The 51,799-nt window shown below is 40.3% G+C and overlaps 2 protein-coding genes, 1 non-coding gene and 1 pseudogene across 3 annotated transcripts; 3 read left to right on the top strand and 1 right to left on the bottom strand.

Moving 5' to 3' along the window:
- Positions 1–3,612: 3,612 nt before the first annotated feature.
- Positions 3,613–3,777, bottom strand: LOC142438040 (U1 spliceosomal RNA). Its single transcript, XR_012782507.1, has one exon. It is a non-coding gene; the product is annotated as a U1 spliceosomal RNA (small nuclear RNA).
- Positions 3,778–13,868: 10,091 nt separating this feature from the next.
- Positions 13,869–36,880, top strand: C1H1orf141 (chromosome 1 C1orf141 homolog). The gene is made up of 5 exons (XM_075535847.1): positions 13,869–13,943; positions 23,723–23,877; positions 32,146–32,258; positions 34,635–34,711; positions 36,734–36,880. The coding sequence occupies exons 1-5, from the start codon at positions 13,869–13,871 to the stop codon at positions 36,878–36,880; spliced, it is 567 nt and encodes a 188-aa protein (XP_075391962.1).
- Positions 20,583–21,491, top strand: LOC142429033 (gamma-aminobutyric acid receptor-associated protein pseudogene; annotated as a pseudogene).
- Positions 36,881–40,566: 3,686 nt separating the features above from the next.
- On the top strand, positions 40,567–45,388 carry LOC142430717 (uncharacterized protein C1orf141-like). Its single transcript, XM_075535752.1, has 3 exons — positions 40,567–40,613; positions 41,979–42,168; positions 44,798–45,388. The coding sequence occupies exons 1-3, from the start codon at positions 40,567–40,569 to the stop codon at positions 45,386–45,388; spliced, it is 828 nt and encodes a 275-aa protein (XP_075391867.1).
- The last annotated feature ends 6,411 nt before the right edge of the window (positions 45,389–51,799 follow it).

Genomic DNA, 51,799 nt, shown 5'->3' with positions numbered 1-51,799 from the left:
ACATGGTCGCCCCTTCCCCTTGTCACCACCACTGTACTCCCCTCCCCTGGAATCCCTTCGTTTACTTGCTGTCTCTATAGGTTCATCAATCCTGGGTTTCATATAGCAATAAATGAAAAAACATATAACACACCTTCAAGAGGGTGACCCCAATGATCTAACTCCTCTAATATGCACCCCCCTAGTATGTACAAACCAACCCCCTAATGTTGGGGAACAGTTCTACTGAGTCCTCTATGTCTCTGTGAATTGGTATTGACTCCCTAATATGTACAAACACCAAACAAAGCCATATAAACCCAAAATACAGAAACTTTTGGAGACCAGATTAGGTCAGCATGCATCATAGGGGAGATTGACTGAAAACATTTTAACTGTTCAAGTGAACTGTATGCCTTTGATCTTCTATACTCCACTCACTCATGTACTCTGTTTAGTAAGCCCTTTCCTCCGGCCTCTCAACTATGGGGAGAAGGAGTTCACTGGAGGCTTATTTCCTATGTGGTTCCACAAATGGACTTGGGCGTCCCCTGTCAGCCATAGCCTTCTGTCACCCAAATGCTCACGCTTTAGGCTCTGGTACTAACCCTGCCTTTGACTTCAAATTATCTACTTCACCTTGGTGACTGGTGATGGTGTGCTTCTTCCATGAGGATGTAGTGGACATCTCATTTAGATGGCTGCATGTTTGGAGACAAGTTTTAAGATCCAGGAGCTATTTTATCTAATAGGCAAGCATTTTCTTCACCACTTTTGCTATAGCACCTGTCTCCTCTACGCTACTTTCCTGAGGATGGGTTTCAAGCAGGGTCATGATGTAAGAACTAATTGTTCTGAAGTTGGAGCTAGGATTTAGTGTAAGCCCCAAACCATGCCTGGATCTATGATTTTGTTATTGTTGTTGTTTTTATTTACTATTACTTGAGAATTAACAAACATGTCATGTCATTGCATTGTTCAATCACGTCAGGCAGAATTGTACCATCGCTTCCAAAATCACTTTCCAAACATACTGTTTCTTCCTGGATTCCTTGACATCATCTCTTTTACCTCCCAAGCCCCTTCCTAAGCAGCCCTCCCCCTTGAAATCTTTGTTCTACTTGCTGTCCCCATAGGTGCATAAATCCTGGGATTCATGTACTGAAAAACAGAAAAACATATATCACAACCTCAAGAGGGTTATCTCCAATGGCATAGCACCTCTTAGATACACCCTAATATCAACAAACAAAACCCAAATAAAACAGAATGACCGTCACAGGTCTTCATACACCATTTAGGGCATTGATGTAGCAAAACCCATTTGACGGCCTACTAACAACTCACCAATCATGGTGCAGCTTTCTTCTGCTTCCTCAGACACCATCTATTTTCTGACTTAAGCCCTCACATTCTAGGCGCATCTAAGGTAGAGTCCACTTCACCCAGTGGAGTTCCCGAGTGGGCTCCCGAGTGCAGCCTCTGGAGAATGCTGTGCACCTTGAAGATCCAGGATTCAGTGTCCTAGCACACCCTGATGTCAGACCAGGGTCCTGGGACACATTCAGATGCCCGGGTCAATGTGGTCCATCAAAGTCCCCCCACCCCCTGAATCTCCCAAAGCATTTCCAGGTCTTCTTCCCCACACGTGGAAGTCAGTCCTCCCTCTTTTCCAACTAGCAGATAGGCCTTTGTGTCCCCCCCCCCCGCCCCCACATGTTTGCTCCTTTCCCTCTCCTGCACTGTTCATCCCATCTGTATCCATCCTGCCTCTGTCTGCTTGTCTGGCGGACCTCATCACAGATTTACATGTCAACATCTTCCCTCCCACACCCTTGGACCATTTGATCGCAGATGATGTGAGATGCCCTCTGACCTAGTGACCTCAAAATACTTACCCAGAGCAGATGGTGTATGGCCCATTGGCATCGGTCAGTCTCTCTACCAGACAGTGTGGCCCCCTGACCAGCAGACTGGAGGCCGTACAACTCTGAACGTGTGCCCCTTTTGTTGCTTGTCCCCGCAGCAGTGGACACATATGGTATGTGTCCCTTGCGCTTGACTAACTTCACCGAGCACAATGCCTTCCAGATCCTTCCACACGTTGAAGAGTTTCCTGGTTTCGTGGCTGTTTTTAGGGATGTGTAGTATTCCATTGTGTGACTGCACCAGCGTTTCTTTATACAGTCATACACGGATGGGAATTTAGGCTGTTTCCTGCTTCTTGTTATTGTGAACGGTGCTGCAATGAACATGGGGGAGAAGTGTCTGCTGATTAATCTGCTTTTTAATTCCTTTGGGTATCATATGATATTTCAATGTCATCTGTTTTAGGTATCACCATATCGTCTTCCCCAGTGGCTGTACATACCTTGAAGCCCACCTGCAGTGGACACAAGTTCCCATCTCACCACACCCTCTTCAGCATTTGTTGTTCTCAGTTGCAGTATAACTTTTGACTAAGAATTTAATCAGTGCTACAGAATGTCCCTAACATTCTGGATACTAAAAAGTTTATTATCTGGGGATTGTGATTCTATAGTGTGTATCAGTAGGCTGTACACGGTGCATGTGCGTGTCTGTGGTGAAGTGAAGCTACCACGGCTCTTCTATCCCTGTCTTTCTAGTTCCCATCAAATGGTTGGTGAGGTCATCTAAACGGTGTGTGTTAAACACTAAGGGAGGACATTGGTTGGTTTTCCCATTCCAATGGGCACGGAAGTGAGCCATCTCGAAAGCAAGAAGAGAGGGAGTCCCATGACCATCAAGAAAGAAGAGCTACCAGTGGAGCGTAGGCAAGAGCCCTGGCTGAAGTGGCAGAAGCGGCAGGGCACCAGAAACAGCAGCACTGAGACCGTATGCAGCAGCAGAGGGGCTTGTCTGGAGACCATGAGCCAGAGCAGGGGAACCACACCAAGCCGTGAGATAGAGTAGTGGACTTCCCAGCCCACAGAACAGGGCAGAACCCAAGGGACTACATGGCTGAGAGACCCAGGCCTGGAGAGAACCACGCTTGCCGACATGGTTGAGAAGAGGCATTGCTGATGGAAGAATGGTACCGTTATCATCTTGTAACGTCCTAGCTTCCCTAATAAATTCCACAGTTATGAATATCGTCTGTGATTTCTGCACGGCCGTTATGACAAATGATTGAGCCCAACAGAAGAGCAAAGCACTATGGGAGGGATGATTGGTGTCAGACTCGGGTAAAGAAAGGTGGAGGGTGGAACATGCCTGCCCTCCGAGGCCTTGTGGAACTGGCCTTGAGCTGCTGTGGAATTGGATTCTCCTTCTCCTTCGTGTAGCCAGAGGAAGGAAGACAGACGTGGGTCCTTGACTTTCTTTCATTCAGGGCCCAGCCTGCAATCCCATTTGTGGCACAAGAGGGATCGCACTCATCGTGGGGCTAGCTTCTGCGCCTGGGGAATAAACTAAGTACTTGTTACCTCATCCCAACCCAAAACTGCACCGCGGCCAAGTGGATTCCAACTCACAGTGGCCCTGTGGGACAAGCTGGAATTGCTGCTGGGAGTTCCCAAGACTGTCCAATCTGAGGGGACGAGGAAGCATTCTCTTTCTCCTGGGAGTAGCTGGGAATTTCAAACTGCAGCCTTTTCAGTGAGCACCCCAATGTATAAGACATAACCTCTTTTCTTTTAAAAAAAACAACTATGCAGTCGAGTTTCCCACATTTGGGGAAACTGCAGGCAGTGGTCAGCCCACCAGGAGTGCGATGGACGAGCCTTGCTCTGGGAAAACCACCTTCAGGATGATGGTATCTCCCTGCCAAGTAAGTATAACAACACAGCATCTTCCAGCAAATGCTTTACTTCTTTCTCAAGTGTTAGCTGCAGAGAGGAGTTTTAAGATTTTTTTTTTAAATTCTACATTTCCAGGAAAATAGAAAAGGCAAAAAGAATGACAATAGAGGGAAATGAGAGTAACTGATTCTAGTTCCTCTCACTGGATCCTCTCCCTTCCCTAACCTTTCTGCCCTGCCACGGCTTCGGCATAAATCAGTTTTATACACATACATATTTGGTGATTCATTCGGGCTTTTCCTAACAATAGTATGTGGGAAATCATTAGGAGAGGAAACACCTGGTTGGACCAAACCCCAATGGCCACTTCCCTGAAGGCATTTTCAAGTAAGGAGAAGCTCAGGAGCCTGTTTCTATGGATGCGTAGCACCATTATGGGGCTAGAGGTCAGAGGGGAAAGTCAACTTTCCGAATCAGAAGAGAAAAAAAGAAGTCGACATGATTTGTTTGGGGAGGAGGTATTGACCTTGGGAAAGCTGGAAATGAACATTTTTGTCTAGAGATTGACATAGGAAATGCATATTTGTGAACGTGGACTTTACATCTTCCCACTTGGTGGATGGGAGGAGAGCACCAGTGGGAGTCCAGAGACAGAAAGTCAAGTTGGGTGGGTGGGTTGCCTGTCAATTCCTCAGGTGTGAAGCAAGTAAGAGGTGAGATGGGGGGATTTTCCCAGGCTCATTGAAAAAACAGGAGCAGAGGATGTACACTGGTACAGATAGGAACTGGAAACACAGGGAATCCAGGGCGGATCATCCCTTCAGGCCCAGTGGTGAGAGTGGTCATACCGGGAGGGTGGAGGGAGGGTAGGTCGGAAAGGGGAAACGAATTATAAAGATCTACATATAACCTCCTCCCTGGGGGACGGAGAACAGAAAAGTGGGTGAAGGGAGAAGTCAGACAGTGCAAGATATGACAAAATAATAATTTATAAATTATCAACGGTTTATAATTTATAAATTATTCATGAGGGAGGCAGGAGGTAAAAAAATGAGGAGCTGATGCCAGGGGCTTAGGTGGAAAGCAAATGTTTTGAGAATGATGAGGGCAATGAATGTACAGATGTGCTTTACACAATTGATGTATGGATTGTGATGAGTTGTATGAGCCCCTAATAAAATTATTTTTTAAAGTAAACTAGATGTTAGAAATAATAAAAAGAAAAAATAGGAGCAAAGGGGTACTTTGGAGACCTCTTGGCACCACCATCAAACTATGGGCCTGCTAAGGAGGTGAGAGTTGATAGCCACCAAAGGGCCTTTCTGGAGAAAAACCTGGCCATTTGTTTCCATAAAGTCCTCTGGGGCAGGTCTACTCTGTCACATGGAGTTTCAATGAGTGGATGTCCTTTCCTGTTGGGAACCGGACATTATCAGCCTGACAAAACCGACTCCATATTGCCTGCCCGGCAGCCTCAACCTTATCTTATCCTGACACACACCAGATGGCCCACCCTTGTCTGCTCCAGCACCAGACATTCCAACCGTAGATTTGTGTCTGTCTGCCCTGTGTGCTCTATACCCCCTCCCTTCCTTTTTTACCTTCCCTTGGAATTCCTTTGTTTGCCTCACCCTTTTAAAAGAGGCTTGTGTAGCAATAAACTGAGACCTTGACAAGAATCTGCTTGGTCTCGCTCCTCTCTCTCGCCCGTTTCTCTTTCAGGCTGGGTCCCCCTCGGAAACCCCTCGAATAACTGAGTCCTGCTTGTCCGGGGCACTTTCCGAGATAACCTACATGCTCGTCAAGAGCTTTCTTAATCTGAGTGCATCTTTGGGCTCCTTGTTTCTCCAGCTCCTCCGTCTTAGCCATATGTCCACAATCTTGGGTGGAGGCACCAAAGTAAAGATCAAGCGTTGGGTGGGTAAAAGGTGGGTTCATATGTGTATAACAGGTACATTTCAACAACAACAAAATAGGTACATTTCAAACTGAAATGATTGAACCTGGAATGGGGAGGAATGGATGGAGTTATTCAATTTGGCTGTAACAATGGGATAATTTGGAGTTTGTCGATCAATTTTTGAAATTTTTAAGATTCTTGACATTTTTCCTTAGAAGCTACCTACTCACCTTCATGTGATGGCAGGTAAATTGTCATCACGTTTCAAAATAAAGAGTCGTCTTTCCCTCCCCTTCTTGTGGCACAAAGTGGCCAAGTGTATATGTTGGCAGGCTTAATGGTTTTATCTTTTAGTGATGAGTTTCAAAATCGATTTTCACAGATTTGAAATTCATTTGTTAGCAATTTTTATTTTTAAAATGTAAAAGCAAGTATTCCTTTGTATTGGTACCTGGAATATAAGATGAATAAACCAATTATTTCATTTTTGGATAAGAATTCATCATTTACTGACTACAAATGGGTGCATAAGCAAATGTGAAGAAAGCTGATGGTGCCCGGCTATTCAAAGATCTAGCATCTGGGGTCTTAAAGGCTTGAAGATAAACAAGTGGCCATTTAGCTCAGAAGCAACAAAGCCCACATGGAAGAAGCACACAAGCCTGTGTGATCACAAGGTATTAGGCATCAAAGAACAAAAAAATTATATCATTGTGAAGGAGGAGGAGTGCAGATTGGGCACCCAAGACCCATCTGTAGGCAACTGGACATCGTCTTAAAGAAGGGTCACAGGGAGAAGATGAGCCAATCAGGGTGCAGTTTAGCACTGATGAAGCATACAACTTTACTCTAGCTCTTAAATGCTCCCCCCCACCTCCACTATCATGATCCCAATTCTACCTTACAAATACAGCTAGACCAAAGGATGTACACTGGTACAGAAGGAAGTGGAAACACAGGGCGGATGATCTCTTCAGGACCAGTGGTAAGAGCGGCAATACCAGGAGGGTGGAGGGAGGTGGGATAGAAAGGGGGAACCAATTACAAGAATCTATATATAACGTCCTCCCTGGGGGATGGGCAACAGAAGAGTGGGTGAAAGGAGATGTTATGCAATGTGAGACATGACAAAATAATGATAATATATAAATTATCAAGGGTTTATGAGGGAGGGGAGAGTAGGGAGGGAGGGGGAAAATGAGGAACTGATAGCAAGGGCTCAAGTAGAAAGAAAATGGTTTGAGAATGATGATGGCAACAAATGTACAAATGTGCTTGACACATTGGATGTATGTATGGATTGTGATAAGAGTTGTACAAGCCCCCCATAAAATGATTTAAGAAAAAGGATTAATCATTTAGCAGATGCAGGGAGTGTTTGCTATGTGTTCAATACGGTGCTTACTGAGTAGATAGAGGTATAAGGTGTAGGCTTTGACTTCAAGGGCTTTATAATGTCAATATTTGAACTGATAATGAACATTCGAATAAATAATAGAAGCAAACTACCTACTTTTAAATATTTGCTCAGATCTGCTCATTGAGAGTTTTCAAGACTGATTTCCTTTCCCTGAACTGTTCCTTTTGTAAACATTTCGATGAAGAAGTCTTCTGCACCAAGACTAGCATGTTTGCAACAGTTAAAATTTTAGTCTCAAAGGCACTAACTGCTTAAAAAAATTAAAAAAGGAAATAGTGCTCCCAAGAGTAACTTTTGAGTTAGCTGTTACTATTTTAGGAATGACTTAGACTCAGGTGGGTTTTTGAAGCTGGCTCTGTTACCCTGGGCTTCTTCTTTGAAGTCACCACTTCTCTGCAGTGAAGCCCGTGGATGATTTATGGCAGGAGGGACAGGGAATTTCTGTCAGCTCCAACTGGAAAGTTCTTTTTGCTCTTTTTCATTTTGCTCTTTTTTTTTTTTTACAAGGAAACTGTCACTTCAGAATTTATGAGCTGGTAATTAAGAACATACACCCAAATGTCTCTTGAAAATAATCTTACTAAGTCTAGATTTAGCAAGAGCCATGTTTCATAATAATTCATTCAACCTTATATTTCTTCCCTTGAGTAAAATCATCATTACAGATTGCGGTAGTTACATAAACTCGTGCCAACTTGAGGATGTTAAGAGGTGGAGTCTAGCCTGTCACTCAGGCTAGGCCTGGCCTGTACACGAGGAGCTGGACCACACTCTCTGCTTCACATTCCTGTTGACAAACCACATAGAGCCATGTTGATGGCAGTCAGAGCCCTGGAGATGCTTCCACCACCACTGGATCCATAAGACTTTTCACCCACTGGCCTGTGATCTTCTTGCATTCCGCATCATTGCGAGTGGCAACAGGAGTCTGAAGAGGAATTTATAGACTGGTATCAGACATATGGGCTATGTCAGATTTATGGACTTGATCTGGACTGGGCTGGGATGCTTTCTTAATATCCAATGACCCTTTGATATAAAACCCTCTCTTACACACATATGGATGTCAATGAATTTGTTTCCTACTTAACCCTGACTCCGCACAAATGAACTAGGAGACCCTTCCCACACCCCTCCCCCACACATACAAACCCACTGCTGTGGAGTTACCGTGGAGTCCGTCCCCACTCCATGCAGGCCTTCCAAGATGCATCTGTGTCCACTCTGAGTGCTAGCTGCCCCACGGATAGGTAAGTGCCTAATAATTTGTGTCACCCGGAGACAATGAAAACCTGAAGTTTTGAAATCGGATAATGGCAATGGAATAAAAGAAAGGACCAGAAAGATGTTGTTCTCTGGAGGTCTCCATATCCCCACTGTTCCTGGAACGAGATGAATGGCTGTTGGTCCATTCTAACCCTCAGGTTCTATCAACTAGAGATTCTTTGACCACATCTGGAACCCAACTTTCAGGTGACAGCATTCCCCCACCTGTAAGTACGTATGCCCATGATTTAGATGTATTTACACATATTTAAGAAGTAAGACTAGCTCTCCTGCTCCCAGTCAATATGTCAATTGAAAAGGGATAATCATATTATTTACATGAGTATAATATTAATGTTTACTGATACTCCAGAATAAAAAGAGAGGAATGTTTCTCATGATAGTTTCCATGATATTTACAGCCTCTCTAAGGCCTGCCTCACTGCTTCATAAGACATTGAAGTTCAGTTTCTATTCACTGAACTCACAATCGAAATGTAATAAAAAATTCAGAAGTAAAAACATGAGTCAACTAAAGGGGGGAAATAACAAAATAATCCAATAATTCAGTGTGGAAGATACTGGATTGCTGAATACATTTCCTAGGTTCCAAAGTGATTGTCGGCATAAATGAAGACACACATTGTGAAGGAGCCCTAGGCAGGTAAACGTATGAAGACCACTGGTGACCGCATGGAGGCAGGTACGCAGAAGGGAATGAGATGGTCTGGAGATGCTGAGCAAGCTTCATAACGAATTCATGAGATAGCTGCTAGTCAATTTATTTTCCCTCTCTTATATAGGTGGGGCACCAGGAGACATTAATCAACTTGCCCAGAGCCAAGGAATCAAACCCAGGCAGACTGGCTCCAGAGCCCTTGTTTCTTAACCAGTACATCTCGCAGCCTTTCTAAATTTGAAGGTGGGATATATATATATATATATATATATATATATATATATATATATATATATATATATATATATATATATATATATATATTTGATACATTAAATTTATGATGGCGACCTACTCCTTTAGCTGTTACTTCCTTTCAATCAAATTTCTTCTTTGTTGTAGGCATCTTCTTTTCCTTCTCCTTCTTAAAAAAAACAACACTAAGACTTGGTCTAGAAAAACGTCTAGCATCTGTAGAAAATTTGCCCCTCTTCAGGAATATAAAAGAAGTCATGTTATTTAGTGTTGTCCATTTCCTCCGTAGGAGCTTTGTGGCTTAGTGGTTACTTGTTGGGCTGTGGAGATAGTTAAGGTTTGTTGTGCCAACCTGGCCAATAAACACATGTGGGGTTAATTGAAGGGCATAGAGCTTCAGTGAGCCTCACCTTTCTAGTTCTCTGGTCTCTTGCTTTCTGGTGGTTGGACCAGGGTGCAGCTGCCTTAGCCAATTCCTTGCCTCAGTTGGTAAGGCTCACTTCCTGTGAGACATTCATGAGGAGAAGCCACCTGGACCTACCCTGATGCAGCCCTGGGTGCTGGAACAGCCACATGGAGACCCCCGCCAGTGCTGAGATGCTTACAAGCTCACTGACTCGGCTTTCCTCCTGCAGTCCACGTCATTGTGTGTGTTTTGTGAGATGGAGGAGGACTTTGTGGATTGGTGTGGGACATATGGGTTAATGTTGGACTTGCGGAATTGGACAGCACTGGATTGGGATGTTTTCTTAATGAAAACTTTATATAAAACTCTCTCTTATACATGAGTTTCTGTGGATTTGTTTCCCTAGTTTACCCAGACTAACATAGGTGCCATCTGCAAGGTCAGCAGTTTGAAACTACCAGCTCCTCTAGGGGAGAAAGATGGGGCTTTCTACTCCCGGAGAGTGCTACAGTCTATGAGACCCATAAGGGCAGTCTACCCTACCTGTAGGTTGCTATGAGTCAGCACTGATGTCATTGAGCTAGAGAATTCTTTTGTTATTTTTCTCTGTGGTGGACAATTATCCATTCAAGTTGTTGAGTATTGGGAATGTAAAAAATTTATTAGATAGAGTTCCTATTTAAAGGCACATATAGTATAGAGTAAGGCAAGTCAAGTTAATGTCTTGATGGAAAGTGTGAGAAGTGGTAGGACAGAAATACACCTATAACACAGTCTATTTAAGAAAGTTCACAGGAGTCTTAAATTGCCTGTGTTGGGGCTTACAGGATAACTGGAAGTCAGGAGTTTGTGGAATGGAAGAAGGACATTCGAGAAAGCAGAGGGCACAGCCAGAGCAAAGCAGAAATGCAATGGTCAATGCAACACGTTTGTATCCCATGGAACGACACCTTGCTCTGTGGGACTGAGATGTCAGGTAGATAGGAAGAAGCGGGAGAGCTTAAAGACCGAGAGGCCACATCATAAGCAGCCTTGCATGATAAATCAAGGGCTGATATTGATCATGAAAAATGTGAGCAGAGGAGTGGAAGCTTTTTTTTTTTTTTTGAGGAATAGAAGCTTTCTTTAAAGCATCACTCAGACATATGTGGAGGGTATAAAAATAGAATGGATCAAATGTATAGATGAGTTCTGACATCCTTGACCTAATCCTGGCAACAGGTTTTGATATACTGTGCTGAAGCATAGTAATGTCGGTATACAAGAGGACTTAAAATGAAAAGAGTGTTTAGAATGCAGCACCTGCAAGATGAAAGGAGCCTCGGAGCACAGTGGTTAAAGTACGCAGCCACTAACGGAAAGATCAGTAGTTAGGACCCACCGTGCACTTCGCAGGAGAAAGATGGGGCAGTGAGCTTCTGAAACGGTTCACAGCCGTGGAAAACTTTTGGAGGCAGGTTGATTCTTATCCTCCAGGATTGGCTGTGAATTGGAAGTGACTCAATGGCAATGCTGTGTGTGTGTGTGTGTGTGTGTGTGTGTGTGTGCGCGCGCGTGCAGATTTTTAGGGAAATATGAAAGGCATTTTTCCAGGAGATTGATGACCTAAATCCTTGTTTGGGAAACAATTTCATCAGAATGGCTTTAAAAAATAGATTCCTGGTCTTCACTTCGATGAAATCTGTTTGTTTAAAGTTTTTTTTTTTAGTTTCTTCTGCAGTGACACTAAGATTATGCGATTATGAATCCTAAATTCTTTTTTTTTTAGGGAGGGCCACATGGATTTATTTTTGGCTCAGATGCAATACTTGTTTGGAAAATCCTAAATTCTAAAGTTGGAATGTGTGGTTTTGGTTGGAGAAAGGAAGTAAGAGTGAGGATAACTAGACTAACACTTGAATTCCTATGGGAATTCAGGTGGAGTTGGATATTCAGATCTGGAACTCAGAAGAGCGATTGTGCTTGGAAATAGATGTGATACAGCAATGGGTTTGTGGGCAAGAATTAAGAACACGTGACGTGAGGAGAACCACAGTTGAGTGGTCGGGTACACTGGTCTTCAGGGAGTCCACTGAGGAAAGGGACCAGTGGCAAACATGACCAGGAACCTGTGAGGATGCAGGAAGGTGTGGTTGCTGTTACAGAAACCAGAGCAACAGAATGGTTCTGGAGAAAGAGGTGGTCAACATTAGCAACCCTTCTAACCCCTTAAGCAAGATCAGTAGAAGCAGAAAGTGTCCACAAACTTCGAGGAGGCAGCTCTCCCGTGACCTGCGAGGTAGCAATTGGCAGGGAGTAGTTCATAATGACGCCAATGACGTAGGTGCCGATGGGAAGACGATGGAAGAAAGCAGCAGGTATAATAGAGTACTCTGTTAAGAAAATTGATGATAAAAGGAAGAGACAGCAATAGCTGTTAGGGTTATGGAATTCTTTTAAGAGAGAAGCGATTTGAATTTTCTCTCACAAACCAGATTCACTGCCATCCAGTGGATTCCAATTCATAGTCAACCTATAGGTGGGTTTCTGAGGCTGTAACTCTCTATCGGAGGAGAAAGCCCCACCTTTTGATAATGAAAAGGGGCGGGGGGATACATGAGAGAGAGAATAAGCAGAAGTCTCCCTTTAGGAGTAATGGGGGCTAAAAAAAGGGGGTCTGGTTGGGTCAAGGGGTTAAGGGCTCAGCTGCCAGCCTGGAGGTTGCCAGTTTGAGCCCAGCTAGTCCATGGGAACAAGGGGTGGCAGCCAGCTTCTGTGGTTTTACCGCCTAAGAAACACTGAAAATCAATGGGAAGCAATGATATTTGGTTTTGTTTTATGTTATGGCTGGTTTACGGGTCTGAAAAATATTCAGATTAATTGGCATTCTCTTTGGAATATGTAGCGGTAGCCTCATGTGCTCAAATAGCTGGAGTCTGGAGTGTTCATAAAACATCAACATCATGCCCTGGATCTCCCCTTCCCAACTTGCAACCTCAGATTTCTAACAAGACAGCTTATCTGCCTGCAGCCCAAAGGCCTAGAAATCCATCGCAGCGAGCCCTTCGTCAGTCGCATTGTGGGGTAGAGAACGGAATTTTGCTGCACGACAGAAGGCATGCTGGGGTAGGATGGCTTTGAAAGCACACAAGTAGAACTTGCCTTCAAGGGACTCTATGGTGAAGGAAAGAGAGTAGAAAAGATATTAAAGGAAACCACGTCTGAAATGATGCAAACTTTCGAATAGGATCCTGATCCTGAAGCTTGTCTTCTTAATGCATCATTGCCTTCCGTGACATTGATCTATACATTCTGGCAAAACCAAAAAGATTTTTTTAACTAGAAAGGACCTTAGTGATGATACTGGTGTTCAGTAAAAGCATTAATTCAACACTTTCTGTGAACCCCATAGCATGCATAATTACGTGTTCCTGAAGCCCATTCATTTAATTTTGCAAAAATTATATTGAGTGCAGAATCATCTGTTCCAAATTCAAATAAATGCATGGAAGAGTGGTAGTTTGGGGTAGTATTCCTAGACGTGTGTCTATATTTTCCCCTAGCTATTTGTATTGCATTAGTAAGGACCTTTGTGGCCTTCGGTTTTCTCATATGAAAAGGAAAAGAAATTAGAACACCAGGTTCTGCTACCCCAGAACCTATTATAAACTGCCTGACCCTAGGTGAAATTGCCAGCAATATTAATTAGCTAGAGATATGAACTATTATGGCAATAGGTCCTAATCAGCTTGGCTGCTACTTCTTCTGTGTGATAGATTACCTGCTAAGGCTAATAGTAAACGTGTTGAATCATTGACCAATCTATTTTAAAAGTAAATTATATGGGAGATCTTTGAGTTAATGTTCATTAAAATTATACCAAGCTCCCCCCACACTACAAACAAAAACTAAAAATGATATACATCAAGTCATATGCCCCTGCTTCAAGCACGCATCATATCTTATTCTCATGTACTAATATTGAGCTTTCTCAAGCTCACCTTTATCATAACTTTAAAAATTCTTTGGAACCACACACATCTGGGAATTCTGATCATTTGGACTCAATATGTTCTTCTGTTGTAAAATTCTAGGATATACCTAACCCAGTAATATAAGACTCTTCTAATCTTATGTCTAAATAATCAGGTCTGTGCCTAAATATGAATTGTTTTGGAAATTTCTTCTATTTCTTCTTTTAGGAAGGGATTTACTTACTGACAATGGCACAAAAAATCTTAGAAAAATTAGATATCCTGGATGAACAAGAAAAGATACTCCTGACCAAACGAGAAAAGGTTTGTGACTTAAAAACTAAAATGTAATTTTATTGTTAGAAAATCAATATTTCAAATATGAACATTAATTTTACTTTTTGATTAATGGTGCATTCATATTAAGAAGCAAATTTATTAATAAAAAGAAAAGTATTACAGTAGCTAAGTCATCCACCTAAGTGGATTGTAAAAAGAATTAATATGCATGATAGGTTCTATACAGCCACGGCATATGGTTACCAAGATGTAACTAAATTGCTTAAGATGGATATAATCCCCCACAACCAAGTATTAAATGTGCCTGTTCCTTACTAGAGGGTCACTGTGAGTTACAGCTGACTGGATGGCAGTAAGAGTGACAGAGACTTCTGACGACTGTATTTATTCTTGCAGCCAGGTTAAACATATCAAAAGTTATTCAGTTGGTTTACTAAAAAGAAAATACCATGTTGTTACAAAGGAGGGATATTGAGACTCAGAAGTTAAAGTAAAATTAAAAAGTAATATCTAATTAAAGTTAATATATTAATAAAAACATAGCCCTTAAAATCATGTTTTTGGAATATATAAGTAACTTAATTTGGGGCATGCAAAGACTTGCAGAATAATACAGCAATGTGAACAAATGAGGCCCATGTAAGGAGCAGTGGAGTCTGGGAAAAGAGGGAAGGGATTAGCAAGAGGAACTCTTAAGAGGATGAACTTTTTGTGAGCCTGAAAACTAAATGCTGATGTTGAATAAAATTTCCCTTCTTAATTATCTCCTTTCATTTAGAAAATAAATCAGAGAAATATTGGGAAATGGAATAAATTCATCCTGTTATAGCTAGAGATTTTGAAAAACCAGAGGTAATTTATAAGAAAAACTATGTGAAACAGAGATAGCCCAAAGTTCATTTAGTTATTATTAAAATTAAATGTAATATACTTTAGAAAACAGAAAGAATAACATCTAATTTGTCATAAAATTTACACCCTATATCTGCATTTTAGGTTCTAGTTATTAATGATAAAGCTTTCCTTTCACTTAATTATCCTTTTTTGCAAAGCATTTTTGTGCATTGCCTCCTTTTGTATTATTATTCAGAGTTCATGTGTTACTGATGGAACAAAAGTTTATATGATTATCTTTCAAATCCTTTATTTTTTAAAATTGTTTTATTAGGGGCTCACACAACTCTTATCACAATCCATACATACATCAATTGTGTATAGCACATTTGTACATTCATTGCCTTCATCATTCTCAAAACACGTGCTCTCCACTAAAGCCCTTGGCATCAGATCCTCATTTTCCCCCTCCCTCCCCATTCCCCCTCCCTCATGAGCCCTTGATAATTTATAAATTATTATTTTGTCATATCTTGCCCTGTCAGAAATCTCCCTAGATCCTTGTAATCGATTCCCTCTTTCCAACCCACCCTCCCAGTATCGCCACTCACAACACTGGTCCTGAAGGGATCATCCGCCCTGGATTCCCTGTGTTTCCAGTTCCTATCTGTACCAGTGTACAACCTCTGGTCTAGCCAGACTTGCAAGATAAAATTCGGATTATGATAGGGGGCGGGGGGTAGAGAAGAAGCATTTAGGAACTAAAGGAAAGTTGTATTTTTCATCAGTGCTACATTGCACCTTGACTGGCTCGTCTCCTCTCCTAGACCCCTCTGCAAGGGAATCTCCAGTGGCCGACAAATGGGCTTTGGGTCTCCACTCGGCACCCCCCACCCCATTCACTATGGTAAGATTTTTTTTGTTCTGATGATGCCTTATACCTGATCCCTTTGACACCTCGTGATCACACAGGCTGGTGTGCTTCTTCCATGTAGGTTTTGTTGCTTCTGAGCTAGATGGCCTCTTGTTTACCTTCAAGCCTTTAAGACCCCAGATGCTATATCATTTGATAGCCGGGCACCATCAGCTTTCTTCGCCACATTTGCTTATGCATCCCTTTGTCCTCAGCAATAGTATCATAGAGGTATGCACCCAATGATATGATTTTTTGTCCTTTGATGCCTGATAACTGATCCCTTCGACACCTCGTGATCACACAGGTTGGTGTGTTCTTCCATGTGGGCTTTGTTGCTTCTGAGCTAGACGGCTGCTTCTTATATCTTTTGATAGCCAGGCACCATCAGCTTTCTTCACCACATTTGCTTATTCACTTGCTTTGTCTTCCGCGGTTGTGTCAGGAAGGTGAGCATCACAGAATGCTAATTTAATAGAAGAAAGTACTCTTGCATTGAGGGAGTGCTTGAGTGGAGGCCCAATGTCCTTCTGCTACCTTAGTACTAAACCTATAAATATAGGCACATAGATCTATTTCTCCATCCTCATATATAAATATATTTGCATATGTACATGTCTTTACCTAGACTTCTATAAATGCCCTTTGCCTCCCAGCTGTTTCCTTGATTTCCCTTGGCTTTCCTCCTGTCCCACTATCATGCTCAGCTCCCACCTGGGTTTCAGCAATATCTCTTCATTACATTACCCTTGATCATGCCCTACCAAGCCTGCCACACCCACTTCACCACCAATTTGGATCACTTGTTGTTCCCTTGTCCCTGGGTTTGTTAACACCACTACCTTTCCCTCTACCTCCCCATCCCATGTCCCCCCAGAACTGTCGGTTCCATTGTTTTCTCCTCCAGATTGTTCATCCAGTCTATCTTATTTAGACAGAACTGCAGAGATAATAACATGCACAAAAACAAGAGAGAGCAAAACCAAGCAACAATATACAACAAAACAACAACAGCAAACCAAAGACAAAGAACAAAACAAAACACAACAAAGAAAAGCTTGCAGTTAGTTCAAGGACTGTTTGTTGGCCTTTAGGAGTGTTTTCCAGTCCAGCCTGTTGGGGCACCATGCTCTGGCCCCAAAATCCAACTTCAGCATTCCCTGGGGACCTCGTCACTCCATTCCCTTGCTGTTCCGCTGCACTCCTGCTGCACTCTCCCAGTGCTTTGCCTCAGTGTGGCAGGGTCAGGTCGGACAATTCCCACACTGTCTCCGGTGCTCCCCACAGGGCCATGGGTCAGTGAGGGGAGTCATGTCTCATAGTGGGGCTGCCCATGTGGTACTCTCTGTGGACTGGCTGCTCAAATTGGGTCATCATCCTCAAGGCCTTGTGGGCCAGGATGTGCTCCACTCTTTCCTCCTCCCCCTTCATCTGCTCCTGTCTGCTCCTATCAGATATGTCCCTCTCCCATAGCTGCAGATTCAATGCCGTCCTTTGAGATAAAATCTTCTGGGGGGAGGGGCAGGCATCTACTTAGTATTTGGTACTGGGGCCAGCCCCCCAGACCTCTCCACTGGTTCCCTACTCCATGCCTGAATGTTGCACTCACACCTTGGGTCACTGGGTTGAAGTCTGGTCCCTCTTTCCCTGTGGAGAGATAAACAATGCTTTCCCATTGGGTGGGTTAGTGCCCCCTGCCCCGCTCCCCTTTTCTTCCTTATGTTCATCCTCTTTTACCCCCTTTCCCCACCTCCTCCCCAGTTGTCTACCATGTGCACCCCTGGATTTGATCTGGTCCCTGCCATACTACATGGTCCTCACCCCAAGAATGTTTGTATACAGTAGCTTTTTCCCTATGCCCCTTTTGCACTTTTTAAACACTTACCTCAGCGGACTCATGTTCTACTTGTCCTTTTGCAAATCTTTTATTTTTAAATGATAAAATTAAAACATACTTTTAGAAACATTTTAATAAATAATTTTATTGGGGGCTCTTACAACCATTATAACAATCCATACATCAATTGTATCAAGCATATTTGTACATCTATTGCCATCATCATTTCCAAAACATTTTCTTTCTACTTGAGCCCTTGGTATCAGCTCCTCTCCCCGCCTCCCGCCCCTCCCCTCCCCCTCTTGTGAACCCTTGATAATTTATCAATTATTTTTATTTTCATATTTTATACCGTCGGCTGTCTGCCTTCACCCACCTTTCTGGAAAATCAAAACACTTTTTTTTTTCCTTTTCAAAATCAGTTTATTGGGGACTTGTACAACTCTTATCATAATGCATATATACATCCATGTGCCAAGCACATTTGTACATTTGTTTCCATCATCATTCTCAAAACTTTTGCTTTCTATTTGAGTCCTTGGTATCAGCTCCTCATTTCTTCCCCTTCCTCCCCCCCCACCACAAACCCTTGATAATTTATAAATTATTATTATTTTGTCATGTCTTACCCTGTCCGACGTCTCCCTTCACCCCTTTTCTGTTGTCCGTGCCCCAGGGAAGGAATTATATGTAGATCCTTGTGATTGGCTCCCCATTTTTACCCCACCTGCCCCTTCCCCTCCTGGTATCACTATTCTCTTTATTGGTCCTGAAGGTCCAGGAATCTGTCCTGGGTCCCCTGTGTCTCCAGTTGTTATCTGTACCAGTATACATCCTCTGCTCTAGCCAGATTTGTAAGGTAGAATTGGAATCATGGGGTGGGGGGGGGAGCATTAGAGAACTAGAGGAAAGTTGTATATTTCATCGGTGCTATACTGCACCCTGACTGGCTTGTCTCCTCCCCGTGACCCTTCTGTAAGGGGATGTCCAGTTGCCTATAGATGGGTCTTGGGTTTCAATCTGCACCCCCTTCTTTCACAATGATATGATTTTTTTGTTCTTTGATGTCTAATACCTGATCCCACTGACACCTCATGATCACACAGGCTGGTGTTCTTCTTCCATGTGGACTTTGTTGCTTCGCAGCTAGATGGTCGCTTGTTTATCTTCAAGCCTTTAAGACCCAAGATGCTGTATCTTTGATAGCCAGGCACCATCATCTTTCTTCACCACATGTGCTTGTGCACCTGCTTTGTCTTCAGGGATCATGTCGGGAAGGTCAGCATTATGGAATACCAATTTAATAGAACAAAATGTTCTTGCATTGAGGGAGTGCTTGAGTGGAGGCCCAATGTTCTTCTGCTACCTTAATACTAAACCTATAAATATAGGCACATAGATCTATTTCCGCATCATCATATATAAATATATTTACAGGTGTACATGCCTGTATTTAGACCTCTATAAATGTCCTTTGCCTCCTAGCTCTTTCCTCTATTTCCTTTTACTTTCCTCTTGTCCCACTATCATGCTCGGCCTTCATTTGTGTTTCAGTAACTCCTCTTGGTTACATTGCCCTCCCAAGCCCTACCAGGCCTCCTATAAAACACACTTTTTTTCTGTGAAATAATTTATTATAAATAAATCATTTTAATGGGGCTGTTATAGCTCTTATAACAATCCATACATCAATTGTATCAAGTACATTTATACATATTGCTACCATCATTTTCTTTTTCTTTTTTTAAAATCATTTTATTAGGGGCTCATACACCTCCTATCACAATCCATACATACATCAATTGTGTAAGGCACATTTGTACATTCATTGTCCTCATCATTCTCAAAACATTTGCTCCCCACCCAAGCCCCTGGCATCAGGTCCTCATTTTTTCCCCTCCCTCCCCACTATCCCCTCCCTCATGAACCCCTGGTAATTTATAAATTATTATTTTTGTCATATCTTGCTCTGTCCCATGTCTCCTGTCCCCCACTTTTCTGTTGTATGTCCCCCAGGGAAGAGGTCACATGCAGACCCTTGAAATAGGTTTCCCCTTTCCAACCACCCTCCCTATACCCTCCCAGTATCACCACTCATATATTGAGTTGCCTAAAGAAAAAGTAATGTGTAGCATTTGGCCCCTTCCTCCAACCCTGTCCCATGAGGCAAACAAATGTTAACAGTTGGAGCTTATCTGTTCTATCTTCTCCAGTACTCATAAAGATAACACGCATGCATATATGCATACATAAAACTCCAAAACCAAACTCACTGCCATGAAGTCAATTCTGACTCACATACATATTCATAATATAAACACACACATACATACATACACATATATGTATATTTTTTCAATTTCCATCTCTTAATGACAAAACAAGGAGGTAAAAGTTAACACATAAATTACTTAGCTAATCATTTATCTTTTTAAACTTCCTCTTTTCAAATAATATAAGATTCATAGGACATTACAAAATGTATAGTCTCCTGACGCTTCACCCAATTTCTCCCAACAGGAACAAGTGATAGAGTTGTATTATACTATTTAAATATGGCACACTAATGAAGCTAGACTACAGAATTGCTGCCGTTTTCATCATTTTTCCAACCTGCCACCATTTATGTGTATGTGTGTGTGTGATTCTATACAATTGTATCCCCGTATAGCTTCATGTAAGCAACACTGTAAGTAAGATACAGCATTGTTCTCCCACCACAAAAACACGCACTCATGTTACCTCTTTGTATTCCCTTCCATCCCATTCCCGTTTCTACCCTCTGGAAAGCCCTGAGCTGTTTTCCATCTCTACAGTTTCATAATTTGGAGAAGGTTACATAAATGGACTTTTCAATACGTAAACTTAGGAAAAAACATTTTATTGGGAGTTAATACAGATATCATTCCATATTTCATTCATATCAAGCAGTACTGTACCATTGCTGCCACAATCAGTTTCCAAACACTCTTTTCCTTCGTGAACTCCTTGACCTCAATCAGCTCCCTTTTACTCGCCAGCCCCACCCCCACTGTACCCCCCAGAAGCCCTTGAGTTAGACTTTTTCCTACTAAACATAATGCCCTTAAGGCTCATCCTGGTTTTTGTATGAATTGAGAGTTAATTCCTTTGTGATCTCTGAGTGGCATTCTGTTATATGGATATAATACAAAATTATATCAATATTGAGTTTCAATAATTTACCTATTGGGTTGTCTTCAGTACTTTGCTGTTAAAAATAAAACTATGAAGAATATCCATGTATTGGTTGATAATGATATGTGAACATGGCTTTTCATTTCTCTGTGATAAATGGCTGAGTGTTCTTATCGATACCATTTTTTAATACTTACTAACATACTGAAGCATAGCTTTCATATCTAGAAATTCTTTTTTAATGTCTTCCCTTTCTTCATTACGTTTACATTTTTCTTTATCCATGGGCATATTTATAACACTCAGGGAGTCGCCTCCGTCGCCGCCGCCCCCTGCCCCGCCCCCCCCCGCCCCCCGGGTTCCCCCAGCCCCACCCGGTCCAGCCCGGTTAGGAGCACCCGTTCGATAAGCGCCGCTCTGAGGGCGAGAAGATCCGAAAAAAATACCCGGACCGGGTCCCGGTGATAGTAGAAAAGGCGCCCAAAGCTCGGATAGGTGATCTGGGCAAAAAGAAATACCTGGTACCGTCTGAGCTCACACTTGGTCAATTCTACTTCTTGATCCGGAAGCGAATTCATCTCCGAGCTGAAGATGCCTTGTTTTTCTTTGTCAACAATGTCATTCCGCCCACCAGTGCCACAATGGGTCAGCTGTACCAGGAGCACCACGAGGAAGACTTCTTTCTATACATTGCCTACAGTGACGAAAGTGCCTACGGTCTGTGAAGCTGCTGCCCTGGAGCTGGGGTGTTCCATTCTGCAAAGAGAAAGGTGGCCCCCCTTTCTTGACCCGTCCCTCCTTCAGGCTCAAATACCACCTCCCTTCTTCAGGACCTGCACTACTTACTGTCTGCGGCTTTCTCCCCAGCCCTTCCTAGCAGGAGCAGGAATGGTGGAAATGGCCCGGAGTAGCTCTCCTTTACTTTCTTCCTCTGCACCTTTCTCTGCCACCTCTCCCACTCCACTTCAGACTTCTTGGTTGTCAGTCTTACATCCAGTGATTGTTTTCGGTTTCTGTACCCTTTCTAACTACCCAAGGGGCCCAGAACCCCCACATTGCCTTTCATTGCCTTCTCTTTGGGGGGTAGATGGAAGGCACTAAAACTGTGTGGGGGAGATAGGCACATCAGTAAAGAGGAAACCACCCAGCTGAAAAAACAAACAGACACTTAGAACAGCAGTTTCAATATCCTTGTGTCTTTTAATCGTATCTTTTTTTTTTAATCCTATCTTCCAGGTAATGTTTATATCTATTTTTATTGTTTCTCTACAATTTCCTTGTTTCACATGGCCAGTGAGTTTTAGTTGACTGCTGAGATTATACCTCATTGGATATGAAATTTTGTTGTGCTCCTTAAAGAGCACTGGACTTTGTACCAGATGTATTTAAGTTACTTTGAAGCAATTGGATCTTTCTGAGGCTTTATATTAAGTTTTCTTTGTGTGGATCCAACAGGTTATTTTAGCCTAAGTAGTTAAGTCAGAATGCTCCTTAGAGTCAAAGATGGCAAAACTTGTCGCATGTACTTTGGACCTGTTGTCAGGAGAGACTAGTCCCTAGAGAAGGACATCATACTAGTAAAGTAAAAGGGCAGTAGGTAAGAGAAAGGCCTTAGGAGGGATTGACACAGTGGCTGCCTTGGTGGGCGCAAAATAAGAACAATTGTGACTGGGCAGTGCTTCGCTCGGTCGCTATGAGTCGGAACAGACTCAGTGGCACCTAACAACAACATCAACAAACTGCAGGTGATTCCCTTCTGAATATTGTAACTACATGCCTGTAACTACATGCATGACTCGTGTGAGAGGGAACGATTTGTCCCTAAACCTAAATGGTTCCAGAGAATTGTTTGGTGTGGTATTAGTTGGGGGTGGCAGCCCCCCACCGCTAATCACGGGTTCAGTAAGCACAGTTGTACAGTTGATGTATATATATTATATTAATTATATTATATTAATTATATTAATTATATTATATTATAGTCATCAAGAGCATGAGATAGAAATAATGGAGTCAGACGGATTTCATGGTAGAATGTTCACCTCAGCCAGGTTTGATGGTGCACATGGAGAGAGGGGGAAGGGAAGGAGAGCAAGGGAAAAAGGGAGCGAGGATGGGAGAGGAGAGGAGAAGCCAAGAGAGTGAGGGCATGAGGAGAGACCAGCGAGAGAGGCCTCTATTGTTAACCCAGGCTTAGATACCTTTGGGGTCATGCAAGCCCACTAATTACAGGTAAAGACATGTGTACCAGGAAGGGGTTGCACTATGTTATACAGCAGTGAGAGAGGGTGGTCTAGGGACATACACGCAATAGGAGGAGGAGGGATTGGGGCTATACATGTGACAAGATGGGCGGGTCCTAGATTAGATGGCAGTTTAACTTTGACCTGTTCTCTGGATCTCCATAGGAACCATTATCAGTAGGGTGTGAACTCCACCTACAGGAACCAAGCTAATGGTGACAAGCCTCAGGGAGAAGTAATCCATTGTCCCCAGCAGCAGGGAACAGGGCCCACCCCTGTGGTGGTGCTGGGAGACAGCAATTGGGATTGCCTTCAGGGAAGATGCCTGTAAACACCTGACCTCCCCCCACTGTTTGGCCTACTGCTTCTTTCCAAGGTTTCTACCCCACCCAGCCTTGTAGAGTTTAACTCTACACATGTGGAGAACATCCCTCACTCAAACACACTCAAGAAGACCCCTCTACCAATCCCATTGGGGCTCTCTCTGGTCAGCTACCTCCTCTCAAGTACTCTAACCTGTACCTGAGTTGCCCTATCTTCCCAACTCTGGGGTCTGTCTCATCGACTCAGCAAAAGCAAGACCTAAGCTTATTTGGATCCCCATCCCTTCTGAATCTGAGAGGTAAGAGGGACCGATAGATAGATGCAGTCATAAGACCTTTACAGGTTGATGCTCAGGGCTTCTAATACTAAGTCTACAGTACTCTTCATGATAGACTTGCACTTAAATTCCATGTGTATATAAGTAAGATTAATTTCTATTCTTTCTGCCAAAGATTTACTTTGTTTTATTTTTCACTCTAATTCTGTTTTGTTGCAGGTAAACAGACTCCACTATGGAGGAAGGAAAAAATCTTTGAATACTCCCCTGACTTGTGATTTTCAATCAGAATCTGAACCACCTATTACTAAACCTGCACTTAAGACAGCATCCATGATTGAAGAAGACAAATCATATACTAATAAACTAAAAAGGTAGCCATCATAACTGCATCAAACTTTCAATCTGGAGTTTTAAAGGATTTGTTTTTAGATGCAGTCTATATCAAAGTGGTTTTGAGTGATAATATTCTATATTAGAATTCTTAAGTTTACAACATATTTAGTGTAATACTTCACTAATACAGATGGAAATTACAATTCTGAATCATAAAAGGTTTTTAAAAGGCTTAAAAAAACTCTACTATTTTGCCACAAGTTAGTGTCGGCTAATTTTAACTGATGAATTTTAAGAAGAAAATACCTGCCTGGAAACTAAGCAAGGTAAGTTCTCTCTGTAACTCTCAAGGCTGGCCGGAACATGTCGCAGCTGGTCTTTCACTAGTATTGTGTGCGTATACGCCATCTAATTTTTCCAGGCATCAGGAATGTAAAGGAGAACCCACATTAAAGAAGAACCAAGATGTAGAATCAATAGGACTTCAGGTGCATTGGACATAGATGGTAATGTGGCCGTTATTCTCTCATTTACTCTGTGAAGCAATCCAGTGTCGTTTCACATGGTATTTTACAGATGAAAATCCCAAAGTCACATTGCTAACAAGCCACAGAGGCGGAATTTTAATCCTAGGGATCTGATTGCAGATGGACTCATTTTCACACCCCATTCAGAAGCTTCCTGATTGCGGAGGCTAGGTGCACTTTGCACTAAAGTAGAGAAGATACTAGAGAAATCAGGTTGGTGTGTGTAAGACAAGTTTTTCATTTGGATATTGAGATAGTTAAAGTTTATTGTGCCAACCTGGCTGATGAACTAAAGTGACCAGATTTTAACATTGGTAAAGCAGGACACCATTGACGGGAGGGGGAGTATTCTTGATTAAAATTTTGGTCTATATGGAGCAACAAAAATTTTCATAGAACGCAAAAATAGTATTGTAATTTTTAAAAATTTCAACATAAGTACAATTTACAAATATAATACATTAAAAATTATGTCTAGTATTATTTTATTCTTGGGCATATTTCTCATTTGAGTGAATTTTTTTCAGTAGGTTGCTATCATTGTTTAAAAGGTCATGAAAAATTTCACAAGAATTTGTTAAATTATATTTCACACATAAAATGGTTTTCAAAGTCTCAAAACTTAATTGTGATTTTTCTGATGTACACACTTTATTTACCATAGAATAAATGCATTCGGTCGCAGCATTAGTTCCTGATAAGGACAGCGCGTATTCCACAATTTTTAGTGCATTATTGTATGGAACATGGTTTGTTTCAAAATGATGAAATATTTCTAACCATTTGTTCTCTATTGTGGTTTTTGCTGATGCCCAAGATTTAACCTTTTCCTTATCAATATATATATTTTTAATAATGATACCTCATTTTAAATTACTTTTGGAAATATTATATATGGGAAATTTTGAGTAATATGAGCGAATGATTTTTGCACATCATTCCAAATAAGTTCTTGTTTTAATGAAACCCAATAAAAATATTCAATATCATTGAAATGTACCATCCACTCTTCTAAATAATCTATGCAGTTACCATAGAACTTTTTAACGTGATTCATGATCTCTGCACGATTTATTGCATCTTGTTCTTCTAGCTGGTTTATATTACGGATAGTTAATGGAAGAAAATTATTTTCTAACCACTCTTGACACTGAAATTTTAAATTATTAACTTCATTTGCTATTTTGATTACCGAAATTTTGTCACCTTCAATAAGTTTTATAGCATTTTGAAAAAGAGCTGCTTGATTGTGTACAAACTCTAGCCAAATTTTTGAAGATTCTTTTTCAAAAAACTCTTCTAAAATTCTAGGACACTTATCCTGTGATAGAAAGTAAGATTTCAAAGGATCGTATATTTTCAAAATTCCTTCGACAGCTGGCAAAAGAGCTAACCAGTGCGTTTTACTATATCCAAGTATTTTCTGATATTCAACTTCTGCAGTTTCACAAATTCTTTAAGCATTTCAACGCACACAATGTATATATAGAAATAAGAATATATTTTAATAACAATATTTTCCACATCTATGGACAACAAATCAGCAGCTGTTTGAATGGCATTATGTATTATGTGCACTGTACAACCAAAACCAATAATGCTTTGATTAAGGTTTTGTTTAATTTATAAAAAGTCTTATTTGTACCTCTTTTCACTTTTCCTCCAAAATTTGCATTCGTGTTGTCCGCACAGTATGCAATCATTTTATGTTTTAAATTGTTTTTTCCAAAATATTAATAATGGAACTGAAAATTATTTCAGAAGTTTCGCCGGACACAGAAATAAAATCTAAAATTCTAATTTTTATTCCAGTTTCTGAATCAAAAAAATGTAATAATGGTTGGAGATAGCTTTATGTCCTTATGATTAGATGCATCAGAATTTATGGATATAAAATTAACTTTTTCTAGATTTTTGTTTAATTCTGAAAATGCATATGGGGAAAGCACATTACACACAATTATCTCGGATTTTGTTCTAGCACAGGCAGATTTTTTTGTTGATTAACTTTTTGACAACTTGTGATGTACAGTTCATAGATCTGAATGATTGTGATTAATAGCATGCAAAGACATAAGTCCTTCTGCTAATGCTAATTTATTTTCTTCGTCTCCATAAGTTGTTTTCCAAAAAATTTCCTGTATTTTGGAGGAAGATGCAGCAGTATTTAAATATCTTTCATGTTTCTGTGTCTCCAAGTGCTTTGAAATATCATTCTTCCTGCCGTGCAAGATAGAATATTCACCATTACATTTCGCACATTTTACCATGTAATCACTTTTTTTTTTAAATGGGAAATTCACTTCTTAGATCATCATTGAATTTGCATCCTCTTTTCTTACTCATTATGTTAAAAATCTTTTAAAAATAATATAAAATTATGTTATAAATTATTCTACACATATTGCTTAAAAACACAGCAAGTAGGTACAGAATTACAGGAGCATATTTTATTGTTAGTTTATAAATTAAATTAATTTTATTGTTATAAAGTAATTATATATTTTAAATTATTTTAATTTTAATCCTATATTTTTCTAAATAATAATAATACTCACTTGTATTATTTTTTCTCTGAATTTGCCATAATGTAAGTCATAAGTGTCACTTTCAAGGCTGATGCTAGACTTTTTGCCACCACTATAAAATATAAATAATACGAATACTGTCAGCTAAATTCAAGAAAATTTATGTATTTATGAAATAAGTAAATAAATTACTTACCTAAATGATCTGAATAGCTGATTTGTTGACATCACTTGTTTAACTAGCACTAGCACGCAGTATGATGTGTATCGTCTGAGAGACAGTTACAAAATGTTTTCATCATTGCCAACACCAAAAAGTGCCATTGTTCATGAAGGCCAAACAATGGTGGTCGAATTCTAACAACTGATCAACAATGCAAACTTTGATAAGCAGTTCTCTACAATCAGTTCTCAAGAATTATTTGTTATTATTAAAGTTTAACATTATAAAATTAACAAAAATAATATAAAACTCATATCCTGGCGAAATAGCCACATGGCAGCCGAAAACCGTATATTCCTTCCCGTTCTCCTGCCATTCCCTAGCTTGCTGTGCATTCTTTCCAAAAACCGGGACTTTTAAAAATGCTGCAGGACGTGGGACAAAGTATTAAAAATCTGGATTGTCCCGCTTAAAGCAGGGCATCTAGTAACCTTATGATAAACACATGTGGGGTTAATTGAATGGCGGAGAGATAAATGGCTCAGTGAGCCTCGCCTTTCTAGGTCTCCGGTCTCTTTTTTCCGATGGTTGTACCAGGGTGCAGCTGCCTTAGCCAGTGCCCTGATTCAACTAGCAAGGCTCACTTCCTGCAAGACATCCCTGAGGAGAAGCCACATGGACCTACCCAGATGCAGTCCTAGGTGCTGGAGCAGCCATGTGGAGACCCCTGCCAGTGCGGAGATGCTTACACATTCACTGACTCGGCTTTCCTCCTGCAGTTGGCATCATTGCGTGTGTTTTGTGAGCTGGAGGAGGACTTTGTGGATTGGTGTCGGACATATGGGTTAATGTTGGACTTGTGGGTTTGGGTAGCACTGGGTTGGGATATTTTCCTGATATGCACTTATCCTTTATATAAAACCCTCTCTTACACATGAGTTTCTGTGGATTTGTTTCTCTAATGTACCTAGACTAACACAGATATGTTAAACTTCAAATGTCTGTGGGTATTCAAGTGCAGGTGGCTGCAAGCCATGCTGACAAAGAAGTTGGAGCTAAAGTCAAAGGAGTTGGTTTGGACTTCTGTAGCTCAGACAGCCATCTTGCTTGTATACATTCAGACTGTGGCACAAAATACAGCTGGCTCTGACTTTTCTCATTTAAGATTTACTGGGATCTCATGCTCCATTTCTATCATCGAAACCTATGACCATGTGTTAAGAAAAATGACTTGTGTCTAGCACAAATGAAGGGTTTACGTAATTTAGTTTTATCACGAATGTTATACATGACTATTTGTTTTTATTGTCATAGGTATAGCAAAAGTTATTTAGAAAACTATACATATTAAAGTGGAAGTTCAAAATAATACTCAGAATAAATAGGTTGCATGGAAGTTAGGAACATGGGAAAGGGGAAAATATTTATATATATTCATGTCCACTTATGCAACAATGTAATATAGTCTAGTGGCTCATTCTCACCGTGCCCCTGTAGGACAGAGTAGAACTGCTCCTGTGGGCTTCTAAGACTAACTCTGCATGAGGACAGAAAGCCTTGGGCTTCTCCCAGGAGCAGGAGAAAGTTTCAAACTGCTGACCTTGCCCTTAGCAGCCCAATCGCAGTGAATTTGGTTTAGTGACTCCTTTGATGCATTTCAAGGCAATATTTAATGTGTTTTCTGGTAATACTTTATAGGGCGATACTGTTACTACCTCTGAAGACCACTTGCTAAGTAGTTTATAAAGGTAGCATTGAGCCTGGGTAAGTCACAGTCTAACCCCACCAGAGGCTGAGTAATATTCCTTACCCAAAGTCTAAGTTTGATTGACTCATACCTTATAAAGTCAAAGGTAAAGCCAGATCCAAAGAGGCACATGTTCCAAAGGAAAAGTGCATTTTAATTGACCATCAATAAAAAAACACATTGGCAAAGAAAACAGGAAAAGTTCAGGATCTAGATAAGAATTGAGGTATAATGTAGGCCAAAGGAAATGAAATTTGGTTGAAGAAACCCAGAGAGAAAAAAAGCTAGGACACGTAGATCACCCAAGTAGCAGCATACCTGGGCTATAAACTTTGCCTCCGAGATGACAGGTGCCTACCAACTGTCTGTCTTCAAGTTCAAGTAGTGGTTCATGCTGTTTTATATTCTTGCTCTGAGTGAAACAAAGTTCCTTAGACATTGGTGATTTCAACTAAAATATGTCTTTCTGGTAACACTCATAGTTTTAACATAGTTTGTGTAATTTTTCTATAAAATAAACTATGTGTAATGCAAGCCATACGAATTTTTTTGTGGCGTTTTTTACAAGAAACTGCAGGCAGCCGGTTAACACTTGGTTACTAACTCAAATGCTGGTGGTGAGAACTCGCCAGCAGCTCCACAGCAGGGAAGATTTGGTGATCTGCCTTCCTCCCCATGACAGTTTAGGAACCTACTCTGCCATCTGTGGTGGCTATGAATTGGCACACTGCAACAGCATTTAAAAAAAATACAACAGCCCAATTGATTTAGACAAAAATGAAGAAATAAAGTATATGGCATAATTTGTTGTTTAATTCTCTTGCCTTGGCATGGTCAATAAAACACGAGTAAACATCTTTCTGGTACTCCCTGCTTTCAGCCAGGATCCATCTGACATCAGCAGTGCTATCTCATTTCGCATCCTCTTCTGAATCTGGCTTTAATTTCCAAGAGCTCTCTGTCAATATACTAGTGCAACTGCTGTTGAAAAGTGTACTTGCATGTGATATTGCTGATATCGTTCCATAACTTACACATTACAATTTCTTTGAAATGGGTAGAAATATGGACCCCTTTCAGTCAGTTGGCCAGGTAGCTGTCTTCCAGCTTTCTTGGCATAGATGAGTGAAAGCTTCCAGTGCTGTGCCAAGTCATTGGAACATTTTCATTGGCATCCCATCAACTTCCGGAGACTTGTTTTTCTGCTAATGCTTTCAGTGCAGCTTGGACTTCTTCCTTCAGTACTACTGATTCTTGATCATGTGATATCTCTTGAAATGATTAAACATCTGCAAGTTCTTTTTGGTGCAGTGACTGTGTATTCCTTCAAATCGCTCCTGCGTCATTCAGTATTTTTCTCACAGACTGCTTCAATATTGCAACCAGGCCTCAAATTTTTTTCTTCAGTTTGTTCAGCTTGAGATCGACTGAGCATATTCTTCTATTTTGGTTTCTAACTCCAGGTCTTTGCACATTTCATTATGATACTTTATTAATCTTCATGAAATTCCCTTTGAAATTTTCTGTTCAGCTCTTTTACTCCGTCCTTTGTTCCATTTGCTCTAGCTGTTCTACAATCAAGAGCAAGTTTCAAGGACTCTTCTGACACCCACTTTGATCTTTTACCCTTCCCTGCCTTTGAATGACCTTTGGCTTTCTTCATATATTATGTTCTTTATGCCATCCCACAGCTCATCAGGTCTACGGTCACTAGTGTTCAGTGAGTCAAATCTAGTCTTAAGATGTTATCAAAATTCAGGTGGGATATGTTCATGGTTGTGATTTGACTTTCAAGGACTTCTTTTTCTTCCACTTCAACCTGAACTTGCATATGAGAAAATAATGGTCGTCCCATTGTCAGCCCGTGGCAGAGTTTGTGCTGCTGATGTTGAGCTTCTCCATCGACTTCCCACAGATGTGGTCAATTTGATTCTTGTGTATACTATTTGGGTAAGTCCACATGTATATTCACTTCCTATCTATCCCCAAGGCCTTATTTTCCAACTAGTGTTCCTTCCTCTTTCTTTCCAACTTTGCACTCCAATTGGCACTAATTATCAGGGCATCTTGATTGCATGTTTGATCGACTTCAGACGGAAGAAGTTGAAAGAATTCTCCGATCTCTTCATCATTGGTTTTAGTGGTTGGTGCATACATTTGAATATTAGTTTTATAGCTAGATGTCCTTATATGCATATAATATTATCCTATCACAGACAACATTGCACTTCAATATAGATCTTGGAATATTCTTTTGGAGGATGAATTCAACTCCATTACTCTTGAATATACCATTGCCAGCATCGTAATCCAGATGATTGCCTGATTCAAAATGGCCAATCCATCCATTTCAGCGCACTGTTTCATTTCTTGATGTTTATGTCTTCCATTTCATTTTTGATAACTTCCAATTTTCTTAGATTTGTACTTCATACATTCCAAGTTTTTATTATTAATATAGATCTACAGCTTGGAAAAGAAGTTGAGACTGGAACTATAAATCTGGGTGACATTAGCCTTTAGGTAATATATAAAGATGTGGGACTGAATGATATCATCTTAGGGTGCGTGTCTGAAGACTCAGAGCTGAGTCATAGGTTGTCCCAACACTTCAAGATGTGTTATTGTTGCTAGTTGGGCCATGGAGTTAACTTCATCCAGGGAGACCTTATGTGTAACAGTAGAAAACATTGCCTGGCCCTGTGCCTTAGTAATGGTCACTGGTCTGTTTCAGCACATTGCTGCGGCTATTCTGTCAACCCATCTCATTGTAGGCTTCCCTCGTTTTCACTGAAATGCTCCTTTACTGAACATGATGTCCTTTACAGGGATGTGAAATACCACTCATTAAACAACACAATTAACTTTCTTACCACCAATAGCCAATTAAAGAATTTCATGAAGTAAAAGTCCTCATTTTAAGTCATAAATAAATTAATACTGTGATCCTATGTGGCATAGTGTTCTGGTGTCTAAACTGCCCCCAAGTCACTGGCCCACACCTTTGCCTCAAGTATGGCAATATCCTCAATATTATCCTTCGTGGTTTCTAGCATATGTTTCTGAAAGTGTTGGTTGTGAATGATGATTTCCTAGCTTGCCACCATTCTAGCGCAGCAATAGATGGTTTCCTGGCTCCATCTACTTCAAGTAAAAATTGCTTCTGCTTTCAGCTCTTGCTGAACCTTTTATACATTATACAATAATAATATTAATATAAAAGCTTCTATAGCTATTCTTCTATAACTGGGACTTCCCTGCATTTCTCCAAACTAACTCTGGGGATCTATTTAATAAATTATCAGGCTGTTTTAATTTTAACTAACTTTTATTTCTTCCAGGTCTGTCTCCTTCAAATGTGACCCTGAAGATAAAAATGATTCTTTTGAAAAGTTAAATGTAAAACCACACTTTGTTCCAGCAAACGAAAACAAGCAAGAAAATAAATCCATAGGTAATTCTTTGTGTAGCATAATATTTACATAATATTGAGAGTGATTTATTAATTGGTGCTTTATTATTTATTATTTAGTAATGTGTGTCCTGAAAGCTCTTGACAAATTATCTTTTCACAGGCATTTGCATTTAGGTATATGAGTTATAATACAACATAAAAGATTTCACAGTGAGCTATAAAAAACAATTCCCTGAGGGTACAGAGAGGGAGTAAAGGGTGGAGCCGGAAGAACGATGACTATGTAGCCCGACTTTCGGGGAATAAATAACAGAATGGTCGATGAACAGATACATCGGATAGTGTAAGATACGGGTGGGGGGGGGGCGGAAATAATAATAATAAAGTCTAATTGCAAGGGTTTCTGGAAGGTAGGGTGGGGGAGAGTGTGGAAAAAGAGAAGAATTTCTTAAGAAGAAGAGCTGTTAAACATAGAATTCACAAAACAAGAATATATTTTATAGTTTTTTTTCTTCTCAGAACAAAATTGAGTTCCCTTTCACCTCACGTTCATATAATTTTTAATCAAAATGTACCTGTCTTGCAGGATTAGAAATTTAGGAATCGGTTAACTAGGACTTAGGAGCCCAGTGGGATAATGGTGAAAGTTCTTGGCTGCCAACTGGAGAGTCGGTGGTTTGAAACCACTCACAGTTCCATGGGGGAAATAGGTAGCAGTCACTCCCTAAGGAACTACAGCCTTGGAAACACTGGAGGGCAATGCCGTGGTGAGGGATTGAGCTAGGAGGAATCAGCATGACCGATCACTAGATAATTTGTTTTATGTTGTCTTTTTAAAAAATCTCTCTCTGACATCATCAAATCAAGCATTTAATTGGACCGTTCTGAACAGTCTTCTTGACTGAGTTTTCTTGACTTACATTGTCCCCCTCCTTGCTTTGTTGCAAATTTTGTTCACCCCTGCTGCCTCTACTAGTGCACTTCCATGCAAACGTCAGCCCCTCTGTTCTACCGAAACGTCACTGGTCAAGATGACCAATATCCATGCTACTAAGGCTAAAAGATGTATTTATCTGTTTGCTTTTAATTTCTTCCACCATTCAATAAAAACACTGTTAGCTGATTACTCCCCTCTTCAAGCTGACCTTGTAGGGAGCCGGCAACTCTTGTTTTCTTTTGCTTTATTCCTTTCTCTTACCGACTTGTACTGGCAAAAACTCTCCTTCCCACGCGGCCCAGAAGGGATGAAAGTGGACATTATCGTCTTGCTGCTAATCTTAGGAGGAAGACATCTGGTGTTTCACTCTTAATTAAGCATGATGTTAACTGTGATTCTTTGTAGATGACCCCTTACTAGACTAAGGAATTTTCCTTCCATTCCTGCTTTACTGTGTTATTTATCATGAAAGAGTGTATATGTTTTCGAAGGCTTCCCTCATGTCTTGAAATAAGTATATGATTTCTATATTATTGATCTTATATTCCACATTAATTGATGTCTCTCAATTTATAATTATATTTTCACTTATTCACTCCTTTGTTTCTTTACATTTTATTTTCTTTCTTGTCCTTTAAATATAAGTATCCTTCCACAGGAATAAAACTTCTGTAGTCTAGCACTAATGCTTAGCATGTTGTACACAATCAACATGTACAATGTTGCCTTTATGACATCTTTTATTTCATTTAAATCTCACAGCAATCCTATAAGGTAACATTAATTTTTCTACCATAAATTTACTTTTTTAATGCCCCCCTTGATTTCTTTGGTAACATTATTATTATTATTTCCACATAACACATGAGGAAACTAAGGCCCTAAATAACTTCCCTAATGCTACAAAATTCACAACTAATGAACATAAAAGTCAATTTAAGGCTATCTAGATACAAAAACTGTGTATTTCAATGGATGTATGTATGGATGGATTGTTATAAGAGTTGAATGAGCCCCCAATACAATGATTTTTTTTTAAAAAACTGTGTATTTAACCCTATAGTATATCTACTTAAAAACTATGTTAGCTAATAATCCAGACTGAGGATGAATGAATACAGCTGGAAATGATTATTTCTTCTGTAAAGAAATTAACCAAAGGATTCCTTTGAATCTCTAGCTGATTTTACTTATTTAGAAATCTAGTTTTTCCAAAGAGGTTCAGCTCTATTGTGTAATAATAAATAATCCAGCTATACTGTGTTAATAGAATTCCACTTTAAAAACAAATTATTCTAAAACAGATTTAGCTACCTTTTCACCTTTTAAAAATAAAACCAATGTCTATATAAACAAATAATATTAACATCAAACTACATTTATAAAAATCTTACTATTTGTAGAGAAAATGGTTTATTGGGTTTAATTAGAAGTAATTTAATAATCTAAAACTATTATTTGTTTGGGGGGTTGTTTAGAGAAACTACAGATGATAGAAGAAAATCCCAAATCAAAATCCAGTAGACCTTTGCTTTATCTTAAGGATACACCTGAGGTAAGTTAAAAACTTTGTGTGCTTATAATTGCTTAATAGCAACTGAAGTTAGTCTTAAGAACTTTACTTAATACTGAAATGAAATTTATTTTAGGATTTAAAGACATCAAAATTTTAAGTGACATAATCTTAGATATTTATGTAAAAAGCTTTATATATATATATGGGAAGAACTGAAAATAATATACAAGTATTTTTGTGGACCGTATTTCAGAATGGTAGAAGTTATATTATTTAACATAATAATAACAAACACCTCAATTATTTCATAAAGTCACTTAAGGTAGGGCATCACAAAAAATGGGCGGAAAAAATATACATGGAGAGACTTCATGGAAGATGGTGGAACGAGAAGATTTAGCATCCCGAGTCTCCCACAAGAACACCAAGAAAAGCGACTAGACATCTACACTATCAACTCTGTAAGAACTCTCAAAAAAGGTATGCAGAGAAGCAGCAACCACATGATGAATCAAGAAAAAAGTGACTTCATTTTTTTTCTCCTCATAACATCAGCTCCTGAAAACATATGAAATAGACACTGGCAGAATATAAAGGAGAAATAGGCAATTCAACAATAACACTGAGATACTTCCACATACCACTTCAATAATGGACAGAACATCAAGAAAGAAGATCAATAAAGAAAAAAAAGCTATGAATAGCACTACACATCAACTAGAGCTGACAGGCATAACAAAGAATACATCACCGTGACAGGTTTTGTGTCAACTTGACTGGGGCAGGAGTCTCCGTTGGTTGGCAGTATTCCCCCACAATGTGATTTCACACAATATAGTAAACTCCAGGATGGGACTGTAGTAAACTCCATGAGTAGCCAGCAGCTGTTGCGGAATGCAGCCCCCTCGATTAGGCCACAGCCCTGCTGCTATGAGATCAGCAGGCAATATGAGGTAGGTCAACAAAACAGATTCAGGATCCAGATCCAGCAGAAGTGAAGCTTTCCCACTGAGTTGGCTTAAGAAGGTGCAAGTCACACCCGTGAAGAGTCTTTCTTCTCCCACACAAATGAATCACTCTCCATCTACCCTGCATGCATTGGATTCTTCCCACTTCTGCTCCACATATTTAAGTTTCCTGGCCTGTGCACACTCTAGACTTATGTGATTGGCCTTTCCTGACATGCATTGCTAGCATTAAGTTCTTCTTACATGAAATATTTCTTTGCTCTTTAAACCTTCATTGCTATCCCTCATTTCTATACTACTCCATGTTTGCGTATTGTATTGATTGGTCTTGTTCTTAATGATATTACTCTAATATTTTATTAATATCTCATGTATGCTAATCATTCTTATCTATCCAATTATAATGTGAGCTCTTTATGGTCTATATTTTTATCATCTCCTTAATTTTTATCTCATTTTATCTAGAATTAAATATACAAAAATTATATTTCAGTATAGGAAAGTTATAAGCATTAAACAAATATTTATTTGGTTTATTGATGAGAAAGCACAAGTTATCATTTTGGATATTTATATACATATACATATTTTGGATATTTGTCTTGAAATGAAAATATATGGGATTGAATTGAGACTTTTGCCTAAAAATACTGGATTATTTTTCCAGTTCTTTATTCCAAATTATCCAACTATTTTCTATGTTAAAGAGACTAACGTTTCTGTTTAACCTAAGAAGGCTTTTGTTTTTCAGAATATGATTTTTTAAACTTTGCTTGCATTTGTAGAGATAAACATTACATTACTCTAAAGACTATGTTTTAGAAAAAGTAAATAAAAAGTAGAAAACTGTGTGAACACATAAGCAAATCTTTGCCTTCTACAGATTAGCTTCCAGACCACAAATGGTAATAGTAATGATTATCTCCTTGGCTTTTTATTAGGGTTAAATAAAATATTATATTTTAAAAACCAGACAGTTGTTAGTTATTGTAATTAAATACTGCAAATGAGAACCAAGCACAAATTTAAAATTACCAATAAACACATGGAAAAATAATTTCTAACATGGTTTTCCATTTTCTCTAATGTTTAGGTGGAAAGTTTTCTAAATGAGTTCTATTCATATAATGACTCAGCACATAGAAGATCATTTGGTTCTTCAGCCTTTTCTCCTGTACTCAGCATTCAATCTAATGTTTATAAAAAAGAAAAGGACTCAGCATTATTTACAAGTATGTGAACTGTCATACTTATCTTGAAATAAAATTTAACTAAATCTCTAATCAATGACACTCTAAACAGAAGGACCTTATGCTCCAGGGAGATGAACGATAAGATTCTCTACCGTAAATTAATAAGGTGAACCAGAGGCAGATAAAAACACATAGATTTAGGAATAGCTTTTGGGCTTGAACTTAATCCTAGCTCCAATTTAAGAACAATGAATTTTTATGACATGACCTTGTTCGATACATGCCCTCATGAAGAAAACGCAGACATGGGTGCAAAGTGTGGTGAAGAAAGTAGATGGTGCCTGGCTCTCAGATAATATAGTGTCTGCAGTCTTAAAGGCTTATTTCCAAACAAGAAGCCATCTAAGTGAGACATCAGCTAAATTCACATGAAAGAAGCACACTGACATCCGTTATCCAAGGGCTGTAAGTGATATAATCCAAATCCAAAAGAAGGAATAGCACCAGGATTTATATTGCGACACTCTGGTGTGCTGAGGGCTATGGATGCCAGTGGACGCCAAAATACACTTGAAGGATCTCCACGGGGAACTAGCCTCTGACCATGACTGAGGAATGAGAATAACCTGGTTATCAGACGGAGTGTATTGGAGAGATGACTACAGCAGATTAAAATGATAAATCTGGCTTGAATGGTTGAAACCTTGTCCCTTGATCTCCCTTCTGATACACATTGGGGTTGATCTGAGTTTAAGATTTTCTGTGTTTCTTTCACATTGGAGTTTATCTCTGTTGTATTATGTCATTGTTGGTAGCCTTCTCGACTCGTTGTTAATGTATTTTTCTGCATATGTAACCCAGGATGGGTGAACCCATAGAGACAGCAATGGGAATAAAAGGTCCTGGGGGGTATGGCAGGGTCGGTGGGGGTTGGGGGCTCATATCAAGTAGTTCAGGAAGGAAGAAAACGTTTTGAAACTGATTTTGGTAGCAATTGTACAACACTGCTTGAGATGATTCAATTATGGAAAGGTATGAGGTCTGGATTAGCTCCTCATAAAATGATTTGGAAAATCAAAAAGTGAACTAAATCTAAGCTTAGGACAAGTTGTTCCTAGGCACCATCAAGGCCACGATGACTCATTGGCTGACAGGGACCCTTTCCCGGGTTTTCTGGTCTGTCATCTTCATGGAAGCACATTGCCAGGCCTCTCCCATGCAGCCGCGGGGCAGGTGCTACGCGTCTCCTTTCAGTTAGCAGCCAAGTGACGACCACACAACCAAACTCAGGGCTCCTCCACGGAGGGCGTTTTAAAACACCTTCGCCCAAGGAATATCAGTTTTTGATCATATTACTTCATTATTTCACAAGTCCATAAACCACTGAGTCACAAATGGATTAAAAAAGATAAAGTCTAAACTCCTTAGTGTGGCTTATAGGATCTTGCCAGTGTTCTAGTCTCTCTCTCTAATTCCTTGTAAAAATGACGTGGAAGTGGCCTCTGACCTGCTCTGACTGCTCAGGAGGGAAGGCCCCTCAACCGCATTCACCCAGAGACCAGCTATGCCCCTTACTCTCCCACTTCCCTAATACACACTCTCCTCATGAGAACTGTCTGCGAGCTCTTTGTTAGTCTTACACCATGCAGAGAATTAGAGTGTTGTCGGAGGGATAGTTGGAGTTAGAATTCGTAAGGAAGTGGGACCCAATCACAGAGGCAAGGTAAGAATCAGGTTCCACTTTCTTACCAGATCTGGATGGACAGTGAGCTCTTTCTCTAAAACTATCTGCTCCTCTCTCATAGGTCAGAGCTTTTATACTTTTCTGGGAGTCAGTACATACTTTGTACATTCTTAAAGTTTATGGCCTTCCCATCTGGGAATATAATCTGTATTTCTTGTATGTCAGTGCATCTGGTGTTTTTCTCTGATTCTTTATCTGAAATTTAAGTTAACAGTTCAACAGTGAATGATTTACAGCACTACATCATTATGCCCAAATACCCAGGGCACATACCAAAGAGGCAGGGAAAGGGGCAGGAAGGAGAGAGGGCATTTAGAGTGGCGATATCGGGAGAGTGGAGGGAAGGTGGTATAGAAAGGGGGAACCGATTACAAGGATCTACATATAACCCCCTCCCTGGGGTATAGTCAACAGAAAAGTGGGTGAGGGGAGACATCGGTCAGTGTAAGACATGGAACAATAATGATTTAAAAATTATCAGAGGGGAGGGAGAGTGGGGGAAGGAGGTGAAAAATGAGGAGCTGGTACCAGGGGCTCAAGTGGAAAGTAAATATTTGGAGAATGATGAGAGCAACAAATGTGCAAATGTGCTTGATACAATGGATGGATGGATTGTGATAAGAGTTGTATGATTTAAAAATAATTCGAGCCTTGAGGTACAATGCTGAAATATATTAATGACATTGTTCTATAATTTAAACATTCTCTTGAGTCACCTTTGTTTGGAATGGATACAAGTATGGATTTCTTCCAACTGATAGAATAGAGCAAGTGAGATGCTTCAACAAGCTGAGGAAGTGCTGAAGCATTCACTTGTCTACACCAGGAAATTTGGAAGACAGCTACCTGGCCAACTCACTACAAAAGATCTAACTGGCCAACTGACACCATCTATTAGGTGAAGTTGACATTTATGACTGGAGTGTATTAGGGACGTTAACAGAGTAACACAAATCAGGGTCAGAAAACATTAAGGGTACAGTCTTTGGTCCATAGCAACACTTCTTCTCAGCCAGCAGCCATAGCTCTTTCTAGTCCTCTACCTCTCAGCCATTTAGTCCCTCTGCTCTGCCTTGGCCCATGCTCTCTGTTTCAGTTCTTGGTGCTGCGCCTCCGCTCTGTCTGATGAGCTCAGTGCTGTGGCCACTGGTGCCCTGCTCTGGTGGCTCTTCTTTCTTCATAGTCACAGGATTTCTCTTGTTCTTGCTTCTGAAATAGCTCAGAGGAATGGCAAAACCGACCAGTCCCCAAGTTGGAGTCCCAGACACCTTATTTGCACACTCCCACCCAAGCATCACAAGAGTCAGACGAAGTAATTTCATTTCACCACAGTTATCAATAATGAGTTGCAAAAGGTTGGGGATTCCTTTTCTTAGTGCAAGTCAATAGCATTCCAGGTCTGTGCCTGTCACCTTTTGAGAGAAATGGAATTGTCACACCTAATTTATTTCCTTGCTTCCTAGCATTACTTTAGATGTGCTCAGAGTTTAGGAAAACCCACTAATGTTATGAGTTTATTGCTAAAAGAGCGTGTGTCTAGGGGTACTTTTGGAACAGAAGTGTGTCTACCAGACATTTTTGGGAGAGTTCAACTTTGGGACAATTTTCATCTCAGGTGGCAAGATCTTGGGTACCTGCTAACTGACCTCTCCCCATCCCAACAATATTGAACCATCCAAGTCATCCTTCAAGTTGACTTCACATATTAGAAAGATTTAAAAATTCTAGATGGCCTTTTTTTTTACAACCACACATACAAATCTCTAGTTCTATATTTAATATGTCTAAGCCTTCATCTGTCTTTTCCAGTTCAATCTTGTTCCCTAAACAAATACTTACTGTACCTACTGTGGGTCAGCAGTATATTAGATGCCAGGTGCTATTTTAACTCTCAAAATATTTTCTATAGAACATTTTATAAATGTCATAATATATGTCTGTTTTATGAAAACCTTTATAATTTCAGCTCAAACAACAAATAAGCCTACCATGGCATTTGATCCTGTTGGTACTTTAGAAGATTATCTGAATAAAAGGTAATTTTAAAACAGTTTTTAAAATGCTCTTTCGTGTCTTACTATGTGAATAATGTGTCTAATAGGAGTAGCTCGGCTTTTAATTTTCTAGTGGAGCAGAACGCATTTGGCATGGCGTGTTTTGACTGCTAATGTCATGCAACAATCCTAGGACTGGCCCACGACTTCTTGGCGAGTTGATTGTATCCAGTCCTTAAATTCTCAGTTGAATGATAAGAAGGCAAGGGGAAAATAAATGAGAATATTATTCTGCAGTAGGTACATATATTTAGAATAGGAAAAATATGGATATGATACTGCTAACAGAGACAGGAAAAAATAGCCTCTTTAGTATAGTTTTGTTGTTTCTCATGAGCCCCTCAGCCTCGATGAAACAAGAAATGTAGTCATTACTTCAGAGTATTTTATGCTTTTTTGGAACAAATAATTCACAGCCTTCTTAGGTTTAAGACAGGCCTTCCAATCCATTCCAAGATAGTATCTGAGAAAAAGGAGCTCATTGGAGCTTATAACCTTGAAAGAAAAGAGACTTGGCCAAGGGTCCTGGTACCGTTCCTGTAGACGAGGTCCCATTCCCTAACGTTCTTCAACCACTGACATCTGTGGCCCATGAACTCATGACATCCTTCTGAACTTAGCTGGGACCCACACTCCACTCTCATTGGTGTGATCAAACCCTGGAGTTACTGTCATGTTTGTCACCCTCCCTGAGGGGAGGGGATCATTCTTCACCTACCCCAAGCTTCTGTTATGGGTCTGCCTCACCCAGCAGGTACCTTTCAGTGCCCTTGTCCCTGTGAATCAAGGAAGTTTTGAAAGGAAAACAATAGCTCCCTCCCTGACCACACCTTCCCATCCTGTCACTAATTTAGATCCACTGAGCATGGGCAAGGAGGTGTTTTGGAAAGCAGTATTCACTCAGCATCTCAAAGGCGTGGGGGTGGGGGGGCGCCAAAGCTTCTCTACTGGCGGTGCTCCCAACCCACTAAAGACTCCAAGAGAACATGTCTGTCTTCCTCCTACCCCTTATTTTGCTATTTTCCTGATAAATAGAAAGGGGTAGCCTTCTCAGGTTTAAGGCCTGGTGGAAACAGGCAAGAACTGATAAGCTAAAAATAACCTTGAAAGCATTCATGCTAACGTCTTGAAGGATGTAAGCAGTGACATTGAATTGTACATGTGGAAACTCTTGAATTGGTGTTGTAGGCGGTGCTGTGTATATTCTCCACAAGCAATCAGGAGTAAAGGTGATTGTAGTGCAATTTTTGAAGGAAAGGCGATAAAACAGCCTGTTAGAATTGAAACATATTTTAAAAATATGAAAACGTAAACAAGCATTTATGCTGAACTTGTGTTCGTTTTCAGCAAAAAATCCCCTCCACAGATCCATGACTGCACTATCCCAGAAGGCCAGTGCACCAGCAATGGTCAATTAATTGGAGATTGTTCAGTCAGAAAGGAAAACTTGCTCCCCTTGTGCTTTGAGGATGAACTGAGAAAGCCCAATGCTAAGATAATCAATGTGAATGCACCCAAGACAGAAATTTCTCACATGGTAAGAAAACTATCTGCTGTTGTTTAGTATATCTGTGTATTCATATTGATTCAAAGGACTCCTGGGTGATACAAACAGTTAAGTGCCGACCTACTACTAGCCGGGAGGCTGGTGGTCTGAACCCGCCCAGATGCACCTGAGAAGATAAGCCTGGTCATGTGCTTTTGAAAGATCACGGCCTTGAACACCTGATGGAATAAACAGTTCTACTCTTCACACAGAGAGATCACGTGAGTCAGAACTGACACCCTGGCAACAATAGCACTACTTGGGGACAGATGTAACCAGAATCTTTGATACATCCTTCTTACCTCTTGGCTTCATATTGTAATTTGACATCACCACCTAAATTCTTTTTTTTTAATCATTTTATTGGGGGCTTGTACAATTCTTATCACAATCCATACATACAGCCATTGTGTCAAGAACATATGTACATGTGTTGCCATCATCATTCTCCAAACATTTGCCTTCTGCTTGAGCCCTTAATATCTGCTGCTCATTTCCCCCCAACCACCTAAATTCTTAATGCTTACCTAGAACCAAGGTAGCATGGTTGGGTAAGTGACATACCACTAACCAAGTGGTTCCAATCCACCAGCCTCCCTGGGAGAGAAAGCTGAGGCTGCCTGCTCCCTTAAAGATGCACTGCCTTAGAAATCCTATGTAGGGTTTCTGTGAGTCAAAAGACACTCAATGACAGTGGATTTTTCACCCAACACCGGGGATTCCTCAGCACCATTGTTTATGAAGAAGCCTTTATCAGATCGACTTCACTATAAAATAAACATGAAAATGCTATTTTAATGAAACATGATGGTTCTATGGGTTGCTAACAATCACTTCAGCTCTTTCAGCCAACAGAAAACAATTGAATAATTTGGAAGCTCACACAAATTCAAGGCAGGCTTGCGCAGGGATCTGGCTTCAAAGTGCTCTGGTCAGGCCCCCCCATTACAGCCGCAGAGTACTTTACCTGGGCCAGCGTGATTGCCACAGGCAACAGTTCACAACTGCAACGCTGAGCAAAGGACAGTCCTCCTAAGGCCTTTGGCGCTGCTGCCCTGCAAAAATTGAATGTATCTTCCATCACCTTTACTTCTAAATTTTTCACAATTTTCACAGTGCTTCTTCTTCCTGAACTGAAGCTTCTCAGAGGGTATCTGGTTAGCAGAGCGTGGTCATACGCTTACCCCCTAACATCTCAGAGGGTATCTGGTTGGTCATACGCTTTCCCCCGAACACAAAGGAGCCTAAGAAAGGTGTTTCTGCCCTCATCTAAAGGTGCACACAGTGGTACGGAGAAACTTGCCCTGAAACGTCTCCAGACTAGACTATCTAGTGCTGGATGACTATTGCCATGTCGGTAGTTTGAACCCACGGAGAAGCACCTTAGAAAACAAACAACTAACAACCAAACCCAACCTAAACTCACGGCCATCAAGTCGATGCCATCTCATAGCGACCCTACAGGACAGGTAGAATTGTCCCTGTAAATTCCCAAGACTGTAACTCTTTACGCGAGTCTTTCTTCCGAAGAGCAATGAGTGGTTTTGAACTGTTTACCTTGCAGTAGCAGTCCAACATGCAACCTCTACGCCACCAGGGCTCCTTAACTAACACTGCTGTGGCTAAATAGGTAATGTTTGCGTCACCAACACATAACAAAACTCTGTATTTGGTTATCACTTCAGGAATCATAGGCGCTACACACCTTTTCCACTAAGTGCACTGATATAAAATCAATCCTCAAAATCCTCATTCCATTAATTTTCTATTGAAAAGCAGCTGCATTCACTTAAAATTTGCCCACTCAGTGTTGATATATGAATGTGTGCTCAGTTTGGGGTTCATCTTGTTGCTCTAATGGAAATATGGGAGTTTGGTGAGTAGCTGACACAGAGATTGACTATTACTATGACAGAGAAGGCCTATTTTCAAATAGATCTGTGACTCATGTTAATACATTCTGAAAACATAAGAGCATTTAGATTGAGCATTTTAAAAAATCATTTTATTGGGGGCTTGTACAACTCTTATCACAATCCGTACATACATTCACTGTGTCAAGCACATTTGTACATTTGTTTAGATTGAGCATTTTTATATGCTTAATATTGGTTTAAGTGTTGGAGTATAATAAATATAACAATTTTAGGGACGATTTTGCTTTTTTTGAATGAGTTAGTAGGATATCCAGACTTGCTTATTTGACTTGGGATTATTTAAAAATCTTTGGCTCAATACATGCATCAGTGAACTTTTATTTCTGCAGCATGAGGACTTAGTAAAGGCCAGCATAATGCACTAGCCCACCAGTTCTCTCATTTCCCGTTGACAACATTTAGAAACATGCTCATTTCTTCAGAGAAGAAAAGAAAAGTTTCCTTTCAAACACTTTAAGGAAGCCAAATGTTCCGGCAGTCGTCCAAACAACCTTCTGGGTTCTTAAGAAGAGAGGAACGTATGCACATGTCCATGTCTGTGTTTGCATATCATTGTTCATGTTCAATACTTATATTTAGTCACTTCAAAATATTTTACAATGATTTTGTTCTCATGTTTAAGAACATGTAGCTTTCTCGGCTCACTACCTGCAGACTCAATCTTCTTTTTCTTTAAGTTACAGGAACAAAATGATACGACTCCCATCGTTTTCCATGACACAAGATATGTACAAATGATACTCTTGACAAAGAATAAAATTCCTCTTCCTCATAGGAATAAACAAAGTATTTACCCATCCAGAAGAGCAGATTTTGTTTCAGAAAGACATTGTGGCGCCTACGCATCTTTAATTGGCGGCCAATCGATTACTCCTTCCAGTGTCAAAGCGACTGCGCCTGCAGCGTGGAGGGAAAAGAAGCAGGCCCCACCAACGGAAGTGACGTGCCGGTGGGTAGAGGATAAACGAAAGAGGAAAACTAACAAGCAGATACTAGAAAATAAATATTGGAATAAACGCTGTAATGTCTCAGAGACATTTGCCAGCCTAACTAAAACTGCCGAGAGTTTCCTGGACAAAACCAGTGGTCAAGAAAGGAGCGCTAAGACTGGCAAATTGGAGAGAATGTTTTCTACCATGAAACCAATGAGCTCACACAAATTTTGTGCTTCAGCCGTCAAACTCTCGAAGCCTCTGAGAAACAAACTCGAGATACATAAAGTAAGTAACGTAACACCACTGGATGATTTGCTAGTTATGACAAGTAAAGCTTAAACGGCTGGTGAAATATCTTCTGGAGAGCAATGTTTGGACAACAGGAAGCAAACAATCAAGTCCCAAGATGACAGAGGACATTCTTTTCCAATTAGAAATGTTCTCATGACTGACATAAAAAAAAAAAGCAAAGCACAGAAATTGTTATAAAACAATAAAGTTACAAATCGACAGTGGTCTGTCGAAGAACAACTAATATTTTTAGTGAATAATAGGACAGGAGTAAGAAGTAATTACCAACAAATGGAACTAGTGTATGAATTTCTATGATCTAGATGAGGTTCCCCAATTGTCTACAGTCCTACAATGAATGCTACTTCATGACCAAGAATAGCATATATTGATACCGGACATTTACTAATGGAAGCCAAACCACAATATCAATAAACTGTTTGGTAAATACATGCTAGAGAAGACAGATATGGTACTAACTTAATGTAGGTGGAATTAATTGTATATCAGCATTTGGATATTGTTGGAACAACATGGTACATTATACATTAGCAAATCCATGCAATTAAAAATACTTTGGAAAAAATGTGAACAGCTTTTTGCTATTAAAGATTGGAACTTCATTACTGAAAGATGCTGTGTCCAAGTTTAATTTTAACATTTGCTCTGAATTTTTAAATAATTTTTAAAATCCTTAATAAACAAAATATTTTTCTTAGCAAATCCTATAATGTATTGTCATTTTAAATTATATTATCACATTATCATTTAATTAGTTCTCATTGAATTCTCTTTAATTCACATAGTACAAAGGATACTAAAACAACCAATTTTTTCAAAGTTATGTATTTAAATTTTTTTTACAAAACAACCTTATCATCTTCAAAGTACTCTCCATTACACTTAATACATTTGTCAAATCTGAGATTCCATACATGGAAACATTTTTCAAACTCATCTGTTTGGATGGCACCTCCTTCAATGTTTTCTTCACTTCTTCCATGTTGTCACATCGCTGTCCTTTCATGTCCCTCTGCATTCGAGGAAACAAAAAGAAACAAAAAGAAGTCTCATGGAATAAAGTCAGGTGAGTCAGGTGTATGGGGCAAGAGAGGCATTCTGGTTTGTTGCCAAAAACTGGTGCACTGAGATGGCTGCATGAGCAGGTGCATTGTCGTGGTGGCAGAACAAGCCCCCTGTCTGTCACAAATCATGCCTTTTTTGTCACACCATTACTCTATCTTTTCACAGCCTTGAAATAGCAAACTTGATTAACAGTCTGACCTGGTGAAATGAACTCCAGATGTACTATGACTCTACACACTATCATCTGGGAAGTTGATAGACATCCAGAATGAGGTTTGTCATTCATCAACATTTCACCTTTTTTTGAAATGAGAAAACCGCTCATACTTAGTTCTTTCCATAGCACTCTCTTTGTAATCTCTGTTCAATATCACAACAGTTGCTGCAGCATTTTTCCTGAGCAGGAAACACAATTTCACGGCCACACGCTGTTCTCTTAAATTTGGCCATCACCAAAAATCGAGGTTTTAGCAAAACTGCTTTCATGAAAAAATTCATGTGACCAAAAAGAACCTTCCCAGGTGACACCACTGGGTGCACCAACTCAGTGAGTTGCTTGATGCTCGCCTAATGCGGAAAACATGAGTCCTAGAAAGCTCCACTCCGCCCAGCACATTTCAAGTTGGGGGGGGGTACCCACTCATATCAAGGCAAAAATAAACTTAGGATGAAGTTGCATTTGAAAAGTTTATTTGTAATCTATTTTTCTGAAATTCAAAATATATTCAACATAGAAATAATATTGGGAGTGATAAATTCTGGTTAGCACACAAAAGCCAATTTTATTTTTCTTTAGCTCATGTAGTTTATGTAAAAATGTATGTATACATATATATGCACACACATAAGAAGGCATTTAAAAATTCATAGAAAAATGGAATTAAAAGATAATGGAATTTTTCCGCGCACATTTTGAAGCCCTCTGGTAGTTCATGAGTAAATCGAATGGTAGGCTTGACATCCTCAAGGGACTCAATTCCTGTTCAATGTTCTCTAAGATTGGGAAACAGCATGAAATCTGGAGGGACAACATCAGGGCTATAAGGTGGGTGGGACAACATTTCCCAAATTCTCATAGGACTCCTTGCTACCCTCAAATAATGAGCCAAATGCAGTGTCACGATGGGAAAAAAAGGATACCTCATTACAACTTTCCTGGCACTTTTCTCACCAATGCAGTTTTCAATATCTTTAAAACACCTTCCTAATATACCCTGGTGATTGTCCTGTGCTCTTTGAGAAAACCTGTACATATTACCTCTTTGAAATCCATGCACACAGTCACTATTGTCTTCTGGAGGGACCTCTCGCCCTTGAATGTCACTGGCCCTGCAGACCCCCTCCGAGGTCAGTGTGTTGATTGGATGGTTTTCACGGCATCCACACCACAGAACACTGAGAACTCATCGGCAGCCATCCACCGACCACAGAGCAATGTTTCAACACTTTTTGTCAGGAATAAACCCACACAGTGTAAACTGGAACTATTTTGACCCACTCATATATGCAAAGGAGCTTCTAAATGTTTTACTTACGCTCATATATGCAAAACTCCAAAGGAGTGCTGCCATCGATCGAGTTGATTCTAATGCATAATGGCACTATAGGGCAAGGTATTACTGCCCCTGTGAATTTCCAAGAATGCAACTTACAGGAGTAGAGAGCCCGATCTTTCCCCCCATGTATGCAAGAGGACCACCTCAAAAAGTTTGTGGAAAATTTCCATTACCTCAAACCCCACTTTTCCCATGAATGTCTTGAAGCCCCTCATACATAAACACACACATGAACCCAAACCAAATCCACTAAGACCAGGTTGATTCTGGCTCATAACAACCCTATATACAGGCTATAAATCTTTATGGGAGCAGATAACCTCAACTTTCTCCCTTGGAGCAGCTTATGATTTTGAACTACCAACCTGGTGGTTAACAGTTCAATGTTGACCCAACATCATCATCAATGCTTCTTTATCTTGTCTATCTAGCTACCTATCTATAAATCGTTGTCATCATTGTTCTGTCTCATAGGGACCCAATGTACAAAGAATGACATACAGCCTGGTTTGGAGCCTATCGTTGTGGCCACTGCGTCTGTCCATTCATCTTGTTGAGGGTCTTCCTCTTCCTCACTGCCGCAGAGTCTGTTACGATCTACACTGTTGGATGCCGTCATTGTTGTTCCAAAAAAGGGAGTTGTTTGCAGTAGATTTTCCCATTGAAATATATCACTTGATTTCTTGACTGCTATTTCTATGGACGTTGATTGTGGATCCAAATAAAATGAAAGTCATGACAACTTCTCTATTTTCTCTATTTATCATGCTGTTGCTTATTGGTCCAATTGTGAGGATTTCTGTTTTCTTTATGTTGAGCTGTAATACATACTGAAGTCTTTAATTCACATCTCAGATGCCTTTGCATAGTCAACAAAACGCAGGTAAACATCTTACTGATATTTTGTATAGGCATGTCTTAGTCTGTGTTCACTGGAGAAGCAAAATCAGTGATGTAGATATATATAGAGAGAGAGAAATTTATATACCTGCATATATATGGCTCACAGTGGAATCAAGCAAGTCCAGGTCCAGGCAGGTTCCAAGTCTATGGGTTCAAGTGTTAAGCTGGAGTCTTTTCCTGACTCAAGTAGCTGCAGGAGTTGATAAATTCAAGTTTGTAGGGATACCACAGGCTGTTGGCCATAGAGGTGAATCAATCCCAGATCAGCTGGCCAGCCTTGTGGCTGCAGAAGCAAATAAATCTAGATCAATAGGTCAGGTGGCAAGCTGCTGATGACTCCCAAGGTTGGCGGGCAATATGTCAGCCCAAAGAACCAGAGGTAGAAGAGCTAGATGTAGGATTCAGACCTGAGAAAAAGCAAAGCAAGCTTTTCCAGAGTCCTTACATTGAATGAGGCTACAGCCTTAATTAATTATATCAAGACTGTGACCTAAGTAAGAATTTTCATTACACCTAATTGTATACCATTATGGAGGCCTACATCTGATTGGTTTTGATGATATGTTAGGTCAGGTCAAGGTATTACCTGGCAAACTTGAACCTCAGTCCAACAAAAGTAACAGAACTTTAACTGTCACAGGGCACAAATACAGATCTCTTCCAGTTGATCAGCCAGGTCTACATCTTCCAAATTACTTGGCATAGACCAGTAAACATTTCCAGTGTTGCATCTCTTTGATGAAACATCTCAATCAGAGCCTTGTTTTTAGTCAGTGCCTTCTATGAAGCTTGAACCTATTCCCAATACCAGGGGATATTGATTATACATTACTTCTTGAAATTGTTGAACATCAACCAACTCCTTTTGGTACAATGTTTCTGTGTGTTCCTTCCATCTTCTTTGGACATTTACTGGGTCTTTCAATATATTTTTCATGTTGTTGTTGTTGATAGGTGTCGTCCAGTTGACTCTGACCCCAGAGACTGTGTGCACAGCAGAAGGAAACCCTGCATGGTCCTGCGCCGCCCTCACGGTGTTTCTGTGCCTGAGCCCATTGAAGCAGTCACTGCGTCAGTCCATGTTTTCGATGGCCATTTCCTTTGTCACTGCCCTTCTACTTTACCAAGCAAGAGGTCCTTCTCCAGGGCCTGGTCTCCCTGACAATACATCAAAAGCATGTAAGACAAAGTCTTGCCATCCTTGCCTTGTCAGGCGGAAGCGGGAGTTAGCAGGGCAGGTGGGCTATGAGATAGCGCTGGTGAAAACACTCTGAGGATGCTATCTGAAGCCAGACCGCCTTCCCCCGTCCTCCCTCCCTTCCGTGGCCTTCAGGCCCAGGTGCAGAACAACTGTTACAGATAACTTTGGACGCTGTTGCCTAGCTCCGGACCTGCAGACAACAAAGTTGCAGTGGAAAATTTCCCAGCTACTCCCTCCCCCCAGACCTGGCCTATAAAACTCTCCACCTGGACAGCTGACTTCGAGGGCCCCAACTGTGAAATTGACTAGCATATTTTCCCCATATAGTTTTCTAACTCTGGGTCTTTGCACATTTTACTACAATATTTTGCCTTCTCCAGCATCCTTTTGAAATCTTCTGTCCAGATATTTTATTTCATAATTTCTTTCTTTGACTTTGGATTTTTCATAATCTCAAGAATGAGTTCCAGATTCTTCCATGACATCCATTTGGGTCTTTTTTTAACTTCTTGTATTTTTAATGACCTCTGTTTTTTTTTCATGTATGATGTCATTACCCAATTTGTTTGGTCCTTGGTCCTTAGTGTTCAATGCATCAACCTATTCGTGAGATGGTCTCTGAATTTAGTTGGTGTATATGCAAAGTCATACTTAAGCTATTGTAGTCCTGTTTTAATTTTCTTCAGCTTCTACCTGAATTTGCATATTGTAATTGATGGTCTGTTCCATAGTTGGTCGCTGGCATTTTCTGACTGACGATACTAAACTTTCCATAGATGTAGTTGATTTGATTCCTGTATATTACATCCAGTGTAGTCCATTTGTACAGTTTATATTATTGAAAAAAGAGTTTTTCAACGAATAAGTCATTGGTCTTGCAATATTATATCATGTGATCTCAGATATCACTTCTATGACCAACACCATATTTTCCAACTTCGAGTTCTTCTTTGTCTTCAATTTTCGCATTCTAGTCCCTGTAACTCTTTACAAGAGTGGAAAGCTTGTGTGTGGCTGGTGGTTTGAATGACCTTGCAGTTGGCAGCCCAATGCATAACTTACTACACCACAAGGGAAAGAGAAGTTAGCAGAATCGGATAGACAGAGACACGGGGCACCACTTCACAGCAATACACCAGAAAGGAAGTACACTGGTACAGAGAAGAGCTCTGGACACATGGAATCCAGGGCAGGTACCCCCCTCAGGGCCAGTAGTGGGAGCAGCAATACCGTGAGTGTAGGGGGGAGGGGGGCAGGAGGGGAAGAAAGAAGGAGCTGATCACAAAGTCAGATATATAACCCCCCCCGGGGGGGAACAAATAATAATAATAGCAATGTGGGTGGAGGGCGACAACAGTGTGAGATACGAAATAACAATAATAATATGTAATTGATCAAGGATTCACAAGGGTGGTGGGGGAAGTGGGTGGCGGGATGGTGGGTGGGGGGTGGTGGAGCTGATACCAAGGGCTCAAGTAGAAAGAAAACGTCTAGGAAATGTTGATGGCAACACATGTACAACTGTGCTTAATACATTTGAATTATGGTTTTTTTATAAGATCTGTAAGAGCCCCCAATAAAATGATTAATAAAAATATCATTCATCTCACTTATTTATTGCCTTTTTGCACTAACAGTGCCTTCTCGTTGACTAAAGTCAACAAAAAGTCCGAAGTTCAAACTAGGCTGGGACTAGAGTTCGTCTGGGGCTGA

This window comes from Tenrec ecaudatus, chromosome 1, assembly GCF_050624435.1.
Source record: "Tenrec ecaudatus isolate mTenEca1 chromosome 1, mTenEca1.hap1, whole genome shotgun sequence".
NCBI lineage: Eukaryota > Metazoa > Chordata > Mammalia > Afrosoricida > Tenrecidae > Tenrec > Tenrec ecaudatus.
This window is presented reverse-complemented; position numbering and strand designations above follow the sequence as displayed.

Coding starts and splice junctions, on each gene's coding strand:
- C1H1orf141 (XM_075535847.1), top strand. CDS start 13,869: ATGGCACAAAAAATCTTAGAAAAATTAGATATCCTGGATGAACAAGAA. Junction 13,944..23,722: donor TCCTGACCAAACGAGAAAAG/GTTTGTGACTTA, acceptor GTTTTGTTGCAG/GTAAACAGACTCCACTATGG. Junction 23,878..32,145: donor TATACTAATAAACTAAAAAG/GTAGCCATCATA, acceptor TATTTCTTCCAG/GTCTGTCTCCTTCAAATGTG.
- LOC142430717 (XM_075535752.1), top strand. CDS start 40,567: ATGGCATTTGATCCTGTTGGTACTTTAGAAGATTATCTGAATAAAAG. Junction 40,614..41,978: donor GAAGATTATCTGAATAAAAG/GTAATTTTAAAA, acceptor GTTCGTTTTCAG/CAAAAAATCCCCTCCACAGA. Junction 42,169..44,797: donor AGACAGAAATTTCTCACATG/GTAAGAAAACTA, acceptor TTTAAGTTACAG/GAACAAAATGATACGACTCC.